Raw genomic sequence first — 72,089 nt, 5'->3', positions numbered from 1 at the left:
AAGGGGCTGGGATGAGAAAATCTGCAGTGTGAAATAAAATGCAAAAGTAAAACAACTGGGTTTCTGGGCATGGAGAGGAACAGGAATGTTGCCTAGGGAAATGTTTTCTCCTGTAAATGAGATATATAAAAAACAAAAATTACTGCAGCTGCTGCAGGTCTGAAATGTACCACACTGGATATATTCAGCAGGTTGAAAGCACGCGTGGTTGAGTAGAACGACTATCCTGAAGATGGCAAATGACCTCCTGAACTTTATAACCAGAGATAGAGACTATAAAAACAGATTGTTATGGTGAAGCAATACAAGATGCTAGTTAGCGTCTCTTCTAATATAGCCACTGGAAAGATGTGAAGTCCCTAGAGAGAATGCAGAAAAGATTTATAAGAATGTTTTCCAGGGCTGTAGGTGATGGCCTTGGTCTCCCTGAAGATGGTTGAGCAGAGATTTGACAGAAGTATATAACATCAGACTTAGAGTAGGAAGAAAGATATTGGCCCTAGTGCTCAAGGGTTCAAGGACCCATCATCAAGGCATCAATTATCAAAGATCCTCACCCCCCAGGCCATGCTCTTCTCACCGCTGCCACCAAGTAGAAGGTACAAGAGCCTCAGGACTCGCACCACCAGGTTCAAGAACAGTCACAACCCCTCAACCATCAGGCTCCTGAACAAGAGGGGATAACGACACTTATTCTATTGCTGGTGTTCCCACTTTAAGCTCTCTTTATCTTGTTATTTCATGCTCTTGTTATTTATTGCTATTTATATTTGCATTTGCACAGTTTGTTGTTTATTGATCCTGTTTACAGTTTGCTAAATATATCTGCAAGGAAAAGAATCTCAGATTTGCATGTGGTGCAATGTATGTACTCTGAAAGCAAATTTTACTTTAAACTTTGAACAAAGCAGATAGATTTAAAGGGGGAGAAAGAACACCTTAGGTACAATGGTCATGCTCTGGAACGTACTGGTAGATGCAAATTAAATTTTGGGTTTCGAAAAGGAATTGGAAATGTATTTGAAGATAAAATATATTGGGAAATATAAGAGAAATGGAACTGATTAGTTGCCCTTGAAAGAGCAGGAAAGACTCAATGGGCTGAATCTTTTGATTCTAGGACTCTCGGTCTCCAACCTGAAATGTTAATAATCATTTTGTCTTTGCAAACATTCCCTAATATAGCTCAAGCATTCCCACCATTTACTGTTTAAGTAATACCAGAGCCAAGAGAGTTGGAAGGGCAAGTTCAGTGAACAAGTTTTGAAAAACCAACATTTGCAAGTTTAAAGCTACTTGTATTTCATATTTGCACGCATCTAGTATAATCAAGTCTGCCATTTGCTGGTTGCTATTATGTTTTGTAACTTCAGAACATTAAACTAATTCAGAAGACGACACAGGAGTTGAGAATGTGGGTCTAACCTAGGGTTTACTTTATGTGAGATGTGCACGTGATGTACGCAATTCACATACAGTATTTATACATATAACCCATAATGAATTATTTAAATGAACAGGAATGCTTAATCAACGAATATATATACAAGATAACTCAAACATCACTTAAATACTAAATTCGCAACACTCCTCTCCGCTTAGCTATAAATTCCAACTCTATAGTTAAAGCATCTCAACTGTTTCCATCCAAGGGGTCAGTGTGGACATAGTGGAGGATTACAAATACTTGGGGATACGAATGGACAATAAACTGGACTGGTCAAAGAACACTGAGGCTGTCTACAAGAAGGGTCAGAGCCGTCTCTATTTCCTGAGGAGACTGAGGTCCTTTAACATCTGCCAGACGATGCTGAGGATGTTCTACGAGGCTGTGGTAGCCAGTACTATCATGTTTGCTGTTGTGTGCTGGGGCAGCAGGCTGAGGGTAGCAGACACCAACAAAATCAACAAACTCATTCGTAAGGCCAGTGATGTTGTGGGGGTGGAACTGGACTCTCTGACGGTGGTGTCTGAAAAGAGGATGCTGTCCAAGTTGCATGCCATCTTGGACAATGACTTCCATCCACTCCATAATGTACTGGTTAGGCACAGGAGTACATTCAGCCAGAGACTCATTCCACCGAGATGTAACACTGAGCGTCATAGGAAGTCATTCCTACCTGTGGCCTTCAAACTTTACAACTCCTCCCTCGGAGTGTCGGACACCCTGAGCCAATAGGCTGTTCCTGGATGTATTTCCACTTGGCATGATTAACTTATTTTTATTTAATTATTTATGGTTTTATATTGCTATATTTCTACACTATTCTTGGTTGGTGCGACTGTAACGAAACCCAATTTCCCTCAGGATCAATAAAGTATGTCTGTCTGTCTGTCTGTCTGTATATAAACAGTAAACTATATAACTCAACTACTATATACAGACATCCACAGCATAGTAAATTTTAAATTGTCCCATTCAAGTCTAAAGATTTAGTCACTGTGGAGGCTTTTTTACTCCTTTGGGATCATGTCTTTCCTGACACGGGGAATCACTGTTTGGCAGGTGAGATTTGTGGCTGTGAAAACAATCTCAGGTTCTGGTGGTTGTAGGAATTGATTCTGAGACTGCAGGCAGTGTTCTGACAGCTCTAGACATCTTTCTTCTCCTTTTCTCTGTCTAGGTCTATTTTGATCCCTTTCTTTTTCTTTCTCACGTTCCTTCTCCTCATCTCTTCCCTCCTTTCTCTTCTTCAGGTTAGTGCATCTTGATGTCGGGAAGGTTGACTGGAGTATTCTCTTGTTAATCCTTCTGTTGCTTTCTTTATGAGCTGATCTCTCCATTTGTTTTCCACATCCACAACATCATCTGATGAATCCTCTGTTTTTTTGTATCTCCATTAACTCCTTTCTTTTTGGCTTTCCATTCACCTAGCTAGACTTTGGTTTTTGCATCTACTTTTACAAGAAGCTTTGTGTTTCCCACTTGAAAATCACGCAATAATCTTAATGCACTCAGGCTAGATTGTTTCTTTCTACTCACAATATCCAAATGCTTGCAGCTTTCCTAAAACTGTCTGAACTCTCTTCCTGCTTTAAATTATGCCACATTTTGCATGTAACTGCCTGATTTACATATTAGCTTTCTCAGATATGTTGCCTATAAAAACTGATTTAGTCAGATTGCTGCTTTCGTTATTTTTGCAATTCCTCTGAGCAGTATGGTCCTTCCTTGGTCCAATGTGCTTCCCAAACAGGGGCACAGAGGTTGCTACCAACTTCTGTTAGTCCTCTGCTGAGTAACGGTTCATGGTGTCTGGCTTAGAGACACTTGTGGCATCATCCAGTACCTTCCATGTGACTTCATTGCGGGCGATGTGACATGGATTTTTAATCAAGTTGGAGTTAACTCAGCCAATCATGTCCCCACAATGCTCATCCTCCTGTTTTTACCACATACAAACTCAACGTACTTTGATGGCTGTTGTAGTTCACTGTCACGAATGTCATTTCCACCAGGAGTTACCGTTTCTTCAGTACAAATTCTTAGTTGGATATCTGTAGGTTTCAGTTTAGAATCTTTGAAATGTCATTCCATCTCATTTTGTGCAGAGACTGAAATAGCCGAACAAACGTCCAATTTCATTTTAATTAATTTGCCATTCAGTTCTGATGTGAGCAATATTGCTTGTCTACTGGTCGTTTTCACATTGAAAGCCTCAAGACTGCACAGTCCTGTGTCACTCTCATCATTATCAGCATTTTCATCAACAGTGTGTAGATTAGTGCTCTTTTTGAAATTGCAACTTGACTTTTTATATACTCTGTGCAGTCCATTTATTTCTGTGCTCTTTGTATGTGATCTACTTTGCTGCATTTTCTGCAAGTTTCGCCATTAAATCTGCACTTGTTTGGTGTATGTGAGCCTCTGCCACAATGGTAACACATTTCTTTTTTCAGCCAAGCTGGTTTCTGTTTAGCTGTTGTAATTTTGTTCACATTCACTTGCATTCTGGACTGCAACTTAATTGCATCTCTGTCTGCTGTTTCCATTGAAGTAGGGATTTCAAATGCTTCTTTAAGTTGTAAGTTGTGCTTCAGTCAGGAGCTGCTTTTGAATGCCTTTTCGTAAGATTCCACAAACTAAGTGAATTTTCAGTGCATCATTAAGCCTCCTACTGAACTGACAATGCTCAGGCAATATCTTCAATTCAGCCATGAGCACTGAAATTTATTCCCCTTCTATTTGATTCCACTTATGAAACCTAAAGTGTTCTGCAGACAACAATGGGTTCTATTCTAAATGTTCCTGCATTACTTTGACAATATGACCAAAGCTCATTTCTGCTGGTTTGGTTGGAGCAGTCAAATTTCAAAGCAAGCTGTTCGCCTTTAAACCCAATGCACTCAGCAAACTTGATAATCATTTCTCATTGGATATTTAATTTCCTTCAAAATATCGTTGAAATAGCTCAGTATACATATTCCAAATATCTTTTGTATAATCAAATGTGTAACGTTTTCCCATGTATCCAGCCAATTTTGCTTTTTGTGAGTATTATCACCTGGTACTTTTTATGAAACCATGAATTCCTCCGTTTACTGTCTTTTTCCCTAAGCTCAATCATGCCTTCCCTTCTGAAGATCATGTGCTGCATTTTTTTTTATTTGACCGTCTGCACGTGCTTTTTTGTACGCACTGTTGCTCTTGCTGTGTTTCTTTTAGTTCAAACATCTCGCTGTGCTTTAATGGGTTGTAGCCACCTCAGGTTCATTTTAAAAATTCCTTGTAACCAATGTAATGTTTTGTAACTTCAAAACATTAAACTAGTTTGAAAGAAGACACAGGAGTCCAAGAATGCAGGTTTACCTTTGGGTTTACTTTAGACGAGATAAGCATGTCTCACGTGGTAGTGAGATGATGTATGCAACTCACTTATCTATACATATAAACCGTAATAAATTATTCAAATGAAGAATGGTTATCAATCAATAGATGCAAGATTACTCAATGTCTCTTCACACAGGCAATAGATCACCAAGGCAATACAAACACCTATGTTAGGATGCTGTTCATTGACTATAGCTCAGTGTTTAACACCATCATTCCCTCAGTCATGATTGATAAGCTACAGAACCTGGGCCTCTGTACCTCCCTCTGCAATTGGATCCTTGACTTCCAAACTGGAAGACCATAATCTGTGTGAATTGGTCATAATATCTCCTCCTCCCTGATAGTCAACACTAGTGTACCTAAGGGGTGTGTGCTTAGCCCACTGCTCTGCTCTCTCTACACCCGTGACTGTGTGGCTATGTATAGCTCAAATGCCATCTATGAGTTTGCTGATGATACAACCACTGTTAGTGTAATCTCTGATGGTGATCAGAGGGTGTACAGGAGTGAGATACCAGCTGGTTGAGTGGGCTCGCAGCCAAGTCAGTAAGACAAAAGAGCTGATTCTGGACTTCAGGAAGGGTAAGACAAGGGAACGTGAACTGATCCTCATTGAAAGATCAGAAATTAAGAGAGAGCAACTTCAAGTTCCTGAGTGTCAAGGTCCTGGTCCCAACATATTGATGCAGCTATAAGGAAGTAAAATCCAGACCTTCATCAAAAATGCCTACGTCAGATTTTGGGGCTAACATGGACAGACTATGTGAACAATACAGAATTATGGCAAAGGACCAACCAGACACCAATTGAGGCAGAGATCAAGAGAAGGAAGTGGTGCTGGATAGGACACACGTTGAGGAAGCCCCCAAACAGTATCACTAGACAAGCTCTCACATGGAACCCTCAGGGCAAGCGAAATCGAGGTAGGCCCAAGTCCACATGGAGGAGGGAAGAGTTAACCGATGCCAGGAGAGTGGGAATGACATGGACACAGCTGGAGAGACATGCACAAGACAGGTTGATCTGGAAAGATGTTGTGATTACCTATGCTCACTTGTGAGTCGAAAGGCAGAGGAGGAAGAAGAAGAAGGAAGGCAAGCAGTGGATATATTTCATTAGAAGTTGCAAGAGATTTGGTTTGTCACTTAAAACACTCAAAAACTTCTATAGATGCCCTGTGGAGAGCATTCTGACTGGCTGCATCACTGTCTGGTACATAAAGGCTACCGCACAGGACTGAAAAAAGCTAGAGAAAGTTGTAAAATCTGTCAGCTCCATCTTGGGTACTAGCCTCCACAGTATCCAAGACATCTTCAAGGAGCAGTGCCTCAGAAAGGTGACGTCCATCATTAAGGACCCCATCACCCAGTACATACCCAAGTTCCATTGTTATCCTCAGGAAGGAGGTACAGAAGCCTAAATGCACACACTCAGAGATTCAGGAACAGCTTCTTCCCCTATGCCAACCAATTCCTTAATGGACATTGAACCCATGAACACTACCTCACTTTTTTAATATCATTTCTGTTTTGCACTATTTTTAATCTAACTATTTAATTACACATATATATACTTACTGTAATTGATTTATGTTTTTCTTTCTATATTATCATATATTGCATTGTACTGCTGCTACTAAGTTAATAAATTTTACAAGACATGCTAGTGATAATAAACCTGATTGACTCTGATTACTCAAACATCACTGAAATATTAAATACACAACAGTTATCCTCCAATCCTTTTACAACTTGAGGACACATTGCTGTAGCACTGAGAATAAAATGAAAATTCAAACGATTCTCGCCTAAAGCATTGGGCCTTCACCTGAAGCAGATCATTTGTACATTGTTTTAACCAAAACAGCGGATTCCTTTTGCTCCTTGGACAGTCAGAGGGAGGTAACCAGGATGTGAGTGCTTGCCTGAGTGTGGTGACCATGTAGTTTAGTACACCAACACAGTGTCTGCCTTTGCTGAAGAAAATCAATACTATCACCAGCCATGGCAGCAGGAGAACTCACTGAAATCTTGTTGCAACTTAGTAATGTACCTATGAATGTGATGACCGATTCCTCTCTACTCTGTTTATTTTGCTCTTTTTCGGTATACTTTGACCACTGTTTTCCTCTGAGTAAACTTCCCCACAGGTTCTCCAAGCCTGGTGCCCCCCGGGGCTGTGTACTCAGTCCGCCGTTGTTCATACTGCTGACCCATGACTGTTGTAGGATCCAGCTCAATCTGTGACATCAAGTTTGCGGATGGCACATCAGTATTTGGCCTCATCAAGAATGATGATGAGACAGGGTACAGAGAGGAAGTAGTGCGGCTGGTGGATTGGTGTGAGAAGGAAAACCGAAACCTGAACGTGGAGAAGTCAAAGGAAATCATTGTGGATTTCAGGAAGGTGCAGATTAACCATTCCCCTCTGCGAATATATGGCTCCTTCATAGAAGGAGATAAGTACACCAAGTTCCTAGGAATTTACCTCACCTGTTCTTTTAATATCACCTCCCTGAACAAGACACAAAAGCACCTCCACTTCCTAAGAAGATTGAGGCAAGCAAGGCTCTCACCACCCATCTTAACAGCATTTTATAGGAGCACCATTCAGAGCATCCTGACAAGTTGTATCTCCATCTGGCACGGGAGCAGTTGAGCACTGGACTGGAAGATGCTACAAGGGACTGTGAGAACAGCTGAGAGGATCATAGGGGTCTCCCTACCACTAATCAGGGACATTTATCAGGAGCGCTGCTTATGCAGGGCACATAGTATTATTAAGGATCCTACCCATCCACCCAGCATCCTCCTTGACTTTCTACCATCAGGAAGGAGACGATGAAGCACAAAAACAAGAACGGTCAGGATGAGAAACAGTTCCCCAAGGCCATTCTGCTTCTGAACTGCCGGCCATATCATATTCACTGTGTCACTGGTTAAACTGTTCCCCATCTTCCAATATTTAAAATTAACGCACTTTAGTCTGATATTTATGTGTGATTCATTTGTAGATTTTATCTGTACCTTCATAAGTTATTGTGTGTTGTGAGCATTTTGTGTATTACTGTGCTTTACACCCTGGCTCAAAGAAACATCTCATTTCTACATACATTGTAAGTTATTCTGTGTCGTGAGAGTTATGTGTACTACTGTGCTTTATGCCCTGGTTTAAAGAAATGTCTCATTTCTACATACATTATATTGTTGTTATATATATGTATATTGTTAAATGATAATAAACTTCACTTGGCTTGACTTGATGTTCCTTTCCCTGCAAACAACCCCTTTAGTGAGATTTCCATGCGTGAAACTACTGTACTTCTGTCCTTCGTTGTTTTATTAGATAAGATGTACATAATACTGGGATTTGGTAAGTACAATAGGTACATTTAATGTCAGAGAAATGTATACAATATACATCCTGAAATTCTTTTTCTTTGCAAACATCCATGAAAACAGAGGAGTGCCCCAAAGAATGAATGACAGTTAAATGTTAGAACCCCAAAGCCCCCCCCACAACTCACCTTCCCATGCTTAAGCAGCAGCAAAGCAACGCGCCCCCCCCCCACCAGCAAAAGATACATCAGCACCCTCCACCAAGCACTTGAGCGTGCAGCAAAGACACTGACTTGCAGTACCACAGAGACTACCCGTTCACCTGGTATTTGACATACCACAGGCTCTCTCTCTCTCCCTAATAAGGGAAAAAGAGTTGTTCTCATTTCACAGCAAGAGGGGAGACATAGCAAAACAACTAACCGATTTATAGTGTTAAAGTCTGATGTGTCGCTTTTTCTGAGCTCTGTGCCTCAAGATCTCGGGTCTCCAGGCACACAGCCAGCTCGCTGCTTTCGATCTTCCGTCTCCCACGATGCACCAAGTGGTGGCACTGACCTGGAGCCCACCCACCTCCAGAGCCATGAAAATCCGGCACCCTGAAGGTGGGCTAGTCTTCCAGGCCACGTCCTTGGCAAATCGAAAAGCGACCAGTCGTAAGGCCCAGAGAGCAGGTCCCGTTTCTGCAAGAACCAAAGTCAGCATGCAACTCAGGGCTTTTGAAAGAACCCTGAAAAGGGAAAAAAGAGATATTGATATAAATAGAGCTGTTTCCAAAGATGCAAGCAAAGGATTTGCAGTGAGGTGTCATCATCCTAGGCTCTGCCCTCCGCACAGTGCCTATACACTCCCCTTGGAAGTTTTCATGTTTTATTATTTTACAACATTGAATCACACTGGATTTAATTTGGCTTTTTTGACTCTGATCTACAGAATCAAAGTGAAAACAGATCTCTACAGTGTAATCTAAATTAATTACAAATATAAAACACAAAATAATTAATTGCATAATTATTCAGCCCCTTGAAGTCAGTATTTAGTAGCTGCACCTTTGACAGCGATTACACCCTTGAGTCTGTGTGGAAAGGTTCCTATCAGATTTGCACATCTGGACACTGCAATTTTCCCCATTCTTCTTTATAAAACCACTCAAGCTCTGCCAGATTACATGGGGATTGTGAGTCACAGGCTTTTTCAAGTCCAGCCACAAATTCTCAATTGGATTGCGGTCTAGGTACCGACTTGGCCACTCCAGGACATGAACTTTGTAGCTTTTTAAGCCATTCCTCTGTAGCTTCGGCTTTATGTTTGGGTTCATTGTCTTGCTGGAAAACAACTCTTCTCCCAAGTCACGGTTCTCTTGCAGACTGCATCAGGTTTTCCTCCAGGATTTCCCTGTACTTTGCTGTATTCATTTTACCCTCCACTTTCACAAGTCTTCCAGGGCCTGCTGCATTGAAGTATCCCCACAGCATGATGCAGCCACCACCTTGCTCCATGGTAGAGATGGTGTGGTTTTTGAGGATATGTGGTGTTTGGATTATGCCAAACATAGTGTTTAGTCTGATGGCCATAAAACTCAATTTTGGTTTCATCAGACTATAGAACCTTCTTCCGGCTGGCTTCAGAGTCTCCCACAAGCCTCTGGCAAACTCTAGCTGAGATTTCTTGTGAGTTTTTTCCAACAATGGCTTTCTATTTGCCACTCTCCCATAAAGCTGCCACTGGTGAAGCACCCGGGCAACAGTTGTTGTATGCACAGTCTCTCCCATCTCAGCCTCTGAAGTTTGTAACTCCTCCAGAGTTGTCACAGGTCTCTTGGTGGCCTCCCTCACTAGTCCCCTTCTTGCATGGTCACTCAGTTCTTGAGGATGGCCTGCTCTAGGCAGATTTACAGTTGTGCCATATTCTTTCCATTTCTTAATGATTGACTTAACTGTATTCCAAGGGATATCCAGTGACTTGTGGAGATCAACTTTCACTTTGACATGAAAGTGTCTTTTTCTGTTGATAAGTGTCAAAAAAGTCAAATTAAATGCACTGTGATTCAATGTGTAAAACAATAAAACATGTGGGTATATTTAAAGCAGAAGTTGATAGTTTCCTGATCGGGCAGGGCATCAAAGTATATGGCAAGAAGGCAGGTGTATGGGGTTGAATGGGATCAGGATCAGCCGTGATAGAATGGTGGAGCAGACTCAATGGGTTGAATGGCCTAATTCTGCTCCTATGTCTATTGGTCTTAAGAAAACTTCTAAGGGGATTGAATACTTTTTATAGGCACTGAATATTGGATTGTCTCTGAAAATGGACACAGACATTGTCCTGTGTATGTACCCCAATTCAGTTCAGGCAGAACTTTGTGCTGTCTGCCATTGTAAATATTTCTACTTGGGCACAGTACCAATGTTGCTGCTGGTGGCTGCATGCATAAGCACAGTACTAACAATGATGAAAGAAAATTATTGCTTCATTTCACAACCGGACCCACCAGCGTGGACATTCATATTACCTTAAAGAAAAGCATTGAGGCTGCAACTCTGTGTGGGGAGGTTTTGTCTATGTGAACACCGTAGTCAGGTGTCAGGTTGCTGGTGGGAGAAGATGGAAATAGGATTCCTGGGAGATGACAAATGGCCACTGACATTCAAACTGTTCCATCAGAAGTCTGAGTACGCTTTTCTACTTTCTTTTTAATCCATTGGGCGTCTTTGGAAAGGCTGGTATTCATTGTCTAGCCCTTGAGAAGGCGGTGATGAGCCATCTTCACTGAACTACAGCCCAGTGAACTTTACAACACTGTGTAGTTTCCATACCACCCAGTGATAACCATATAACAATCACAGCATGGAAACAGGCCATTCCGGCCCTCCTAGTCTGTGCTGAACTCTTAATCTCACCTAGTCCCACCTATCCGCACTCAGCCCATAACCCTCCACTCCTTTCCTGTCCATATACCTATCCAATTTTACCTTAAATGACACAACTGAACTGGCCTCTACTACTTCTACAGGAAGCTCATTCCACACAGCTATCACTCTCTGAGTAAAGAAATACCCCCTCGTGTTTCCCTTAAACTTTTGCCCCCTAACTCTCAAATCATGTCCTCTCGTTTGAATCTCCCCTACTCTCAATGGAAACAGCCTATTCACGTCAACTCTATCTATCCCTCTCAAAATTTTAAATACCTCGATCAAATCCCCCCTCAACCTTCTACGCTCCAATGAATAGAGACCTAACTTGTTCAACCTTTCTCTGTAACTTAAGTGCTGAAACCCAGGTAACATCCTAGTAAATCATCTCTGCACTCTCTCTAATTTATTGATATCTTTCCTATAATTCGGTGACCAGAACTGTACACAATATTCCAAATTTGGCCTTACCAATGCCTTGTACCCATACAACTTATTTGGAAATTATCTCTAGTTCACCAGATTACCTGAGGCATCAATGTGTCTAGTTTAAAAACACTGATCAAGCCAAGCGACTAACTCACAAAATGGAGAGCACAGAGTCTCTTCATAAAATGCAGCTTACATCTCCTCCCTCATGGCAAGAACAAAGGCAATTTGTCTGCTTCCACTGTCCTTGATTCATTCAAAGTCACTGATTTGTAGACTGTTGTTCTTTCTGGATAGCAAGTGTGTGGTGAACTACATATACCTGTCTGGACACGCCCCCTGCTGACTGCTCCTGTGGCCCCTCCCACTGACCGTGGCTCCTCCCACAGACCCTGGTATAAAGGCGATTGAGGCCTGAGCCCAGCCCTCAGTCTCCCGGATGTAGTATGGTGGTCAACTACTGCTTGTTCTTTCTTCCAGTCAATAAAAGCCGATATCTCACCTTCACGTCTCAGAGAGAGTTATTGATGGTGCATCAAAGTGTATGTCCCTTCTGCAGTATCCTGTAATGGTACTGGGTTGCTATCAGTGGGAAACCCATGATGTGCAGACAGGTAATCTGGTAGAGTTGCTTGAAGCTGGCATCAGAAGAACAGCTTCAGGCAGAGGTGACCTCACCATTGTGAGGCACTTGATTCATGCCCAGAGTAAATGAAAGTTTTACTTCTTACGTCTCGCCTTACTGTGGTTGTTGGAGTAAAGATAAGTCCACCAATAATTCACCAATAATGCTCCTTGCAATGTCATAAATCCTATTAGGCATTTCTGTGAACAATTTATATTAACTCTTCTGCTTCATTTCCATCCTTGCTGTTGAAGATTGCCACATTTAATAAATACAAAAACCTAGATTTCCATTTGGGACAAGCAAATAAGAACATAAATATGGATGTACACATTCAAGTGATAACCATCTACATTTTAAATTATAAAATGTACTGATTGCTGGTCATTAAACTAGAGGTGATTATGTATATGCCTGCCCTATTGTGGCTGTATGGTACTGAATCATTTGTTAATTCATTAATCAGTCAATCAAAACAGATGCGGTGTCGTGACCCAATGAGCAAAGATGGCAAAGGGCTGAGCAATCAGCTTGTTAGTAGAAAAGGTTATTGTTTAATTTGTAAAAGCTGTAAGGAATATTAAGGGAAAGCAATCATGCTCACATAGGGACGACATACCTCCACAATAATAAAGTATTCTGACAGAATACTTAACCCTGCATACTCTTAAAACCCAGGAAAGTAGTCTTTAGAACACTGCATTTTATTTGCTTTTAAATATCCTGAACAATTGCATGAAATTATGGAATCTCCTCAGGCCACAAGCCAAGAATTGCAATCTTCTTCTTAGATGCTGGAAAGAGGAGAAGAAAAATACAGAGAAGAATAAGAAAGACACCAATCAGCAGCAAGTCTTTGAACAATTTTTTAATGAGCTGTAATAAATTCTGTTTAAGTAATCAGTTGGGGAACATAAACACTTCATTCCTAACATTTTGTTCTCATAGGGTAATAATTAAACTCTTCCAGGTGTCAGAGATTTGGGCAAATGCTTGCTTGCTTTCTTTGGATTTTAACTGAGGAAATTCAAGTACATGATTGTGCCCAGGAAGGGTGGCTTACATTTGTGTATCTGTGGCAAAATGTATGAAAAAATGGAGTAGTTGATATGTTTTCAAGGTCAATATATATTAACAGGTATTAACCCTTAATTTCTCCTTTAGCCCAGAGATATTCCTGTTTCCCATTGCATGACCAATTTTACACATGTACAGCTTCATACTGACCTAAAATAATTGTACCAGAGCAATTCAAACATTAGTAATAAGTTGAACATCAAAGAAAGTGCAAATGCTAGAAACTCACAGAAAAAAAACAGAAAACGATGGAATTCAGTCAGAATCTGTGGAAAGAGACACCGTGTTAGTGTTTCAGGTAAAATACCCTCTATCAGAAACTGCAACCCTGAGCTTCTGGTTACCTGCACTTTAATTCTCTTCTAATTGTCACTCTGACCTGTCTGTCTGTGTTGAATTGCTCTGTTATAACAAGGCCCAAAGTAAACTTGAAAAAGAGCACGTCACTTTCCATATGGGCAAATTGCAGCATTTTGAACTGAAGGTCACATTAAGGGTGTGATTGTGTTGAAAAGAATGCAGAGGAGACTTACCAGAATATTGCCTTCTTTTGAAGGACTTTAGTTACGGGGAGACATTGGATAGGATGGGCTTGTGTCCCTGTGTGAAGGAGGCAGAGGAGTGACCTGATAGAAGAATATGATTATGAGAGCCTGCATCTTATCCCATGGTTGGGTTATCAAAAACAGGAGACTTTTCTCCTATTTTATCTAATTCTATTCTAATCCATGCCGGTTTATCTTCATCAAAAAAGATGCAATAAATCTAAGTTGATTTGCTTTATAATAATTCTTAAAGTTTGGAAGTTGTAACCCTCCTAGGTCAAATTTCCATGTCAATTTTTCCAACGATATTCTTGACATCTTACCTTTCCAAAGGAACTTCCTCACACATTTATTTAACTCTTGAAAAAACTTCTGTGGTAATTGTATTGGTAGTGTTTGGAATAAATATTGTAATCTAGGGAATATATTCATTTTTACAGCATTTACTCTGCCTACTAATGTTATTGGTAACGTCATCCATTTATCAAGATCTTCTTGAATTTTTTTCAGTAATGGTAAATAATTTAATTTATATAAATTCTTTATATCATCATCAACTCTTATACCTAAATATTTTGAAGATAAAATTATTAGTTATCTGGGGAAATAAATAAATATATATACTAAAGCTATTATGAACTCCATGGAGCATGTGGGGATCTTCCAATATCCAGGCATTCTTTCTTTCTTTTTTCTTCTCTCTTTTTTTTTCTCTTTCTATAGGGATATGTTAGGGGGGAGGGGTTAAGAGGAGGGGGGAAGGGTTGATAATTTTTTAAATAATTTTTTTTTCCTTCTGTAACCCATTTGAAAATTCAATAAAAATATTCTAATAAAAAAACAGGAGAGTTGAGGTTTAAGGTGAAAGTAAGGAGTTTTAAGGAGGATCTGAGGGGTGTATTTTGATTTATAGAGAGTGTTTGATGTCTTGAATATACCACAAGAGGAAGAGGTGGAATCAGACACAATTTCTACATTTAAGAGGCATTTAAAGAGGCTCTGATGTAGGCAAGGATACAAACTTAATGTGGGCCTTTGGGATTAGTGTAGGTGGGAAAAGGGTTGGTATGGATGTGGTGAAACAAAACCTCTGTTCTATGACACCATGACAATTTCAGGGAACTTGCTTCTTTTACTTCTATCAAAATTGACCAGTTCTCCATCAGTCATACATTTGCAGTACTGGCTCTATTAACACTCCAGAGCCGCTGGGCATTTCCTACAGCTCTCTATTATTTACCTTCCACATTTCTTTGTTTGCTTTCTTCTTTTCTAATTGCCCCATTGAATTATCAACCAGATCATTTCCCCGTGGCAGCCCTGGACTCAACCTATCAGAGAAATTCCTGTTGTTCAATCAGCTTGTCTGCAACTCAAAACTAACCTGTTTTCTCTCTTTCCCAGTTTCCATAATGGGGTTTTGACCTGAAGTGTCAACTCCCTTTTCCTTTCCACTGTTTCCTGACCTGCTGAATATTTCCAGCATTGTTTTTACTCGCAGTAAATTTACTGCAACAACCTAGGCCTAAACCAACAAACAAAATACTAAAAGCCAAATCTTAAACTCAGAAGTAACACTTCAGTTCCACTGAACTTAATCTCTCTATTTCCAAAGAGACTTTATCTTACAATGACTTATTGCTTGATCAATACACTCTACAATGCCGATGTCACAGGTTTGTTTTAAGTTTAAAATAACCTACACGTAGAATACTTTTGCCTTTCTGTTTCCCGTATTTATTTTGAAAGTGAGGATGATTTTGAGAAAAACACTACAATTTGATTGGCTTCAAAGATGATCAACTAATTTAATGGCAAGAAAAAGTTTAGAAATATAGGAAATGACCATTTAATCCAGCATGCAAATGGTGGAAGTCATGCTCCATATGGCCCTCCTGATCATCTAACAACTTCTTTCACCCAACTCACTCTATTTTCTTTACAAAATATATTCATCCAATCTCCCCTTAAATGTGCCAGTAATATCTACTTCAACCACTCCATTTGGCTGCCAATTTCATATTCTCACCACGCTCTGTGTAGAGAAATTGGCATCTCATAAATATGAGCTAATAAAATAATAAGTCAGCCTCCAGAAAACCTTGCTTTCGCTCTTTTAGACCAAACACTTAATTTCCTCTCAACAACCCTAACAGTCTATAAATTCCAAATCTTCAGGAAATGGTTCTCCTACATGAATGCAGAATTAGTCACATAACACTTCATTATCTAAACCTCTGAGGTTCTGATTTTCTTCTATTTTTTCTTTATAATATGTGTTTTTTACATGCATAAATTGTATATATGTCTAAAGTATTTTCTGTCCAAATGATTTCTGCCTTCAGATACTAATGAAATTTTACACCTGTCCAGAAAAACATACAGGACAACGTGATAATTAAAATAAAAGCTGCAGATGCAGGATCATCAGCAGTATCATTATGTGCCGTGTCATGATGTAGGCAATTATGCTCTCATAACTGTAATTATTTTTGGCGAATTTTTCAACAGAAGTAGTTTGCCATTGCCTTCTTCTATGCAGTGTCTTTCACAAGATGGGTGACCCCAGCCATTATCGATACTTTTCAGAGATTGTCTGCCCGCCTGGCGTCAGTGGTCACATAACTAGGACGTGTGATATGCACCAGATGCAGGACACCTGAAATAAAAACGGGAAGTGCTGGAAACACTCAGCAAGTCAGGCTGAATTATTTACTCAAAGCTTTTCTCTTTTCATAGATGCTGAATGAATCAGTGTGTGTTTACAGCACTTTGTTTTTGGCACAGGAGAATGTATTGTGAATTTAAATGAGAGAATGCAACAACTATATTATTTGCAAGGGATATATTTTGTTATTTCAGCACTTTTTTTGAGATGCATGAAGGTCTATTTAGTGCTAAGGAATCAATAGTGAGGCTGACTCTCTGCTCAAAGCATTCTTCTTCACTGCTAAGGCTATGAACAACTGTGACATAGCCCCATTGAACTAAAGTGCAGGTTCCATGGTAGCTAAGGGCATGTACAGGAACGGTGTCAATTATGTAGACAGTGCGTGGGGAATGGCACCTGGACTGCGGCTGGGATCTGGACACTGGATCGTAAGCATGCTGGAGACTGGAACATTGGTGGGCAATGCGATCAGATTTGCCCAGGGAGGAGTGGGGGGAGTATAAAGGCTGAAGAGAATGTGTCAGGGATCATAAGAGGGGGTGAAAGAAACTGCTCGACGCAAAGGGATGATTTCGTAGGTGGGGAAACTGTTTCCCTCATGGATGGCTGTTATCAAATCCCTTGTGAGGAAGATCCCTGACCTGAAACATTGATCGTTGTTTTCTTCTCATAGATGATGCATCAATGGCTGAGTTCTTCCAGCCTTTTTTTCCTTTGTTTCAGATTCCAGCACCTGCAATTTAATTTGTTTTCCTTTTTTTTAAATCCACCAGCACATTTTTTATTTACATAATCCATTGCAGCTCTAAAGTGCTTTACAGATTTATGAGTCTCAATTTCCTTTTCCTAAGTCTGTTTTGATCCTTCTTAATCTTATTTTGTTTTTTTTAAGTACCTTGTGTATAATAGATTCATCATCTTCTTTTACACTGATGTTAAACTAACTAATGCTCCATTCCTTTTCCCTCTGTCCTACTCTCCTGATTGATCTGGATGCATTTGTTAAATTTAAATCTAAAGGGACCTTCTATGATTTATGGAAGTTTAAAACCAAAAGATTCACAATGTCTGCAGAGAGCTTTTTCATTTCCCTGGGCACAAGTTACCTTACTGTAAATGTATCTTTGATCCCTTTTGTTGTCATGCAGCCAGAAATAGAGAGGAGAGATGAAGGTTAGAAGCACAGGATGAGAGTGATGGCAGGTGAAACCAGAGAGAGACTCTCACAATGAGGGGCTGATATACACACACAAATGGAGAAACAAGGAAAATTATGAAGATATTCAGAAAATGTTAAGAACATGCAAACTCATATCACACACACACACACACACACACACACACACACACACACACAAAAGGAGAGAAAGCAAAGAATGGATAAAAAGGTAAAGATAATATGACATGGAAGCTTTAGGAGACAGCGAAAGAGAGGCAGAGAACAATGAGTGAGCAATAATAGACATGGAGATATTCATTTGGGAGATATATAGCAGGTGAAACAGAGAGTGAGAGAATCTATAGAAAAAAGAGAAAGAAAGGAAGAAAGAGAGTGAAAATAACAGAGAGAGAATCAAAAAAGTAAGAAAACGAGGGTGGATGAATGCAAGCAAGAAAAAATACCCAAACAATGGGATATAAAGAGAGAGAAAGAATGAACAAAATTGACTAACTGTGAAGGAATAAGAACAAGAGACTGAGACTGGCATTGTAAATGAGGGAAATAGATTTATAATGAGAGTGGTGTGAAACAAAGAAGTTACAGAGAAATATTATGTGTGTGTGTGTGTGTATGCCTACGTCTGTGTGACAGAGAGAGGGAGGGAGGAACAGAGCAGATAGATAGAAAAGTCTCATGTTATATTCTCCTATTTTCTTTATGGCATAGAAGGAAACTATTAGGTCCCTTGAATTTCTTAGAGCAATCTCATCAATTGGAGACCGTTCACTGAACACCTACGCTCTGTCCGCCAGAGAAAGCAGGATCTCCCAGTGGACCCACATTTTAATTCCACATCCCATTCCTATTCTGATATGTCTGTCCATGGCCTCCTGTACTGTAAAGATGAAGCCACACTCAGGTTGGAGGAACAACACCTTATATACCAGCTGGGTAGCCTCCAACCTGATGGCATGAACATTGACTTCTCTAACTTCCGTTAATGCCCCTCCTCCCCTTCTTACCCCATCCCTGATATATTTAGTGTTTTTCTCCCCTCCTCTTTTTTTTCTTTCTCTCTCTGCCCATCACTCTGCCTGTTCTCCATTTCCCTCTGGTGCTCCCCTCCCCCTTTCTTTCTCCCTAGGCCTCCCATCCCATGATCCTCTCCCTTCTCCAGCTCTGTATCCCTTTTGCCAATCACCTTTCCAGCTCTTAGCTTCACCCCACCCCCTCCAGTCTTCTCCTATCAATTTTGCATTTCCCCCTCCCCCTTCTACTTTCAAATCTCTTACTATCCTTCCTTTCAATTAGTCCTGACGAAGGGTCTTGGCCCGAAACGTCGACAGCGCTTCTCCCTATAGATGCTGCCTGGCCTGCTGTGTTCTAACAGCATTTTGTGTGTGTTAATTGCATTCTACCACTTATTTCTTCATAATCTATTCTCTATGATATTCTTATCAGCTCAAACAATCTCCTTCCACCCACTTGCAATAGGGGGAATTTACATTGGACTATCAATCCATCAATCAATACGTCTTTAGGAAATGGGAGGAGGCAGGAGCACCTGGTAGAATACCATGGAGCCACAGGGAGATGTAGGAACTTCATGAAGACTGCATCGGAGGTCACGTTTGAGTTCTGGTCTCTTGAACTGTGAGACAACACCATTGATTATTGTTGGAGACAGAGGGCTAGAAGGAGAGGATGATAGAAATAACAAAAACAGAATTGAAAGATTAACTGAAGAAGAAACAAATTTTATGAGAGAAAGAGAGTAGATAATAAATAAGGAAGAGAAGCAAATAAAATGTGAATGAGAATGCAGAGAGAGGGAGAGATAAAGAGATGGATAGAGATTCATAGAAGAAAATGCATATATTTAGGGAACAGAGAATTGGCTAAAGTGAGATGAAGTATGAAACAGGAGAAAGCACAAGAGAGAACATAAGAATGAGCAAGCCATTATGGAGTAGTAAGTGATGTGGTTATTTCCTAGTTAATATGGCTTTTTGTCAGTCACCCTGCTTGAAAGATCACTTCACTGTTTAGTTAACTTAATTAATTGTACAGAATATCTGAATTCCCGTATTTATTCTTTTAACGATTTTAATCTCACCTTCCACCTTCCCCCGCCACTCCTACCACACCTACCAAGGATGCAGTTTATCACCCCGTGATATTAGAGCACTGCACCAAAAATAAGTCTGAGTTCTTCATACACTCCAAAACAATTTTCTTTATAGTTTTTAACTAGATCATTTATCATTCTCAGAAATTAAGCTAAGACTTACATAGAAGTTGTTGTTACAGGAGAATTTTTTTTTTTAAAAATGTGGTGTTAGCCAGATGTGATATTGTTGACTCTTCAGAATTTACCGGGCAGAGAAATTGATGTTCATGCAACCTAGACAGAATATGAGAAGTTGCTCCTCCGACCTGAGAGTGCCCTCATCGTGGCAGAAGAGGAGGTCATGGACTGACATGTCAGATTGGGAATGGGGATAGGAATTAAAATTGTTGGCCACTGGGAAATTCTACTTTTGGCAGGTGGAGCAGAGATGCCTGACAAAGTGGATCCCCAGTTTACGTTGGGTCTCACCAATGTAGAGGAAGTGCATCAGTAGCACCTTTCCTCACCTTTTCATTCTGAAGTATTCCCCCTTTCTTTCCAGTCCTGAAGAAGGGTCTTGCCTGCCCTGCAGAATTCCTCCAGCATTTTGTGTGTGTTGTCTTACATACTGTTCATACAGATCAAATCCGAGTGGTGGTGAGGGAGATGGTGCAGGGGCAAGCATAGCACTAATCCCAGTGTAGGGATCAGAAGGGAGGAATGAGTGACAATGGACTTGCATAAAGAGTGACCCTGACAGGAAGTGGAGAATGGCGGGGAAGGAAAGATTTTGTTCCGTGATAGAATCCTGTTGTAGATGGCAGAAGATACAGAGAATGATATACTGGGTACAGAGACTTGTGGGATGATAGGTAAAGTGATGGGGTGAGGGCAGATGTGCGGGAAATGGAGTAGATGCATGGAAGGGTGGTGGAAATGAAACCCCTTTCTTTGAAAAAGTAGGACATCTCAGATGGAAAGTCTTATCCTGAGAGCAGATGCAATGGAAATGGAGGAATTGAGAAAAGGGAATAACATAGTGACAGGTGGGAAGAGGTATTAACAAAACAGCGGAGAGTCGGCAGGTTTGTAAAAGATATTAGTAGATAATATGTCTCCAGAGATAGAGCAGAGAGATTGAAGGAGAGAAGTGAGGTGTCAGTGATGGATTTACAGCATCTGCAGAATCTCTTGTGTTTCTGATTATTTTCCTCATAAAATCAAAGTGACAGAATTCAGTTATTCCAATAAACTCTGTAGAGCCAAGTCTGCAAACTTTCAAATGGCATTTTCATAGAATGTGGCATAGGCTCTTTTGCATTAAGCTTCTAAAGTTAAATCTATTGAACAGTAACCACTAATTATTGTAACCAGAGAATTGTAAGGTGATTTACTGAAATTCTGTAGAGTCGGTAATTTTAATGAATCATTGCAACAACAACAAAAAGAGGCTATGTTTGTTCAAAGTTCATGAAGAATGACAAGGGGTAGAATTTAGTGTCATCTGAAAGAATGGCACAGTAAATTACAGGTCTTAACCGAACCAACACAAATTGTATTCTCTTCAATTAAATAAGATGCAAAATAGGGAGGTTCTGTGCATTAAAGGGTACATGTTTGGCATTGTCAGATTTCTGCCCCAACTCATCAGGGAACAAACATACTACATGTATCTAAATATAACATGAAACACCAAGGTATTATAAATTACAAATAACACTAAGATACTTGTGCAGATAAGTCACAAATCCAAAATACACTTCAAGGGATTACTGAAATATATTATTTTTAATCCACATCTGGAGCTGGGGCTAACTCTTCATTTAAAGAACTCTGTCAGGTTTTATAAACTAGGTTGTATATAATTACAGTGCTAAATATTAATGTTCACATGTTCAATGGATTGGAAAACTGCTGCTTCAGATCGTGAGCAGAAGAATGCACACCAACTCATAGAATCATTCCAACTATTCAGTCCAACTCATCCTTGCTGGACAGTGGATGGCCTTCTGTAATAATCCCATCTGCTAGTAAACTATGACTAGGTAATTCATTGTGTCATTGAGATACTTCTTAAATAGTGCCATTGATCCAACTTCAACCACTCTCACAGACAGTGCTTTCCATGTACTAACTTCCTTAAATATCCCTTCCGAATCTCTTTCCCTTTCCCATAAATCTATATCCTATTGTTTCAGATACCTCTGATATGGGGAACTATTTCCTCCAGTATACCCTATCAATAACCTTCTTCATTTTATATATCTCAGTCATGTCCCTCTTAACCTCCTCCTCTTAGGAAGAACAGACCTAGCTTCTCCACACGCTCCTTATTACTGAAATGCTCCACTCCAAGCAACGTAGGACCAGAAGACCATTAGATGTAAACGCAGACTTAGGCCATTTGGTCCATCGACTCTGTTCCACCATTTCATCATGGCTGATCCATTTCCCTCTCAGCCCTACCTCTCCTGTTTTCTCCCTGTAACCCTACATACCCTGACTAATCAAGAATCTATCAACCTCTACCTCAAATATATCCAATTACTTGGCCTCAACAGGCACCTCTGGCAATAAACTCCACAAATTCAGCTCCCTCTGGCTAAGGAAATTCCTCCTCATCTGCATTCTAAATGGACACTCCATTATTCTAAGGCTGTGTCCTCTGTTCTGAGACTCCCCCAACACAGGAAACTTCTTCTCTACATCCACTCTATTGAGGCTTTTCAACACTCAATAGGTTTAAGTGAGATCCACCCTCACTCTTCTGAATTCCAATGAGTATAGGCCCAGAGCCTGTACTCCTAGTTCCCAGATGGTAAACCTTTCACTCCCAGCATCACTCGCGTGGATGCCCTCTGAACCCCCACCAATGTCAGCACATCCTTTCTCAGATAAGGGACCCAAAATTGCTTGCAATACTCCAAGTGAGGCCTCACCGATGCCTTATAAAGTCTCAACATTCCATTCTTGTTTTTATATTCTAGTCCTCTCAAAATTAATACTAACATTGCTTTTGCCTTCCTCATCACCGACTCAACCTGCAGATTAACCTTTAGAGGATCCTGCATGAGGACTTCCAAGACCCTTTGCACTTCTGATTTTTGAATTTTCTCACCATTTAGAAAATAGTCTATGCTTTTATTTCTTCTACCAAAGTGCATGACCAGACACTTCCTTACACTGTATCCAACTGTCACTTTTGCCCATTCTCCTAATTTGTCTAGGTCCTTCTGTAGCCTCCCTGCTTCTTCAATACTACCTGCCCCTTCACTTAACCTCGTATTTTCTGCAAACTTGGGCATATAGCCATCAATTCCATCATCCAAATCATTGACATATAATGTAAAAAGAATTGGTCCTAACACCGATCCCTGTGGAACACCAATATTCACTGACAGCCATTCTCAAAAGGCTCCCTTTATTCCCACTCTTTGCCACCTGCTGATTAGCCAAGGCTCTATCCATGCTGGTAACTTTCTTGTAATACCATGGGCTCTTAACTTGTTAAGCAGCTTCACACACAGCACCATGTCAAAGGCCTTCTGAAAATCCAAGTACTCAACATCCACTGATTTTACTTTGTCTATCCTGCTTCTTATTTCTTCAAAGAGTTCCAACAGATTTGTCAGGCAAGATTTTCCCTTAAGGAATCCATGCTGACTTTAGCCTATTTCATCATGTGTTTCCAAGAATCCTGAAACCACATCCTTAACTTCAATATCTTCCCAACCACTGAAGTCTGACTAACTGGCCTATAATTTCCTTTTTCTGCTTCTCTTTGTTTCATGAAGGATGGAGTGACATTTACAATTTCCCGGTCCTATGGAACCATTCCAGAATGTGTCATTTTCCAGGAGTCTAGTATCTACTCTCTTTATCTCTTTATAAATCTGAAAAAAAAACCTTTTGGTGTACTTTTTGATATTATTGATTACCTTCTTATTTAACTTGAACCTCCTTATGGATTTTTAGTGGCCTTCTGTTAGTTCTTAGAAGCTTCCCAATATTTTAACTTCCAACAAATTTTTGATCACTTATATGACCTACCTTTTGCTCTTATATTGGCTTTGACTTCCCTTGTCAGCTATGGTTGCACCATCACGCCTTTAGAATACTTCTTCTTTGGGATGTATCTGTCCTGTGCATTCCAAATTGCTTCCAGAAACTCCAGCCATTGCTCTTCTGCTGTTAACCCTGCAAGTGTTCGCTTCCAATCAACTTCGGCCAGCTCCTTTCTCATGCCTGTGTAATTCCCTTTATTCCACTGTAATACTGATACATCTAACTTTAGCTTCCCCATCTCAAATTGCAGAGTGAATTCTATCATATTATGATCACTGGTCCCAAAGGATTCTTTTACTTTAATCTCTCTAATCAATAGATGATCCCCTCATAGGCTCAACCATGAGCTTCTCTAAAAAGCCACCTTGTAGGCATTCTACAAATTCTCCCTCTTGGGATCCAGCATCGACCTGATTTTCTCAATCTACCAGATTATTGAAACTCACATGACTATTGTAACCTTGCCCTTTTGATATGACTTTTCTATCTACTGCTGTAATTTGAAACTCATATTTTTGCTACAGTTTGCAGGCCTGTACGTAACTCCAGGGTCCTTTTACCATGATAGTTTCTTAGTTCTATCTATAAAAATACTACACATTCCAATCCTATGTCTCCTTTTTCTAAGGTTTTGATTTCATTTTTTTCCAACAGAGTCACCCACCCTCTGCCTACCTGCCTGTCCTTTTGAAACAATGCGTATTCTTGGATGTTAAGCTCCCAGTTATAACCTTCTTTCAGCCATGACCTAGTGATGTCCACAATGTCATACCTGCCAATCTCTAACTGTGCTACAAACTCATCATTCATTCATGGCAAAGTAAGCCCAGCAGCGTCTCTACTTTTTGCGAAGGCTGAGGAAAGTCCATCTCCCACCTCCCCATCCTCATCACATTCTGTATTGAGAGCATCCTGAGCAGCTGCATCACTGCCTGGCTCGGAAATTGTACCATATCAGATCGCAAGACCCTGCAGCGGATAGTGAGGTCAGCTGAGAAGATCATCGGGGTCTCTCTTCCCGCCATCACGGATATTTACACAACACGCTGCATCCGCAAACGAAACAGCATTATGAAGGACCCCATGCACCCCTCATACAATCTCTTCTCCCTCCTGCCATCTGGGAAAAGGCTCCGAAGCATTCGGGCTCTCACGACCAGACTATGTAACAGTTTCTTCTCCTAAGCTATCAGACTCCTCAATACCCAAAGCCTGGACTGACACCTTGCCCTACTGTCCTGTTTATTATTTATTGTAATGCCGGTACTGTTTTTGTGCACTTTATGCAGTCCAGTGTAGGTCTGTAGTCTAGTGTAGCTTTCTCTGTGTTTTTTTTTAATTACGTAGTTCAGTCTAGTTTTTTGTACTGTGTCATGTAAACCATGGTCCTGAAAAACGTTGTCTCATTTTTACTATGTACTGTACCAGCAGTTAAAATGACAATAAAAGTTGACTTGACTTGACTTGACTATCTACCTTAGTTTGTATACTGTGAGCATTCAAATATAACACCTGCAGTCCTGTATTCATCACACTTTTCAATTTTGTCTCCCTTTAATATTGCAACTCGTCCCGTTGACTGCAATCTTGCTCTATCATCAGCCTGACTTTGCTCACGGTCTCACTATTCATTGCTTCTGTTTATAAACCAACTGCTCCAGTCTCAGCCCCACCACTCTGGTTCCCATCCCCTGCCAAATTAGTTTAAACCCTCCCCAACAACTCCATCAAACCTGCCTGCAAGGGCTTTAGTCCCCTTAAGGTTCAGGTGTAACCTGTCCCTTTTGTATTAGTTGTACCTTCCCCAGAAGAGATCCCAGTGATCTTGAAATCTGAACCCCTGCATCCTGCACCAGCTCCTCAGCCACACATCCATCTGCCAAATCATCCTCTTCTTACCCTCACAGGCAGAAATCCAGAGATTACTGCCCTAAGGTCCTGTTTTTCAGCTATCTTGCTCCCTACATTCCCTCTTCAGGGCCCCTCACCTTGTCTACCTGTGTCATTGGTGGCAATGTGTACAAAGACTTCTGGCTGCTTACCCTCCCCTTTGAGAAGGCCATGGACTTGATCCAAGACATCTCTGACCCTGACACTTGGAACGCAGCATACTGAGCATCTCTACCTCGTCGCTATTCCTGGTGAATCTCCTCTGCACCCCTCCCATGCTATCACATTCTTTCTACAGTATTGTGTCACAACCGCGGACTCTGCGGCAGAGTCTGGGCAGCCGCAAGGCGGCGGCAATCATGCACGTAAGAATGCACACAGTCCAGTCATTTAGTGTTTCTTTGTAATTGTATTTACCTCTCTGCCTTTTGTTTTAGTCTTGTCAAAGTACAGAAACAACCACGTTCCTTGCTTACCTTCGTTGGATCTGACTGTTTAATTTTTATTTTCTTTGCAGTTTAACAATTAACGTTTGCTGTTTAGCATGTTTCATAATGGTCTCAGTATGTATATTCAGCTGTTTAGTATGTCTCCTGGTGCTTACTTTTATACGAATCTGGAAAGCTCTGGAAACTTCTCTGGTGCTGCACTATTTGAATAGGGGCTTTTTGATTGGCTGCGAATTTGAATGCAATTTTTCTGATCTATATGGTATAGAAAGAGCTGGCCACATTCTGCTTCTATCTCTCTTTCACTTAGTAGACCTCTATCACTCTCCGTTTTCAACTTCCCTTGTTCTATTCACACCTAATAAAACAATCGTGAAGCAACATGTTTTGTGCCTGACAGAACTGCTGCACACTGGATGTTTTTCTGTTTTAAAACTCTAAACTCCAGAGACTGTTGTATGTGAAAACCCAAGGAGATCAGCAATTTCTGAGATTCTGCTGATACTTCTGAGAAACCACCCTGTCCGGCACCAGCAATTATTCAACAAAGTCCCTTAGATCATCTGTCTTCCCCATTCTGATGTTTGATCTGAACAACTGCTTGGCCATGTCTGCATGCTTTTATGCGTTGAATAGCTGACACATGATTGGCTGAGTAGAGATTTGCATTAAAGAGCAGCTGTAGAGTTGCACCTAATAAAGTGGTCTCTGAGAGTATATGAAATTAAGAAGAAATAAAGAGGAAGCTTCTCCCCATAATAGACATGTCAAAACTTGAGGACACGCAATTCAAGTAAGGGGAAATATATGAAGAGGGATCTGTGGAAAATATTTACAGCCAGAGGATGACTAGAATCTGAAACACGCTGTCCGAGTTGGCGACCAAAGCAGGGGCTCTCACAATATTTAATATTAAAACCAATTGATATAAATTCACCAAAATGGAAATGTTGATATCCTCATCCATGAATTTATAGCAGATACAAAAAATTCCAAATAATTTATGAAGTAGAAAATATATGCAACAGTCTGCAAAGCCTAAATGTAGGTTTGAGTACAAACATTAGGCAATTGATCAAAGCTAATCAATCATTTTGACCACTTCTAGTAATTCCTTGAGATAAATAAAAATTTCAATTAAATAAGTGGAACACTAATACCAGTACATTAAACCATAATGATTAAATTACCATTTACAATTATATAAAGAAAAATAGATGGAGAGTTAATGGCTAGTTAAAGAGTAGCAATGACTTACCAAAACCCTCACACAAATTTGCATTAGATGTGGTAACGTGAGATGAAAAATTATACTGGATAGATAATGGATTGTCATGGATATGTAAAAGAATTTGGAAGGAATGACCTCGTACTTAGAGGTATCCATCACATACTGTATGTCTGCAATTATCATCTTCAGGATTACATGTAGATTAGCATTTCAGCCATCTTCTTGAACCATCAAGGCCTAGGAGGCTGCAGACCAAGTGCTGGCAAATGGGATTAGTGTAGATGGGGAACTGATGGTCAGCACAGATACGGTAGGCCAAAGGACCTACTTCTGTGTTGTGTGACTCTATGACCTTGTTAGGAATGTACCCACCATCCATCTTGCAGAGGTGATCAGACCAGTTCTTTGTGGTTGACTACACACAATCTGGAACATGCAACATGGAACAGAGAATATAGAACAGTGCAGCCCAGGAACCGGCCCTTAGACTCAACATGTCCCTGCTGACTATGATGTCAATTTAAACAATCCATATGCCTGTACTTGCTCTATATCGTTCCATTCCATATCTGCTGATATGCTTGTCTAATTGCCTCTTACATTTTACTAAAATATCTGCTTCTACCATCTCCTCTGGCAGCACATTCCAGGCATTTATCACTCAGTGTTAAAAAAATACCCCATAGATTTTCTTTCAACTTTCCCTTTCACCTTAAAGATTCAGAATCAGAATTAGGTTTAGTATCATTGGCGTAGGTCACAAAATTTGTTATGTGGCAGCAGTACATTGCAACACATAATAATAAAAAACTGTAAATTATAGTAAATATATATATTTTTAAAGTTAAGTTAAATTAGTGCAAAAGGAGAAAATAAGTAGTAAAGTAGTGTTCATGGGTTCAATGTTCAGTCAGAAATCTGATGGCAGAGGGGAAGAAGCTATTCCTGAATTGTTGCGTGTGAGCCTTCAGGCTCCTGTACCTCCACCCTGATGGTAGCAATGACAAGAGGGTTGGTCCTGGGTGAAGGAGGTCCGTAATGACGGACACTGCCTTTCTGAGGCTTTGCTCCTTGAAGATGTCCTGGATGCTGTGGAGGCTGTTGCCCATAACGGAGCTAACTGAGTTTACAACCTGCTGCAGCTTATTTTGATCCTATGCAGTGTCAGATGGTGATGCAGCCATTTGGAACGCTCTCCTCAATACATCTGTAGAAATTTGTGGGTGTCTTTGGTGACATACCAAATCTCTTCAATCTTCTAATGAAATATAGCCGCTATCATGCCTTCTTTATATCTGCATCGATACAAAGCCCAGAATAGATCCTCAGAGATGCTGACACGCAGAAAATTGAATTGCTCACTCTTTCCACTTCTGATCCCTCTGAGTACTGGTGTGTGTTCCCTTATCTTCCCCTTTCTGAAGTTCACAGTCAATTTTTTAGTCTTACTGACTTTGAGTGCAAGGTTGTTGCTGTGACACCATTCAACTAGCTGATATAAAATATCTGGCTCCTGTATGCCATCATATCACCACCTGAAATTCTACCAACAATAGTTGTGTCATCAGGAAATTAGACATTTCCACCTTGAGAAAAAGACTCTGGCCATCTGCCCTACCTATGCCTCTCATGATTTTGTGTACATCTATGAGGTTACTCTAAGCCTCCAGAGAAAATGATCCAAGTTTATCCAAACTCTCCTTGTAGCTAATACCATCTAATCAAGTCCATAAGTCTGTTGAACCTCATCTATGCCTTTTCTAAATGCTTTTTGTAATGTGGGGTCAATATCATTCATTTTTCTTCTTTGGTAAATATACCCATGAAGTGTTTGAGAGATATTTACATAGAATCCACTCCCAAAAGCCTGTGTTCCTTCCCCACATAATCTTTGTGGTGTGTGCTCCAAGCTTCAATGCTTCCCTCAACTGGAATGTACCACATGAATTGCAAGATAAAAGTCATTAATTGCCAAATGGTGGGATTTAGAACCATAGAATGTTGTAAGCTTTGAGTACTGTGAACAAAAGTCCGCTGTTTTATTTACTTCTGTTTGGATTACCATCATGTCTGTATTTCTAGGTATATACCTGCTCACCGTACACACTCAGTAATGCGGGGTTGATGAGAGAAGCAGGTATATTTTTGAAAATGTTGTCTTGTTCAGGCAGCTTTCTGTAGTCAAGACCTCCTGGTTGCAAAGAAAAGCAATTGTTATAAATTAGCCAAGATGGAAATGACGATGTCCTTGTCCATGAACACACTGGACATAAAAAACTCCAAACAATTCATAAAGTAGAAAATGTATGTGTCAGCATGCAAAACCTACAAGACCTGTCAAAGGGTGCCGGCTGTACTTATTTTGTCCATAGATGCTGCCTGGCCTGCTGAGTTCCTCCAGCATTTTGTGTGTGTTGCAAAACCTAAAACTGGCTTTGAGTGACATGATCAAAGATAATCAACCATTTTGACCACTTCTAGTAATTCCTTGAAATAAGTAAAATATTCAATACAACAAATAGAACACTAATATCAGTCCAATGAGCCATAATGATTAAATTACTACTTAGAATTATATAAAGAAATAGGAGATGGAGAGTGGAGTGGAGACAGTAGGATAAAAGATTCTTGTGTTCTGAATGATATCCTTTCTGTATCTTAGCTAGTTAAAGAGTAGTAATGACTTCCTAAAATCCTCACAGAAATTTGCATTAGATGTGGCAACATGAGATGAAAAATGATACTGGATAGACAATGGATTGTCATGGATAACTAATAGAATTTGGAAGGAATGCTTCAGTTCAGATGACTGTTGTACTTAGAGGTATCCATCACATATGTCTGCAACTGTCATTATTCAGGTTTGCATGTAGGATGTCTGCTTTGTTGACTGCACTGGTGCCATGTGGTATGTGGGTTATGAACTATAATTGTGTATTGGATTTCAAGCAAAGGGGAAGTAACAGCTCATCAGAATACTGGTGATATTCAGTGATGCTATGCACGGCAATGCTCAAGTATCATGGTATGATAAACTACATCATTACCATGCTGGTAGGTATGGGAGAGTGGCAAGGAGGAAGATAGAATGCCAATACAGGTGAGATTCGAATTTTTTGAAGTTCACTCAAAAGAATTCTGAAAAAAACTCTAAATACCTAGTTTCTGGTTGGCTGTAAACTTATTATCCAGTCATTTGTATGAATTGTCTGTCTGAACTATTGAGTACAAGAATATGGCTCTCAAAAGCAGCTTCATTCATTTAGGATACTGGAGTTATTCCATCTTGTATAAAAATAGCAACTTAACATTGGGGAGAAAATGTAAAACAGAGGCTTCCCTACCATGCAGAGATGCAGCATATTAGGATGCTCTCAACTGCACATCTGTAAAAGGATGCGATTATAGATAAATGCAGCTCTCTTCAGCCTCCACAAAAAACAGAGGCAGTGGTGGGCTTTCCTGATTGTGTAGGATGTGCTCTGGTGTAATGAGAAGTTGCGCACTCCCAGGAGTGTGAAACTGCTCACAGTTTCCACTGCTGTGTTGCCGATGCACAGAGGGGTGTGAGTGGAGGGAGTACTTCGGAGGTAAATAATCACCTCCTTTGCATTTCTAATTCATATCACTCCAAAAAGCTGAAAGCACAAAGATGCAGCAGTGGAGATTGAGACTTGGTGTTGATATTTAAAGCAGATTATTTGCAATTGTTCAGGATCTAAAAGAGGGAAAATAAACAGCACATTGTCGAATATATTGCTTATTCTTTCAATTGTACCAGACAACATCCCAGTGATTCTCCACTGTATCTTCTTTTACTTAAATAATGATGAAACAGACATCTTTCTTATACATTGTTAAAATAGTGAAACACACCGAGTGAGATTTGAAAAAAAACTGATACTGAATCATTAATGGAGGTAATTGACTAGATAATTGAAGCTTTGGGTCAGAAATTGGGGTTTCAGGAGCTTTACAATGGAGGAGAGAGTGGTAGAAAAGTAGGGATGCTGAGAGAGACAACTCCATGGGTGTTCATACTGGTATCAGAAAGCTGGCAATGGTGGTGCAATTAAACTCAGAAAACCAGAAATGGAGGTCAAATAATCTGTAAATAATCTCAAAGATAGGGAAGATGAAGCCATGGAACCATTTAGAAATAATGAGAATACTAAAATCAAAACTTTTTATAAACTGGTGAGCAAAAATGGAACGATGAATAAATATGACCTGGTGCTAGTTAGGAGATGAGTGACAGGTTTTCAATATCCTCAAGAATGCTGAAGCTGGAATTAAAGAGACTGGTCAGAAGTGAGTTCAGGTATTCAAGCCTAGAACGGACCAAGCCATAAATGAGATTTTCAGAACTTTACACTGAGGAAAACACAGATTATGTGTAAAAGTGTGTGTCTGTGCGTAAATATGTAAAACTAAAATACTTATTGTACATTTAAGATATTTGCTAGATACATGAATATTAGAGGCATATGAGCGAAGTGCAGGTGAGCAGGATTAGCATCAATGTGCATCTGAGTCTACACAGAGGAGTTGTGTCAAAGGACCCGGTTCCATGCTGTATAACTCCGTGAATGTCTATGAATCTATGTGGAGGCAAATTTGCAATCAGCAAAGCTCATCAGACTTTGAGATACCTGGTTAGAGAACTTATTTAGTTATGGTAATAAACACTGGTCAGGAGATTGGAATGAACCCCATGCTCATCTTTAGATAGCTTAATGGCATCTTTTATTCATAAGAGAGGTGTTTGAAAATATTGAAATGACAACAGAAAGAGGTGGAAAATCTCAGCAGGTCAGAAAGAGAAGCATAATATTTAGATCTCTCACTCTTCAGAGCTGAGAAAAGCGAGCAAGTCAGTTTAGGAAGCAGAGAAGGTGGGGCAATGTGAGGGCTTTGGTTCTACAAATAATCACAATAATAAAGAGATTGAAATAAATCAAGAATACAATCAGATTACCAACAATCATTGTTTAAAGTCTTGAAAGTCTTCTGTAGATGGTTGAAGAAAAAAATGTATGGAATAAGTATTTTCTCGTTCTGGTTTTGTTTCAGCTATTTACTGGGAAATACTGATGACAACAGAACCAAGAAGAGAAAATGCAACGTGAGACAGTTCAGTCAAGATAATGGAATTTTCCTGGTGATGTTATAAATGGCATGAACACAATAGAGTACTGTAGAGTACAATAGAGTACATTAAAAACCATCTAGATAAGTACACAGATACCTGTAGGTGAAGTGTAGAAGGCTACGAGTTCAAACGGGGTAGATGGGACTAGCTCGCTGGGCAACGTAGTTGGCATGGATGTATTGGGATGAAGGGCAGTTTTCAATGTTGTGAGACTATGACAAAGGCTGGTTTGCTGAATTGTATAGTTGCACACCTGGTTGTGTGGTTATTTGCCCATCTGTAAACTACCGCTTTATTCATATTTCTTCATGCTTTTCCTCACTTATCCATTGAGTAGATCCATTTTATTATGCTTCCTTTCATTTGCCACTCAAGTGTATTCTCACATCGTATTCTTGCATTTGTTCTGAATATGCATGAAAGAATTCTGTTATGTGCTGCCATTGCCAAAAAGTGACCACATACCAATCAAAATCATTGTACATAAACTTTGTTAAATACAGAATAAAAGATTAAAATAACTGAATGCTATATAAGCATTTCAATTTACTTTTAAAATATCTAATTTTTGCCATAATTTGACTTTAATTATTTTGTGATTTAAAATGTGATAGTTACAAATAGGGTTTTCCCCATTAATCAGAAATCGGACTAATCTGTATTGGAGTTTATCTGCTGGTTCTCCATATTCCACCTTCATTACAGTATCGGTATTTAGGGACAATAAGAACCATAATTCACTCTATGCCATATCAGTCAACTGTAAAGATTGATAGAGTTGCTCTGTGCTCTGAATGAGCTAATTATTTCATTGCATAAGTCATGAATTCATACATTACACATAAGAAGTAATAGAAAAAAACATGACTTTGTCAACATGCCTAAGTGAAAAGAAACATTGTAGTTTAGAAACCAGCCAAGTAGTTTTGAATCAGTCCTAGAAGGATTAAGCTATGGCTTTGCAGCAGGTTTTATTGAGTAGTATCCTGATGATATTTTCCTGTTGAATTGCATGCGTTTATGAAGAGAATGAGCCCATTCATTTCCACTTGCAGTTTTTTTTTGCTGTCCAGTACTTTCTGTGAGAGAAATACTGATAAAACTAGTGTAAGCATTTAGCACTACCAGCCGAGAAAGCTTTGAGTTCTCCAATTACAGCATTGCAGGCTTTTACAAAGAGGCTGTTTCACTTTAATTCTGCAAACCTTTTGATGACTCTGCATAATGATTTTTTTTTAGTAAAACAAATCCAAATTCCCTCACTGCCCAGTTTATTTCAAAGCAAAGCAAGCTGCAATGTTCTGCTTTATATTGAACTAACTAACTGATTATAGCTGGGCCTGGAAGTAGTAAAGAAATCAGTGCATCGCTGTAGTAAGAAAGAACTAAAGAAGCTTGGATTCCCGGTCACATTTTTTTTGCTGACCTACATATTTTTTCTGGAAACATCAGTTCAGTGCAGCAGTGAGCTAGGTTGCAGTATTCCAGAGCTGAACAGCCGTATAGTGAAATCAATTCAGATATAAAGAACAGGGGAAGGGAAAGGCAGGCATGTGTCAGTACAGTTGGGACAGAAAGGCAAACATTTGAAAAAGGAATTAAAAGTCAAGGTGGACTTACAAAATGCTGGAGGATCTCAGCAAGCCAGGCAGCATCTGTGGAAAAAAGTACAGTTGACGTTTCAGGCGGAGATACAGATTTTCTCTTGTTTGTCAACATGTACTTGTTGACGCAACTCATTAACTGATCTATGACGTCTGAGAGAAAGTATTCGAAGCCCGATGAATGGTAATAAAATACTTTCTGCACGTTAGTGGTGTTTAGATTTAGGTATGCACTACAGTTAATCATTGGACTTGCTGGTTGTTACATGCTGAAAAGTCTCACTCCAAGGATGGCTTGGGCAGCAAGATTGTCAGCACAAATCCTGAACCATCAAATGGCTTGACTCTCTCATCATCTGTCAAAACAAAAGAAGATTAAAATTGTGACACTTGTAGCAAAGAGCTGGTACCATATTGTCACCTTTCCTGTAAGGGATGACCTTTGGACTCAAGATTCAATTACATCAGTGATGTATGATAATCATCCAAAGAAGTCAAACAAAAATCTTCTTAAACTCCGTCAGTAAATGCAATTTATTCTCGATTAAGAATGTAAGTCTCCAGAAATTGATTGTAATAGAATAAATTACAGAACAAAGAATAGTGATATACCTTTATGACATATGTAACACTGCTGATGAGGGAAGAACTTCAAGGCAAAGAAATACCAGGAGCAATAAGTGACCATGAGATGTAACAAGCTGTTGCCATTTACAAAGCAGGATGGATTTTCATTTAGGCACAAGTCTGTGTTTGGTTTAATCCCTTTATAAAACCTTTCCTTCTCTCTCTCCCTCCTTTTATCTTTGATCAGGATTTTGCACAGTATTTCGGAACTTGTTCATTAATATACAATTGAAATAAGATATTATACAAATATGATTTTATGAATGTATAGATGCCAGTAGTAGTTGTAGTTAACTGTTAAAAGGGACAAGAAGTTTGTGTATAGTGCCTCTGGGTCAGGTGGATGAAGTATCTGTGGTGAGTCTACTTATAAACTCAGTGATACATGCTGAAAATTGCTGTATGTTCTTGATGGAGTTCGGTTTTGAGTTCAGTTCAATAAAAGAATAATCTTGCATCTGTAACTTTCAGATGTGAAAAAAACCTTCAGTATCTGATGGTTGGAGTGATGGGCATGAGTTTCTTTAGCATAGGAAAGGTTCCAGTAATAGCAAATGAACTTCCCTTTTCATCAATGTGGGTGCAATTTAATATTTCTTCCACCTGAGCTGTCATCATGTTTCTGTAAATGAGAATCTATGGGCAAAACCAGCAGGAATCTTACATTCCAATATTGTGTAAGGTCGTAGAGAGATACAGTGTGGAAATAAGTTTATCAGCCTATTATGTCTGCACCTGCCATCAACTACACACTTACAAAATGTTCCAAAATCCTTTCTTTAGACACCACTCAATCTCATCAACTCCCCCTAGATTCTACCCCTCACCAACACAAAACAAAAGGGCCACAGCCAAACAACTAGTATATCTTTGCAGCTGAGAGGGAACTGAACCAGACGAAACTCGTACACTTACAGGAAAAATGTGCAAACTCCAAACAGACAGACCTCATTTAGTACCGAACCTAGCTCTACTGGCTGCACCACAGTACCACTGTCACAGGCAAAGTAACAAAATGCAGCTTGACAGAAAAACCTCACTCCAAAGCAGAGCGATGGAGCAAAGTTACCTCTCAACAGCTATGAAAGCAAATGGCCTGAAGCATTAATTGCTTCTTTTTCCACAGATACTGAGTGTAATCATTTTCTGTTTCTTTTATTTCCAGGATCTAACATTTTTCAATTTTCATAATTTTAATCTTCCTTGCAGCCTACGGTGCTCTTAAAAAGGAAGTGGCAAACATTGATGAGGTGAACATAGGGCGCTCAAAATTCCTGTCCATAAATACAGATTGCTGTACATTACAGACTACTTTCAGACATTCAGTCTTGTTTTTTTTTGTTTTACTGCACAACATAATGGTATTACACTGCCTGCTCCATACTTCAGTGCATTTCCAGCGATGTAATAGTCCTCTAGCCTATGAATATTGATCGGCAAACTCTAGAGGTCATATGGCACAATGGGCTCACAGAATTTTATATTCAAGGTTGTACAAAAATATGCCCAAACATCTTGGACAACAATATAAAAATGAAACATAGCTTTGTTCACAGAAGGGCAACAAGGTTCTGCTGACATCTGAGGTAATAGAAAATCCATAATCAATATTAATGCGAGTTAACACCATTCCTTGTGTGGAATCTTGCTTTTTCAAAATTAATGAACAATTTATGTTATGTTGAGCATACTTCAGATCCAATCCATTTGCCTTAAAGCACTCTGTGGTCTTCTGAGGATGTGTAGTGTATGATTAAAAATGGAATTAATGAGATTTTCTTGCATGAATTGTTACTGAACCTGATTTACAATGAGAATGTATTTCCATTTCTGAGAATTTTGTGCAAATTTATTGGCAAACAAAGATATAGACTATTGATTTAGAGACACAAATTCAAATCCTATCATAGAAGCTGGTGAATTTAAATTCAAATAGTTGAATACATGGGATAGGAAAAAACCTAGAGGGATATGGACAAAATGTAGGCAGTTGAGAATGGTTCAGATAGATATCTAAGTCAGCATGGACCTGCTGGTTCATACTCCACTCTACAACCGCAACCAGAAGCTTATGTCAGAACTAATAACTGTGGAGCTTCTAAATTGTCATAAAAATGCTTTGAATTCACTGAAGTTCTTCAAGCAAGGAATTCTGCCACACTTCCCAGTGTGGCCTATAGGCCTAGAAATGGCGGCAAGCCCATCAATGTGGTTGAGATTTTACCAGGATATAGTTATAGATGGAGAAAAAAGCACCAGCCTTGCCAGCAAAATCCATAATTCAAAGGAGTAAAATTATGCCATTTGGTCTATCATTTCTACTCTGTCATCCCATCATGGCTGATCTATTATCCCTCTTAATCCCATTCTCCTGCCTTCTCACCATAACCTCTGACACTGAAACTAATCAAGAACCTATCAACCTATTTTAAATAACTTGGCCCCCACATCTTATGAACAAATAAATATTTAAAAAAGGACATTTATTATTTGCTTGAGTAGTTACTAATTGCTTGTTTAAGCAGTTGTCAATAATATTAGGCTCTTATTTTCAATAAAATTGATAAAAAAATTTGGATGATACCTGGATCTAACTATGATACAAGCTGTGGACCTCCCCCAATGTGATGACTCAGCCCAGCATAATAATGCTTCGATATTAGGAATCAAACTAATTCCTAATATTATTTTGAAGCTATTTAGGATCATATTGCTTATAAGTGAGCTGCTCTTATACTGTATTTTACAATAATAAGGAATCTGTATATGAGTTAACCTGGTAGTAGACCAATTTTTCAGTTAAAGCCAATGGTGAACTTGAAATTAAATGTATCTGAAATTACCTGCCAGTACCACTCAAGCAGATAGCTCCCAAATACAGGATTAAAGCGAGGGCCTTGTGAAGTGAGTCTGATTCTCATTACCACTGTTCTCAAGGGAGATGAGGGATTGTTGCAGGCATTAAGCATTGAGTAGCCATGTGTTTCCCATGGCTTTTCACAAGCTGCGGATTGTTTTGACATGGACTGAGACTGAGTAGATACAGTTTGTATTACTTATTTTTAATGTCCTGGCCATGATTCTCTTGACTTCACAGCCCCAGCTATGGCAGGTTAACCATGATGATGAATTCAAATTCCATTGTATATAGGTCAAAATTAGGTTAGTGTGAGAAGGGAAGTCATGCAAAACTAATTTCAACAAAAGGTTATAACTTGTGGAACAAAAAAAATCAAGGAAGACCATTTAAGCAAACAGTAGCCTACTAACAGCCACTGCTAAGTAGAATCAGTTTACAGTAGGTGCAAATCTTTGGTGGATAACGAGTACTGGCGGGTCAGCTTTATACAGGGAAAAAGAGAAAATGTGTGAAACTAGAACAGAATAAGGTTACTTCTTCCCAAATGCCTTCTGTCTGCATTTCTGATAATATTCCACGAATGTGTCAGGAATTAATCAGTCTCAGTCACTCTAAATAGGTCTGGATAAACTTGGATTGTTTTCTCTGGTGTGTTGGAGGCTGAGAGGAGAACTGAGAGAAGTTTATGAAATGAAGGAAGGCTTAGATTATCCAGAGTGGAAATGTTGACTGTTAAAGGCATAGATTTACGGTGAGAGGGGGAAGGTCTAAAGGGGATGTGTGGGACAAGTTTCCCAGAGGGAGGGTGTAGGGCCTGAAATGTGCTGCCGGGTGTGGGAGTGGAAGCAGATAGTGGTGTTCAAGAAGCATGCAAACATGCAGGGAAGGGAGTGATATGGTCACGTATAGTCAGAGGGATTAGTTTAATTTTGTATCCGCACAGACTTTGTGGACCGAAGGGCCTAATCCCGTACTGTTTTATGTTCTATTTTCTAGCTTTGTTGGTATTTGGGCAAGAAATAACCTTTGTATTATGATCAGCTTTTTAAATACTTAGCAGCAGTTTTTTTTAAATAATTGTTTTTTTAAAATACATGAGATTTATGAGATACAGTGCTATGAGCATTTGGTCCTTAAAGTAGGAACTTCTCCCGACTTGGTTTTTGGTGTGTTTTTTTATCATAACACCATCTTGTTTTGTTTCGCTAACTATTAGGTACTGAAAAGTTTGTTTTCTTTTCTGCAGGGTAAATATCCTGTCCAATAAGTTGTGCTTAGTCTACAGTGCTCCAGCTAACATGAGATGTTATGTGAAATCTTCCTACTGAACAGTTAAGTAGTTCCAATTACGTGTCTCACAATAAAATTGTTGTAGATAATACAATAAAATCAAAACATTGCAAATAAAAAGAGTCAAGATCATTTAACAGAAAAGAAGTTCCAGAGAAAGAGTTCCATTCTTCATTCAGAACATAGTGAATTTTTGATATTTTCTGCCAAGACGAGATGTAGATGCAAGTATAGAGTTGGAATGTTATGGTGAGGTTGTATAAGGCATTGGTGAGGCTGGATATGGAGTATTGTGTGCAGTTTTGGTCGCCTAATTACAGGAAGGATATTAATAAGGTTGAAAGAGTGCAGAGAAGGTTTACAAGGATGTTGCTGGGACTTGAGAAACTGAGTTACAGAGAAAGGTTGAATAGGTTAGGACTTTATTCCCTGGAGAGTAGGAGAATGAGGGGCGATTTGATAGAAGTGTATAAAATTATGATGGGTATAGATAGAATGAATGCAAGCAGGTTTTTTCCACTGAGGTTAGGGGAGAAAAAAAAACCAGAGGACATGGGTTAAGGGTGAAGGGGGAAAAGTTTAAAGGGAACATTGGGGGGGGGGCTTCCTTCACACAGAGAGTGGTGGGAGTGTGGAATGAGCTGCCAGATGAAGTGGTAAATGCGGGCTCACTTTTAACATTTAAGAAATACTTAGACAGGTACATGGATGAGAGGTGTATGGAGGGATACGGTCCAGGTGCAGGTCAATGGGACTAGGCAGCAAAATGGTTTGGCACAGCCAAGAAGGGCCAAAAGGCCTGTTTCTATGCTGTAATGTTCTATAGTTCCATGGTTCTATATTCAAGGCAAAGAATTACAGCTTTTTGTATTTTAAAAGAATAAAGGTTAGTACAAGAAAGTGGCACTGAGATAAATGATCAGCCATGTTTTTATAGAATGGTGCAGCGAGTACGGGAGATCCAAATGGCCCATTCCTGCATCTACTTCTTATCTTCCAATGCTTTTAGTAAGTATGAACAGGCACTGTTTTTCCAAATGGATTACTCCTGCTTTCTATAACTCATTTTAATGCCATCACATCTGTAACACAAACCCAGGAAGGTGAGGATAAATTGGTTGCCGACCCAAAACAGAACTGTCAAGGTAGAGAAATCACTGCAGCAACAGACAACCTGCTAGAGAACTCAACTGGTTGAGCTGCACCTGTGGAGGAAAGGAATTGTCAAAGATTTGGGTCAAAACCCTGCATCTGGGGGGATATATGGGAGGCAGGGTTTAAGGGTCAGCACAACATTGTGGGCCGAAGGGCCTGTACTGTGCTGTACTGTTCTATGTTCTATCTAGACCTGCAGTAGGGAACTCTAGGAAGGGTGGCAGATTTCCTTTCCTGAAGACCATTGGTGAGCTCTAAGAGTTTTCCAAACAATTCAGAAGTACTGATACAACTTCTAATTGCAAGTTGTACAGACAGACAGACAGACAGACAGACATACTTTATTGATCCCGAGGAAAATTGGGTTTCGTTACAGTCGCACCAACCAAGAATAGTGTAGAAATATAGCAATATAAAACCATAAATAATTAAATACTAATAGGTAAATTATGCCAAGTGGAAATTAGTCCAGGACCAGCCTATTGGCTCAGGGTGTCTGACACTTCGAGGGAGGAGTTGTAAAGTTTGATGGCCACAGGCAGGAATGATTTCCTATGACGTTCAGTGTTGCATCTCAGTGGAATGAGTCTCTGCCTAACCGGTACATTATGGAGTGGATGGGAGTCATTGTCCAAGATGGCATGCAACTTGGACAACATCCTCTTTTCAGACATCACCATCAGAGAGTCCAGTTCTCTGGCCTTACGAATGAGTTTGTTGATTCTTTTGGTGTCTGCTACCCTCAGCCTGCTGCCCCGGCACACAACAGCAAACATGATAGCACTGGCCACCACAGCCTCGTAGAACATCCTCAGCATCATCCGGCAGATGTTAAAGGACCTCAGTCTCCTCAGGAAATAGAGACGGCTCTGACCCTTCTTGTAGACAGCCTCAGTGTTCTTTGACCAGTCCAGTAGAATCGTATCATGGAGTAGAGAGTATAAAAATAGGCCCTTTGACTAGCTTAAGAGATTTACAAGAATGATCCTGGGAATGAAAAGATGAACACATGAGGAACTTTTCATGTTTCTGTACTTGCTGGAGAATAGAAGAATGGGAAGGGGGAGCAGTTGACTTTGAAACCTACCGAGCATTCAAACACCTGGATAGAGTGGACTTGGAGAAGCTGTTTTCAGTAGTGAGAGAGTCCATGACTATAGGGAATAAAAGGACATGCCTTTAAAAGAGAGATGTGGAGGCATTTCTTTAGACAGAGGATGGTGAATTTGTGGAATTTTTTGCCACAGATGGTTGTGGAGGCTAAGTCATTGGGTATACTTAAAGGAGAGGTTGATAGGTGCTTTAGTAGTAAAAGTTCTAAAGGTTACGAGCAGAAGACAGGATATGAGAATATCTCATATTCTGCCTAGGTAGCCTCCAGCCTGATGGTATGTAAATTTCTTCCCTCTTCTGAACGTTCTCACTGGCCTCTTACCTCTTCTCCTCACCTGCCTATCACCTACCCCTGGAGCCTCTCCTTCCTTTTCTCCCATCATCCACTCTCCTCTCTTATCAGATCCCTTCTTCTCCAGTCCATTACCTTCCCCACCCATCTGGTTTCACCTATGACCTTCTAGCTTGTCCTCTTTCTCCTCCCCCCACCTCTTTATTCTGACATTTTCCCTCCTTCTTTTCCAGTGTCTAAGAAGGGTCTCAGCCAAAAGCTTAGAGCGTTTATTCATTTCCATTAATATTGCCTGACCTGCTGAGTTCCGCCAGCACTTGTGTGTGTTGTTTTGGATTTTGCAGCATCTGCAGGATGTCTTGTGTTTAAAGTTTATATACTGTAGGATGCTTTCCTTTTCCAATGCACATTGCCTCCTCTTTTATGACATATTGATAAGCCACAATCCTCTCCAGAGTGGGTCAATAAGTGGGTAAGGTCTGAAATACGAAGTGTGATGACAAAATGAGTGCACTGTAGTTCCATGAATATAAGTGTAAGTCTCTGTCAGCCCCTCTCATACACAAAGCAGTCCTCTTCCTTTGATACTGCTTAAGGTTGAATATAACGGGAAATTGTGGATGGAAGAAGGACGAATTAAATTAAGATTACAGTCCCTGGCTCTTATTCCTACAGAAGAAAACATTTAGTGTTATATGTGCGAAGTTACCTTTGAAGTTGAGGCGGCTTCTTGGTGTACACAGTAACATATTTCAGTTGTCCCTGGGAGTCCTGGTGGGATGGTTCAGAGGAGGTGGGAGGCCAGTAAAGGGGGCAGATAGGGCACCGTGTTGCCAGTTCAGGGCAGTTAGGAGGCCTGTACAGGAGGTGGATAGGGCACTGTGTTGAATGGCTGTGTCACTGACTGTGGTGAACTGCATATACCTGTCTGGACACGCCACCCCCCACTGACTGCTCCTGTGGCTCCTCCCACAGACCCCTGTATAAAGGCGATTGAGGCCTGAGCCCTGCCCTCAGTCTCCAGGATGTAGCATGGTGGTCAATTGCTGCTTGTTCTTTCTTCCAGTCAATAAAAGCCAATATCTCGCCTCACGTCTCAGAGAGTTATTGATGGTGCATCACTGACATTTTCCCTTTGGTCCCTCTGGTCTGGAGAAGAAACGGGAAGGCATGAACCCATTCTGTGCAGTAGTAGCGATATTGAAAATTGATGATTTCTGGGAAGCCTGGCAATGTGTTCTAAAAATCCTCTCCAAAACTCCAACAGGAGCATGGCAGTAGAAATGGATATACTCATTGCTGTTTTGGAAACAAACGTCATTCATTAACATGAGCTGGGATACAGCATAGCTAGCAACGTCTTCCTTAGCAAGCCTCATATTTGTTACTGCTAGTGCATACCTCAACTTCTGTGCATCTTGCTCTATGTGAGTAAATGAAGAATGTAGTTTAGGATCAATAACAGCACATTCCCAACTCCACCCATTTGCTTGATTTTCAGGAGGTAGGCATTTTCTTTAGAAAGGAAGTTTACATAAAAAAATTAAGGGATTAAATCTTGAGTTTCCAGTCCAAAGCCTTGTCTGCAAAGAACAGACATTTCAAATCAAAATGTCACATTTTAATTCAACTTATGTACCATGAAATTTAAAGTAGATTGGTTAATACTGTTGCTAAATATCGGAAAGGAATTTTAAATTATTAAAGGAAAAACTTAGCAATGTTATAGTCTTATGAAATATTACTTTGTGAGTTTTCATGCTGTTTGCATTGAATAGCACTGTTTCTTTTCATAAAGAAATGTTCCAATGTTAAAAAAGTTCAATAGCTTCCTTGTGGTATTGGAGTAGTTAAGGGATAAATTATATCTATCTCCCTGAATGTTTCTGGATTTACCAAGTCAGATGCAAATTTTAAAAAATGAATTCCAAAATTTCCATGAACTTAGTAATAATCTATGCTTTACTGACCTTAACAGTTCCACTTTAGTCGGACTCCTGTTTAATATCATCTTTTAAGCAGGTAAGACTAATGTAGTTCAGAAACATCTGCAGAACCATCATCAACACATCTTGGTGCCAGACTTCCATTTCTTTCTTTACCAATGTTTGCGTCCCTTGCTCCCCCAAACCCAGAATTGTAGATTGATCAGTCCTGCTAAAACTAGCATTCTTGGTACCCCACTCTCACCCCATTAGGTGACTTAAAATACACAGAAGTTTGCTCTTTTTCATAAATATAAATTTAATGTCATTATATTTCATCACTCAAGGGGTTAAAATAAGTGGCAAGTTCATACATCTATGTATTATTAAATCAAAAATGGTGCCATTCCTACTGTTTTCAATTAGAACCTCATGGAAATACTGTTAGAACTTCCTTTATTATTCTTGACTGTATTTTTTGTACTTCACCAGTAACTCATATTCTCCACTCTGCAGGAGGGAGCATTACATACTGGTTTATCATTTCCACTGATTCATGATTAATCCTGCAATAGATACTGAAAGGGATGATGGAAATTAAAAGAATGTTGCAGCAAGCCCACCTGTCATAGTTCAGTTCAGGAGGGCTGAAAGCAGTTGCTTATTTAGTATCCCCTGGGCAGCCAGCACTGGCGTTGGATGTCATCACATGTGTTGTATCACAGAGTAGAGGCTCCCACGATTCTAAAAAAAATTGGACCAAAAAACCCAAGGATCTCATCTGCACTGCATTAACATGATAATAGCACATTTCATCTCAAACAGGAAGAGAGAAAAGAAAATCTTTGTTCTCTATTATTGTCTGACTTCAAATTTTAGTCCCAGGATTTCCAATTCCCCATTTCCAGGAGGTAAAACATGAAGTCTGAAGATTACCCACATAATTTAAAAAGAAAGCCTTTCATTTCACATTGCATCTATATCATTAATTGTTGGCCTGTGCCTTCTCCTTTTTTGCCTGCCAGTCATTCTATAGTTAAAGGATATAGGTAATCAAATAGTAAGCTCTTGTCAATTATTTTTGAGCATGTATTAAAATTTTGGAATGCATTTCTCTTTTGGCATATCTGAGCTCTGGAAACATGACCATATTGCTGCACTTCTTTCCTGTTTTGGAATTTTCTGTGACCTTACTGCACTTCTATGGAGAAGGAAAACTCTGATTTTAAATCTCCGCTGCCTTGAGGCCATACCGACCCATGAGAAAGGCTTTGGGAGTAAACCCTGAGGAAGAAATCCAGAACCAGGGTCCCTAAGGCAGTTTGATGTTGCTTACAACTTCACTCCAGCAACCTCTGCGATGACACTGGTGCCAAGCTGTATTAGAGCTTGTTCTTCCCTTGGACTACATCAGTGATGTGGAGAGGGGGAATCCGCTGGATGGGCAATAGTCGGTTCTTCAAATCTTTCTGTCCAGGCTTGTGCCCTGGAGAGGACACAGTCTACCAGAGGTGCAAACCCATGATCTCTGGGTGCCTACTAGTATTAATTCTGCTCACTAACCCGTGCCAGGTTGAATATGCTTAATTGAATGGAATGGTACATCTGCAGTGTGAAAAAAAGGTATTTTTCATTTACATTTACCTGAGTATAATTTTGAAATTTTTCTTAATATTTTAAATAATACATACATAATACATATTGTAAGTAAACTGTTGTTTACATTATTAATTCAGTAATAATCAACAGAATCCAAAAGCTGGGCTGCTGTACCTCCCTTTACAACTGCCTCTTTGTCTTCCTCATTGGGAGACCAGTCAGTGCGGATCAGTGATAGCACACTGTCCTCACTGATAATCAACACAGGCACACATCAAAAATGCATGCTTAGCCCACTGCTCTACTCTTTAACTCATGATTGTGCTGCTCCAATGACATCTGTAAATTTGCTGATACACCTTTGTTATTGGCAGAATTGCAGATGGCAAAGTGGAGGTGTGGAGAAGTAACATTGATTGACTAGTTGAGTGATGTTGTAACAGCAACAGGAATTCAACATCAGCAAGACCAAGGAATTGATTGTGAACCCTAGGAAGGGGAGAACACAGACCAGTCCTTGTTGAGAGGTCAGTGGTGGAAAGGATGATTGATGCAATCACGAAGAAAACAGGCACATGGTTATTTCATTAAGAGCCTGGGGAGATTTGGTATGCCACCATAGACTTGAGCAAATTTCTACAGAAGTATGGTGGAGAGCATTTTGACTGGTTGCACCACCACCTGGTATGGATGGAAGTTCCAACGGACCGGATCGAAAGTTGCTGCACAGGGTTGTAGACTCAGCCAGCTTCATCAATGACACATCCCTCCCACCACTGAGGATATCCTCAGAAGGAGGTGATTCAAGAAGATGGAATCCATCACCAAGGACCCTCACCACCCAGGGTATACCCTCTTCTCATTATTATCATTGGGGAGGAAGTACAGGAGTTTGAAGATCGACATTCAGAATTTTAGGAACAGCTTCTTTCCCTTCACCATCAGATTTCTGAATGGTCTATGATTGTTTGAACACTGCCTTGTTGTTCCTCTTTTGCACTATTGATCTATCTATTTATCTATTTATTAGAGTAAAATTCTATGTCTTGCACTGTACTGCAGTCACAAAACAACAAATTTCATGACATATGTCAATGATTCTGATTCTGGCCAACTTTTAAAACAAAATTTATCATGCTTCACTGTTCTACTGACTTCTGGTATTTTTTTTTTACTGTTTCCCATTGCCAGGTTTCTGCATCTGCAGTCTCCTGTGTCTCCAAAGTCCTTGACAGGTCTGACCACCAGCTAAGTTGAAGGCAATGACAAACGGTTTCAAAATCGGAAGAGGAGGAAGTTCAGATGAGGTACACACTCCATATCTGAGTACAAATGCTCATACAAAGAGTCTCTAGTGGTGTCACTAAACGGTTCTACACAGTGCTGCAGTTAGCCACAAAGCCCAATTCTGTCACAGCCCCACAGAAGAAGAGAATAATTTAATTTATTGCTTAGAAATAGAATGTATTTTCTTTGGTTACTGAGTCTACTGGCAGCGCACCAAGACTGTAACCTTTACTACTTCCAAGGAGACAACTCCATGGAAGTATCACTTTCAGCAAGACCTCCCCACACATCCAATCTTTTGTTTTCACAATTGGAAATTTATTCCCTTTCCTTCAACTTTACTGGGTCAAAAATCTTGAATTCCCTGTCCTGAAGTACATTACCTCATTATTTTTGAACTACTTAATTATTTTCTAATTTATAACAATTTTATGCCTCTGCTTGTATTGCTGTGCCACAACTACAACACTTTATATAATTTAAGACAGTGATAATAAACCTGATTCTCTTCTGTGAGTATTGTCACCTCACAGAGTTCACTGATTAAAGGAGTTAGCTAACTACCTCCATCTCAAGAACAATTAAGAGCAGGCATCTCTCTATTCACAGACAAGCATTCATCATTTTGCAATCTCTTTGCAAAAACCTCTGGTTAATGTAGATTTAATGGCAGACACTTCCTAAATGGTTGTATTCTCCATGGCGTTCTGCAGGTGAAAAGAATTGTGGGTATTGCCCAAATATAGAATATTAAATAGTTCTATGAAATGTTTCATTAAATTACAGAAGTTCCTTTGAAATTCATATATCCCAAAAGTCCCTTTATCTCATTCTTACCATTTCAAAGCTAATAATGACAGCAATCATGGAGTAACATAATTAATTAGCCTCTGATTAACTGAGCCAACAATAAGAAAAAATACACAACCTGAAGAATGCAAATCAGAAATAAAGTAGTTTAAGTCAAGGAATAGGAAAAGCAGCCAGAAGCCAACACAGATCTAATTTCCATTCTCCCCACGAGTGGATTTACTCCAGGAGCAGTATAAGCAAAAGTCAAATTTTTCCACTTTCAATTTATAACATAAGTTTATGTGTTTTGAACCAAGAGTAGATTTTTATTTGGTGAATTTTGTTTTTACTCCTGTGGAAATGAATTAAATCTTTTTGCTTGGTGGGCAATGTACAAGAACCAGGCTTTCATCAAGACAGTGAGTGACTTGATCAAGAACTACTATGTGCTAAAACCATTCAGTTTTTCGTTCCACATACTAACTTTGGACTATTTAGGGCATTTATTGTCACAGAAGATGTACATGTTTTAACACTGTAAATATTTAAAGGGACTTGGAAAAATATTGTCTTTAATAGTTTTGTATATTTTCCATATTTTCATTCCATTTCCTTTTTCTCATCATGAGTTCTTCCTTTTTGTTTTGCACCAGGTGCCATTTTCTGCCTGAGAGGAAATCAAAAAATCTTTCTTACAAAAACTTTTCCAACAGGCAAAAAGACATTTCCCAGCAGAGATGAAGTGAAAAGATCTGAGGATTGAATCAACTGTGTGAACCAGAAACACCTATAAGTGACCATTTATAGAGTATCATGCAGATTAAAGTTGTTTTCCACACAGGAATATATATAGCCAGATAAAGATATACTGTATAAAGAGTACTGTGCAAAAGTCTTAGGCACCCTAGTTCTAGTTGTATGTATATATATATATATATATATGTGTGTGTGTGTGTGTGTGTGTGTGTGTGTGTGTGTGTGTGTGTGTGTGTGTGTGTGTGTGTGTGTGTGTGTGTGTGTGTGTGTGTGTGTGTGTGTGTGTGTGTGTGCCTCAAACATTTGCACATTGCTATATATATAGGTAAAAGGTGGTCAGACCAAATATTGCTTTGATTTCATTTTTTGACTGTTTACTGCTCTTAATAGTAAGTTTAAATAGATATAGATAGATATTTGAATTAGAAGCAGGAGTAGACCATTCAGGACCATGAGCCTGCTGTACCATTTAATAGGTAATAGCTGCTAACTCTAACCCCAGCTTAGAATTCTATTCTACCCTCAGTAGCTAATCTTCCCCTTGCTTAAAAAAATTCTACCCACCTTTGTCTTAAAAATATTAATCTCCATTGCCCTGTTTTAACAGATTGTTAACAGATTATTGAAAGGACCTCTTGTATGGTAAGAGGGATTCTTGACCTCATGGTCAACCTTGTTATGATCTTGCATTTTATTGTTTACCTGCACTTCACTGTCTCTGTAGCTTTTACATTTTATTCTGCATTGTTGTTGCTTTACCTTGTTCTACCTCAAAGCACTGTGTAATGATTTGATCTGTATGAACAATATGCAAGACAAGCATTTCACTATGTCTTGGTACATATGACAATAATAAATGAATAGGAATATTTTTGGTGATGAGAGCTCCAAATATTCATGATCTTCTGAAAGAAAAACAAATCACTCCTCACCATCCTAAATAGATGGCCCCTTCTTTTTATTCAGTAACTCCTGGCTCTTTATACTTCCACTAAAGGCAAGATTCTCTCTCCCACCTGAAAATGTGAAACATGATCATCTTCACATTTCAAGAGAAGAACATTTTCAAGTTAGTGTTTGTTTGCTCACATCAAAAAAAGGGGTTCAAATACTTTCATTCATTGTTCCTTGTACTATTCATACCAAATTCCAGGCATGATCCAAGGCTAAATACACTGACTGATAAATGTCTTCCTTACCCTGGTATTTGCATTGATAAATATTTAGGCGACAGTGACTCAAATAAAAATGCGTTACAACAGTGGTGTGCAGAAAACTATCTCTGAACGCACAGTATGTTGAAGACCAGCAGAAGACCATGAACGTACACTCAGTTAGGTACAGGAGGTATCGGTCGCAGGCGGCTGTGATCTGATGCGTTGCAATTCCCATACCAGAGGCAGCTGGTGACGCAGCTGGTCAAGATGCTCTCGATGACTCTCCAGCAGAATGTGGTGAGCATGAGGGAAACAAGGATTATGTCACACAGTAAGCCAGAAACTGTGCTTGAATTAAAAGCCTCCACTGGGATATCATTTTTATTTTCACTGATTTTAATGCGCTATAAAGAAGCAGCAATTATAAACTTTGTGGCATCTGTCAACTAATAGTTGAGAATGGTAGTCCCAATAGTATGGTCCATTTATAGCATGGGGCTCCACTGGGCTGGTCCATGGCAAGAATGACCCATAAACGGTGAGTTTCCCCATCCTCCTTTATGTCCCCTGTTCTTCTCCAATCCCCCCCCCCCACTGTTTTTTGATTCCACCATCATCCCCGTTTTCCTCATCTCCATGGCATCCTGTGTGGCTGCTGCAGAGAGAGTTCTTTAACAGCACTGATCTACTTCCCAGCAGGCAGTGTGCAAATGAGATGGCAGCTGCAAGTTCAGGCAGCAGCTGTTGTCTAAGAACCTGCAAGTCAGCTTCTCTCCCATGAACAGTTCTGTTAGAGCGTTAGGGCAAAATATAGTGTCCATTTAATGCACCATTATGGGTGAAATCAAATTTCCAGGCTCGAAGCGGATGCAAAAGTGGTTGGAATCCATTAATTTTGGAACACAGTGGCATTTGAGGATATCCAGTCAAGATGGTATCATGTTCCTTTGGTTAGTCTCACAACTCAGGAATTAATGTGTTTGAAATAAATGAGTTATTATCTAAGTCAGAAAATGGTAAGACAAATGAATGACAAAGTATATGGAATTGATTTGCTAGGTTCACAGACAACCGTTCATAGCATTAAACAAGCAATATATTCCGGGGTCAATTTTGCCAACTGCATAATAATCTGGTTGAGTGGATAAAATGACCATTAAATTGTTTTGAGCAGAATCAACAGATTGGGCGACCTCTGTACAGGATGGACAATCCGTTCCACCAGATTTCCTGGCCAGGCTACAAGTATGAAGTTTCATCCATTATTTTCTGCATTCTTCTAGTTTCTAATTCAATCATTGCACACTGGATGTCTGCAACTAATAGGAAGCTGAAAGGAATTTCTTCAACATTTTGATCTTTCAGTTTTGTTCAAAAGCACCAATTTAACAATGTAATTTCTTATTCAATCTGATTGCTTAGTTGTGATATCAACTTGGGATACTTCAAAACATTTTGGGCAATGTACAGTCCCTTTGTGATGAAAGATACAGTAATGTATCTTTACTCTTAATGCCTTATTGTAACATCAGCATTTTAGTTAGTCAGTGTAAGAATTAATTCAAAATCCACTTTGCTTTATAGGTAACTAATAAAAGTATAAGCAGGAAATTGTTCACATGTGAGAAAATATCAAAACAAATTCGGCAGATGTAAGTTCTAGCTGATTGCAATGTTCCGCATTGATAAGGCCCCAGGGATTGTTCTTCCATATGTTTCCACTGGGAGAGCACATTCAGAAAATCTGTCCACAGAAGTGATCTGAGAATTCTGTTGTAGTATGGCACTTGTAATAAGTTAAATAGCATATCGTACTTTTTACCTAGTAATGTCTGCCTCCTTCAATTTACTGCTTCAGTAAAGTTAATCCTTCCACCCAACAGTCGTCATTTCTTCTGGGTATAGGGATCTCCATTGTGTCTGCTGCTTAACCTCTCACTTCCACTTTCTCGCCCTTCCCCTTCCTCTGCTCCTCCTGTTATCTCCCATTGTTTTCCCCTTCCACTACTCTTCCCCTCAGCTACCCTTCCTTTCCCCTGAGAGAAGCAGCACAGAAATATAAAACGGGATGACCCTCTCGCATGCAGTCTCCCTTCTTCCCCGTGTGCTGCTTGTTTCTGTCCGCCTTTCAATGCTGACGAGCGTTTCAGCAGCAAAGGGGTGGAGGCTAGCTCATGATGGGACTGCTCCCACTGGGGCTCAAGCAGGTCACTGCTGAACCCACCTTGAGGTGGGAACTCACACGAAGTCTATGGCAAAATTATTTTCAGTTTTTGAAAAAATTTTTGGGGCGCCTGATTTGGCACTAACTCTACCTGCACATCAGCAAGGTTCAGACACAATCTCGAGGCAATGATCTTTTTATTCCGCAAAGAGCAGCGAAAGGACACTGAAAGTCAGCAGGGCAGTGATTAGAATAGCTCCGTTTAAGAGCAATACTTGATGAAATGAGGCCCTTTCATCCCTCAGAACCCATAAACCTTCACCAGGTTTATTGTGGTGCTTAGGCAAAGGCTGCATGTGTGTTAAAAGCTTTACTCAATTAGCAGTTTGAACTGTGTGGCCCCTTTTATTGTAAACCTGTCTGATTCTGTGATCATTAACATCTGATTCATCTCTTGCTCTTGGGTGGGATAGCTTCAAACTGGGCTGATGACATACTCACAGTGTGACAAACAAACACACTTCTCCACAGCAATCGGGATTTCTGATTTCCTGACTGATCCCAGACATCCACTTTCAGTAGATTCCATCCTGAGACCCTCCAGCAATCCTGCAGAGGAAGCCTGAAAATGTTTGATTTTCATTATCCTCTGCCACTCTCATTCTATTCTTCAGAATCACCTTTAAAATGGCCACAAATCTAAATGACTTTTATCCATTGTGCATGGTAAACTAATTGCATAACTAATTACCAAATGAAATTTTAAAATCCTCTGAGCAAACATGGTGAGATTTAGTAAACAGAGGCTCTGCATAATAATCAAAGAAGGTCAAAAATTATCAGTTTACTTAAATAAGTGTCTTAAGTCTTGGGGTATTCATCAATGGTGAAATGTTGGTGCCAACACATTCTTCAGCCAGTAATGTGGGCATCAACATAAGCCAGGGGTTCCCAACTTTTTTTATGGCATGGGCCAATACCATTGAGCAAGGGGTCTGTGAACCCCAGGTTGGGAACCCCTGACATAACCCTGAATACAACCCTCAATACTTCATAATAAAAGCAGAGAGTGCTAGAACATCACAATGGGTTAGACATCAAATGTAGAAAGGAAAACTAGTTTAACATTCCAGGTTCACAAAATGTTTCAAATCAAGTTGATTTTTATTTACTGATATTTTTAAATGTCTTTACACTTTGTAAAAAAAAACTGATCACACTTAAAGAGCTAAAGGAATAATACATAGACAAGGTCATGGACGCATCAACTTTAAAAGGAATGAAGAGTGAATTCAAGTTATACAGAGTCCCAGGAAACAAATTGCTTGCTTGAATACCAAATTATCTGAGACCAAAACACTGAAGGATAGAGTGGCTCTAACCGTCAGCTAGTGAATGAGAATCCAAAAACATCTACAATAGCTTCTAAATCATGGAACATTTTATCTGAGGAACATCACCTCCTTCCTTCTCCTTCCCAGTGAAATCTGAGAGCTGGTTTGCCATTTGAGTCTGTTTATTTCAGGAAGCTGGTGTTGGTGTGCTTCCATGAACAAGAACATTTAGTAAGATCAGTGCAGCAGTTACATTAATATTTCCTTCCTATCGTAAAATTGATGTACTCAAGCACCTGCTCTTTCCACACTCAATCACCATTGTCCCTTTGGACTCCGGTACCTGCTCTTCCTTTGAAAATTCACCTTCTTCTGCTTGACCTGACACCACTCTAAAGTCCACAATGGAAACCATTCTGTTTCTTGCCCTTCCCTTCCACCTCCTTTATTCCTGTTCCTTTTGAAGATCGTTATTTTTTCATTCATGATTCACTTTGGCAGAAAGTAAAAGAGACTGAATGCAGACTGAATGTACCATTCTTAAGTGCATGCAGGGACAGAGGGAACAGGGCAAATTTAGAGAATGATTATGGGATTTGTTTATGGAGACTTGAGGTACAGAAGTAAGATGTTGCATAGTAGAAGCCATAGTTGGAATGTTGAATCTAATTCTGGTCACCTCACTTTAAGGAGGATGTGAACGTCCTAATATTGGTGTAGAGAAGATTTAATGGAAGGTTTCCAGGGATGAGAGATTTTAAGCTACATGTTTAGGATGGAGAATTAAGATATGCTTGAAGCAAAAGAAGTCAGAGGTAATTTGACAAGGATAGACTGGTTTAAGTGAAATAAATAGAGGGAAACTGTTACCATTAATAATGGTTCAGAGCTGAAAAGGAATTTTAAAAGTTTTGGATAAACTCTGGGTACAGGATATGAGAACTTTACTTTGCACAGAGAGTAGTTCTGATCTGAAATTCACTGCCTGTATGGTTTGTGGAAAGAATCAATCAATATTTTGGATAAGGGTTTGGATAGGCATTTAAAGTAAATGATTTGCAGAGCTGCGGAGAAGCAGCTGGCAAATAGGACTGGTAGGGTTGCTCTATTAGTAGCTTAGACTTGAACATTTGGCTGCACAGTCTCCTTAGCAATTCTATGGCTCAATTGTATTATGCTTCTTGGAAACTCCACTTTCCATTTAGTTTCTTCTGCCACTTTCTCCCCAGTTGCTGAACTCTAAAGTAATGAAATTTTCCCAGGTTACGAGAGTCAGTTTTGTGAAAACATCCCAGCAAAGACCAGGTAGGAAAATCTGTAGAGATTCTTGATTTCTAAATTGCTACATTTTGCATTTTCTCTAGAACACCATTTACTCTTTATGGTCTGTATCTTTGATTTATGAAACTAACTTTTGCTACAGCAAATAACATGTCACTCTCCAAGCACAGAAAAACACTATACCAAGATTCCCACTTCACTCAGCCTTTTCGATTCACTTTTGTAAATCAGGAATAGCTGTATTGACACTACTCAGCTGCTTTCTTACCTACTTCAGCAAAAGGCTTTTTCTGCAAATGAGAACCAGCTGGTGGTATCCTGTCTGCCAATGTCTCATTGGCACATTAAGTGAAATTTGGAGCATGTTACAACCTCCAGCATGGAAACTCCTTTGTTGGGGCTGTTTCCACAGTCTGTGCTTGCTCAGTGGTGCTATGTAAGTTCCGAGGTGAGTGCTGAACCCTCTTCCTCACTGCCCCACGAGTGGCGCTATTCTCCCTCTCGCTAGCAATGCAGCCGATACTGTTGCTTCTCCCGATGACAGCACCGCCATTGCTGCTCCGCCTGCTGGTTGTGAGCTGATGCATGATCTGCATGTCCTATGATGGTGCATTGTGCGAGTGACATCTGCAGAAGATAATTCACTCTCCTTAACAGCCATATCCAATGTTGCACCTAACCACTGGGAGAGACTGAAAGAGCTGTGTTAGATCCATCAGGATTTTAAAGTGGACATTTTGCATGTGGTTGTATTTTACTTGCTGCTGACATTAGACCATCCTCAGTAAGCCTACAGTCTGATATTGAATTCAGTCCCCTGCTAACTGCAAGGTCCTCACCCATCTAAAACATCTAAGCACATCATCAATGTTGGCCAATGGATTGTTGAGGTGCCACAACAACCTGTCTGGCTCTGCCTTGTTTTCTGTGCCATCTTCTCCTTCAAGATAGGAAAGTAAAAATCTATGTGTTGGATGGATTTGGCGAGGATGACTAAGAGGGAGAAGTGGTGAAAACTGGACAGATGGAGTTGTGTGTGGTGGCACGAATCTAAAGAGCTGAATCCATCTGTTAGGTTGGCTTAAGGAGTGGAGCACTGGTGTATACTGAATCCCTGAGGAGGACAGGGAGGAAGGGGTGCCATGCTCCAGCTGCTCAGTTTAGATTAGTTCCAGCCACAGTCTCACCGTTGGATCCCCAGCATCACACTCAGAATGATATTAAAATTTGATGCGACGTTCAATCATCTCAATGCTCTTCAGTGAGTTCCTTTCGACATCAGACTGCAAATGGCAAGACCACACTTGGAGTATCATGCATAGTTCTAGTTGCCCTGCTCAAGGAAGGATGAAATTAAGCTGGAAAAGATGCTAAAGAGATCCATAGGAATGTTAAAAGGACAGGCTTCTCTGTGGATTGTCACCTTGTCATGGTGGAGAAGCTTTTGTGGTCCTGAGATCCCGAGAGCATTGCTGTCTGGAGCTATGCTCCTGGTAGGGTCACTGATGGCGGTAAGGTTGAGGGTGAGGTCCCTGACAAAGAACAATCCAACCAAGAGCTCAATGGTGGAACAGGTGGATGAAGTTACTTCGAACTCAACGGCTGTGAAGGCGGATGAAGGCTGCAACAAATTCATCAGCTCCAATTGTCATGGTTTCCATGCCATTGGAATCAGTTGGTTGATTTGTGAAGTATCGTGTGCTTCTTGGAGTGCAACATCAAGTACACGTTAAACAAATACATGCGCAGGCGTCTTCGCTCTGTGATAGATCAACGGAACGAAGACCGTCATCCTTGACCTCGAGGGATAGCCATGATGTCGACGAAATAGACAGGGGGGCTTGAGCTATAAAGAGAGAATCAATAGGCTGGGACGCTTTTTCCTTAGAGCAAAGAAGATTGATGAACATAATGAGGTTTATACAATCATAAGACACAAGACATAGACCATAAGAGATAGGAGCAAAGTTAGGCCATTAGGCACATCGAGTCTGCTCTGAGAGCAATAGATAAAGGAAAAATTTTACTGTCTTTTTCTAAGGGTAAGGGAGTCTAAAACCAGAAGGGCAAGGTCTAAAACGGACTTGAGGGGCAACTTTTTCGCACAGAGGATGGTGGGTACAAGGAACTGAGTACAATTATGGCACTTAAAAACATTTAGGCAGGTTCATGGATAGGAAAGATTTAAAGGGATATAGGACGAGCTCAAAGAGACAACATGGATGAGTAGGACTACGGCTCCAAAGCCTGCTCCATCATTGATTAGATACTATTAGGTACAGGAGTGAAAATCAAATCATTCAGACCATCAAGGTAAATGGCTAAGGGTCCTAGATATGATGTAGTAGAGTGATAGGTGAGTGGCCTGAAACCGTTGGCCAACTATTGACTCTAAATCTTCACCATAACACTGCCCCCAGCATGTCAGCAGCTTAAAACCCAGCCCCTTGTAATAGCTATCTATAATTAGATTTTCCCAGTAGCTTTTTTTAAAGAGTAATTTAAGCAAATGTGGGACTCTATCACTGCTTCAGTAATTATCTTTTCTCTCCATTAATGTTAATTCTATTTACTTTTCCACAATTGTCTGTCGCAAACTGTCTCCTCTCTGAACACTGGCCAGTAAATTTAATCAGGAAGAAGAAAAGAAAGTCTGTTAAGGAAATTTAAAAGTAATTATTGTAGATTTGAGATAAAGCAGGTCTCAGTGTCTGAATAGCTGGCTGAACAAAAGATGAAACGTTAAACTGGTGTGAGCAGTACTGCAGACGAGTTTGTTTAGATAACGCCTGAAGAGATGAAATCTTCCAATTTAAGCTCTTAATGATGGTCTCTTTTCTTTTGCAGTGGAGTGAGGTAATATATCTTTCGAAAGCTTTACATTCTCTATTCCAAAATAGACGCGGTGTGTAATTCCAGTTGCTTTGGGTCAAATATGTCAAGTTCAATCAAAGCTCAGCCAGAAACAGATGGCTCGAATAAAAAAAACAGATTTTTTTTCCTTGAGAACCGTTTTTGGCTTCTTTAGTTAAAATATCACTAAAAACAACAATTCCAGGTCATTTGTCAGGGCATTAACGGAAGATTCGACTTCAGTCTTTGGAAATGCCAATTTAATCTTTATAGCAATAATGTTTATGCAGACAATCATTGCAATTCATGTTTCTAGTTGAATAAGATATTGAAATCTTCTGGCAGCGACTGCCTGCTATTACCATCAATTCAGTGGCAATGTTTCACAAACCACTAAAAGGCATTGACTCCACTGTGCTTGTTTTCTTGTGCCATGCAATCCACCTCTGACAGTTTGCACTGTGAGCTCAACAATGAGTGTTTAGATTACATTATGTATCAACATATCAACAATATGTTATTCATCAGGTTATATGTTAGAATTTCAGTTTCATTTTCTGAATGCTGACTTGGCAATTCAGGGATTTCACTTCTTGTTTCTCTAACATCTGGTGGCCAATTTATTTACTCCAGCACAAGTCAAATCTATAATAATGCCAACATGCACAAGGAGCCCTCTCAGACATAGCTATTGCTTAAGAATTTCTACTAATCAATTTGTATTTTTAGAGAAACTTTTAATATGAAGAATGTCCTAAAGAGCATTGCAAAATAAGAGAAAAGCCAATGAAGGAGATATCTGCTAAGTGAAATTTAGGGAGGAATTTGCAGAGAGAGTCTAAGTATTTAAAACCATGTCTGGCAATGGCAGGACACTAGAACACTTCCTTCATTGCCTGACTTAACAGCACAAAAATGGAACCTTTCTCTCAAGTATGATTGTACTTCTTGGGCTTCAAATCCCTGTTTAAAAAGTTCAAGGTACAAATTAAATTAGTTATCAAAGTACATATATAAGTCACCATACACAACTCTGAGATTCATTTTCTTGTGGGCATACTATAAATTCATGATAGAATAACAACCATCACCAATATCAAGAACAGAAAAATTCTATCAAATCTATCGAAACTTCATTCAAATTTTAGTTACTCTTATCCCATTAATCTTTTCCATGTGGTACCCTATAAGAAGCTTTCTGAAAGTTATGTTCATCATATCGATTGTGTTGCCCCATCTGTCTTCAACACTGTCAGATGTGCTATGCACAACCTACCTTTTTGTAATCCTTACTAAATGCAAAATAATAATTTCCCTCCATCTAGATGCCTTGTTCATTTTATCCAAATTACAGATTCCAAAATTTACCTGATTAGTGGATGTCCAGTTGAATAGCCTACACTATAATTATCCAAGTTACTGCTGTCTTTCTTCCCTTCTTGGGTTATGGACTTAGATATGGAAGAAACATTTCATCTCTGATTGCTCTGAGAAGGTAGTAATAAGCTTCTTCTTGAATCTTTGCAGTTCCTGTGGTAACACATTTCCAACATTTTAATCAAGTCAATTGTGACTCACTGGATATATTTTTTTATCTTTGAACAAGAAGGTTCACTCCAGAGATACGGGCACAACAGGTCCGGGCTGAGAGTATCTATCTGGCACTCTTTTTTTCAATTTGATATGAATTCATGGGCAAGTACGTTATCCTTGTAATAAGCCCAATGATCAACTTGGATCATTGTTGCATTGCTCATAATGGAACCAGCAACATGTAGATTGGGACTCTGCTTCTAACATTTCAGTAGTAGGATAAAAGATAGCATATATAAATGCAAGTTGTACTTCCTGAAACATATTTGATTAGTCATAAATTATAGTGTATCAGAGATATGACACTGTATCTAGAGAAAGCCATAGTTACTTTCTTTCATAATGAATTGTTTTACATCATAGAAATGTCCAGCACAGAACTTGGTCTTTCTGCCTTCCTCATTCATGCCTACCTGTGATTCTACTCTTGCTAATCCCATTTGTCCTCATGGGACCATATTCCCTTATACCTTCCCTTTTTTAAAATGTTGTAGTTATATCTATCTTCACCACATCCTCATATCTACCATAATGAAGGGCTTAGTAATGGCTAGGGTTAACTCCTGCCTGAGCAAAGATGTGCATCCACTGCAACTTGCCTACTGCTGCAACAGGTCTACAGTGGATGATATCTCACTGCTTTGGAGTACCTAGACAACCACAAGAGTTACATCAGGCTGCTGCTTATGGCCAAACAATACAATCATTTCCTCATTATTAATCATCAAAATTCTAAACTTGTGCCTCTGTACCTCCCTCTGCAACTAGATCCTCAGCTTCCTCATTGGGAGACTAGTCAGTACAGATCAATGGTAACATCTTCTCCTCACTGTCAATCATAATAGGCGCATCTCAATGATGTGTGCAAAGCCCACTCTCTACTCTCTGTGCTTGAAGTTGGGAGAACACAGACGTCTTCATTGCGGGGACAGCAGTGGACAACTGAGCAGTTTCAAGTTCCCAGGGGTCAACATGTCAGAGGATCTGTCCTGTGTTCAACACATTGGTGCAATGTCACAGAAAGCACACCACTAGGTTTACTTCATTAGAAGTCTGAATGGACTTGGAATGTCACCAAAGACTTGCAAGTTTCTGCAGATGGAAAGTGGAAAGCATTCCAACTGGTTGCATCACAGCCTGGTGTGGTGGCTTCGATGTACAGGATTGCAAGTGGCTGCAAAGGGTTGAAGACTCATCCAGTTCCATTACGGCCCAACTCTCCCCATCATCTTCAATAGGGGATGCTACAAGAAGGCAGCATCCATCATTAAGAAGCCTCACCATTTGAGACATGCCCTCTTCTTCTTATTGCCATTAGAGAAGATCTACAGGAGAGGTACTGAAGATCCAGACTCAAAGATTCAGGAATAGCTTCTCCTCATCCATCACCAGACTTCTAAGTGGTCCATGAACACTGCCACATTATTTCTTTCTTTGGCACAATATATTTATGTTGCAATTTGTAGTAATTTTGTGTGTTTACACGTGACTGCTGCTGCAAAACAAAACAGAAAATCACATAATATAAGATTTTGATTCCTCTGAACCCTCAAATTTCCCTAAAATTGAACCCTTCTCACTGTAAACCTATGGTCTCTAGATATAGATGTCTCTGTACTGGGGAAAAGATTCTGACCATCTATCCTATCTATGCCCCTCATCATTCTATAATTCTCTATAAAGTCAGCCCTCAGCTTTCAACTTCCAGTAAGAATAAAAACACAGCCTGTTGAATCTCTATTTATAGTTGCAATCCTCCATTTATGCAACATCCTGGAGAATCTTTTCTGCCCTCCCTGTTGTTACCATATCCTTCCTGTAGTCTGCTGAGCTGAATTCTACATGGTCTAGTCTGTAGTGTGGTCTAATACATGTTTTGTACAACTACAACATGACATCCCAACTGTGCCTCAGTCTATGAACGAAAGCATGCCAAATGCCTTTTCCATCATAATTTGCTTTAACTCACACTTCTCTGGATTAAATGCCACTGCTCCACCAATCTTTGCAACTGATCTATGTCCTTCTTTACCCTCAGACAATCTTCTTTCCTATCTATGACTCCATGTTGCCTGTAAGCTTGCTAATCATATCACTTACATTCTCCCTCAAAAGTTTATATATTATATATTACAAACAACAAAGTTCCAAGCATTAACCACTTCTGATTTCCAGCCAGAAAATCACTCCTTCGCTACTACTTAGCCCTATGAAACATCTTCAATGTGCAACCCTGTCCACGTAAATCACATTGATCTTCCTTCATCAGTTGTAGTTATGTCTTTGGTCAGATTTGTTCGACGTGATCTCTCCTCCACAGAGCTGTGCTAACTCCTTATAATTGGTGCCTGCCTCCCGTGTAAGCAGAGATCCTGTTTCTCAGAATCTTCTCCAACAACTTCCCTTGTAAGAATGTTTTACAGCAGTTCTCCCTTTAATTCATGTTGAGCTCATTTGTGTGGGATTCCTTGATAGAGAAGCTATATTTGTCATATAAATTTACAAATAAGCATTCATTTTGTGCTTTTGCTCTAAATGAAAGAAAATCTTTCTCTTTGTAGGTCTTCCAGATAAGTGTGAAGTGGTTCATTTTGGTAGGTCAAATATGATGGCAGAAAATAGTTTAATGATAAGACTCTTTGCAGTGTGGAGGATCAGAGGGATCTTGGGGTCCGAGTCCATAGGACACTCAAAGCTGTTGCGCAGGTTGACTCTGTGGTTAAGAAGACATACAGTGCATTGGCATTCATCAATCATGGGACTGAGTTCAGGAACCAAGAAGTAATGTTGCAGCTATAGAGGACCCTGGTCAGATCTCATTTGGAGTGCTGTGCTCAGTTCTGGTCGTCTCACTATAGGAAGGATGTGGAAACCCTAGAAAGGGTGCAGAGGAGATTTACAAGGATGTTGCCTGGATTGGGGAACATGCCTTATGAGAATAGGTTGAGTGAAGTCGGCCTTTTCTCCTTGGAGTGATGGAGAATGAGAGGTGATCTGATAGATGTGTATAACATAATGACAGGCATTGATCGTGTGGATAGTCAGAGTCTTTTTCCCAGGGCTGAAATGGCTAGCATGAGAGGGCACAGTTTTAAGGTGCTTGGAAGCAGGTACAGAGGAGATGTCAACGGTAAGTTTTTTTACGCCGAGAGTGGTGAGTGCACGGAATGGGCTGCCGGCGATGGTGGTGGAGGCGATTACGATAGGGTCTTTTAAGAGACTCCTGGATAAGTACATGGAGATTAGAAAAACAGAGGACTATGGGTAACCCCAGGTAATTTCTCAGGTAAGGACATGTTCGGCACAGCTTTGTGGGCCTAAAGGCCTGTATGGTGCTGTAGGTTTTCTATGTTACATTGCTGGAATTCTGTGTTCTCATTTTATTGCTAATAACTAACTAACTAAATGAACTAAATCCCACAGATGCTATAACTGAATTAAAGGCATACCCAAATAAATGCATTCATAAAAGTTAAAACAACTGCATAGTGTTAGTTCTAGCAAAATCATGTGGAATGTACGTTATATTCCTATTATAATCTTTACCAATCTTGTATTCACTATTCCATTTTATTCAACTTCTACCTGATAAAAAGTCACTTTTTTCTCATTTGCTATTGAGCTCTGGGAAAAACTGATTGATTTCAATTAACATAAATTGAAACAGCTTTCAGTCAACCAATGACCTAATCAGATACCTCTACCTTGATTGGAGGGATAAGGTAATTTGCTCTTGCATGGTGATTGTACTTTAAGTTATTTAGGCAAAGCAATGAAGTTTATTTTGGGGTGGCTGGGAAGTTTGGATTGAGGATGTTAGAATGGCTCTTTGAGGGCAAAGTTGTTAGAAGGGAAATGTGGTGGAGGTGGCTCTGGTGACAATGATTTCAGATACAGCAAAGCTTTTCCCATTAGTGTCAGGACTAGGACTAGGGGGATACTGAAATAAAGATGGGTGTGTGAGGGGAAATCTGTTTTGGCTAAGGCCAAGTTTTGTGTCTGTGCTGAAGAGGCAGAGGATTGATCACTGTCACTGCTCCCCCAGAATAGTAATCATGGGGGGTTATCTGTGAAGTGGATTTGTGAGTTTGGAGTTGCAGAAGGAGTTTGTGATCGTGTTTCCTGATGGCAGCTTAACCTGCTGATGTAGGGGTACATCCTCACTCTGATTGGGAAGCCTCTTGCCAGCAACTGAGCCTATTGTACCCAACCAGCTCCATCAGGATGGCAGCAGTGACGAGTTCCTCAGGAGGAGGACAGGATTCGAAACACTGTCCAGATGGCAGGGAAGGGCCTTCACTGGGACTCTGCATCAGGAAGATCCTGCTGGAGTGTTGCACCTCCAAGGTGAAGGATGTCTACTGCCTTCCAGGCCCTGGATATTCTGCCACAGGGCTTTTGGGGGAAGTGGAACAAGGCTCTGCTGTCAATGGTGAAGGTGCAGTCACCCTTCACTCTCCCCACCCAGAGGGAGAGCGAGCATATTTAACCCATGTGTGCCTGTTGTGGAAGTCCTTTGTTGAGGGAGCAAAGAGCTAATGTGGACATCAAGTAACTGTTTGAGATGTGGACCAGCAAGTGCCAGTTGAACACTATGCTAAGGTGAACATGCAGATAGAGCTATCATTCACCCACCCTCAGTGTCTGCTATCAGAGGGAACTATGGGTACAATGAAGGGAAAGAAGAGGGAGGTTCCAATGAACAAATGTGGGTGAGGGGAACATTCAGCCTGTTGGAAATGAGGAGAATGTACATAGGACATTAACTCCCCAACCCCCACCCTCACTTCAGGAAACCAGAAGCAACACAGTTGGAAACCTCCCAGCTCCAAGCCATGGAAGTTGCAGACCCATCAGAGATCAGACAGGGCCACAAACTGAGCCCCCTTCCTCCACCAGCATCCCCGTACCTGAAGAAGACTACTCCTAGTACCTAGAGCCCTAAAAAAAAAAAAAACCAATGAGGCCATCCACCAAGGCTGTGGGTATAAGGGCTCAGAATGATTGGCAATGGAATTTATTTAGAAATCCTGAACTCCAGTCATTATGGAGATAAAACTGGCATCTCTACAGTGTGTAGCGTGAAGAGCCCCAGTGTGCAATGAGTGTGATTTGCCAAGGACAAGGCAGCCATGACTTTTCTACAGGATTGTGGCATACAGAGGTGATCCCAAATATAGACTGTATAGTCAGCAGGCAATGATAGTTGTGCATCTGGTGAGAACAGCCAGCTTCTCAGTTGCTCAAGTCAAAGGTGGTAGATGGGTGGCTCCTTGTGGCAGACATAAAGCACAGCAACTCTTCGCTCTGGCATCCTGAACAAGCGGCTTGCCGTCCATCAGTAGCCCCCGCTGCTGCCAATGACATCTCGACCACTCGGTTTGGCCAGTGACTTCAGCTGAGTACTTGATACAGCTGGATAATCTGGCTGTGCCACTAGGAGACATAAAAAAAAAGTTATGTAGTGTTCATAGGTTCAATGTTCATTTAGGAATCGCATGCAGAGGGGAAGAAGGTATTCCTGGATTGCTGAGTGTGTGCCTTTAGGCTTCTGTATCTCCTTCCTAATGGTACCAATGGGAAGAGGGCATGTCTTGGGTGATGGGGGTCCTTAATAATTGATGCGGCCTTTCTGAGGCACTGCTCCTCAAATATCTTGGCTACTACGAAATAGAACAGAATGGTACTGAAATTGAATGGCCTCTTGTGCATACCTTCTGAACATTGCAGCCCCCCCACCCCCCCATGAGTGTTGAAATATCTTTGTTAGGTGAGTTAAATTGGTGTTATGGTTACTTCTTGTATTTCCCAACTAATGTTTACTTCCACTGATTTCAATGGATGTTAATTCTGTTTGCTCAACACTAGATACCAGAAATGAGCTTTAAGTTTTTAGCCAATGACCTATTTGCCCTGATAGTTACTTCATTTGTATGAACTCACCAGTGAGGTAATGTCAATATAAACCCAATGAATCCATAATGCTAGAATCAAATCAATACAAATAAATATCCTTCACCATCTGAGTGCTCATTATTATATATAACCTCCTTCATTAAACTCAGAACAGTATTCCTTTATGCTTAAGCTCCCTTGAATCACATTGAAATGTGAAAGCAATCCTTTATCTCGAGAGAAATCTTCCCTGGAATACATCTCAGGGTCATTATCAAGAAGAAAGCCTTAAAGTGAGTCTGGATTATTTTTATGTTGGGAGCGCTAATGCAGATGACAGATTAATCCTAAAATGGAAGCTTAATCCATATTGCATAGAGAATGATTTTTGCTAAATATAATTCATGATGTTAAGTTTTAAAGAAAGTTTGTTGGTGCAGCTGCCTTCCTGTGAAATATATGGCTGAATTACTTGTGACATATTGTGGTCTGTACAATTAAAATAAGATTAAGGTGAGTAGCGGTGTATCCCCGAGGAAGTTCGACTTGTTTACTTGAAAATGTTAACAGTAAAGCAAGTATAGAATTGGTTTCCCTCCAATTTGCTCATTATCTGAAACAATGAAAATTATATTTCAACAAGAATGAAGAATGCAAGATATTAAGGAAGGACTCGTATACTAATTCCATCTAATATCAAATGATGCCATAAATGGCAAGAATGAAATGTGGGTTTACAGTCCCTCTCCTGTCATTGACTAAAGATGATATCTGGAAATAAAGATTTTGCTATTAAGTTAGTCTTAATTGTTCAAATGAAATTCATTTCAAGAAAGGATATCAAAACATGGTCTTGGCCTCCTCTTTCTGAAAAACAAGATACAGGTATATTTCTCTCTTGTCAGTACCAGGAAGGCAGAGGTGAGGCTTCTGGCTGCATTGAATTCATACATTCTGTTTACAATATTGAAGACTTAAGTATTATATTAGCAACTGAAAATGTATGAGAAGCATCAATGTGTGTCATTTGTTTTAAAGACCTTATTTGCATGAACTTGTTTGAGATCCAGAGGCAAATGACATTAAGAAGGTAAAGATGGAATACAAAAGTAAACTAGCCAATAATATTAAAGAAGATACCAAAAGTTTCTTCAGACACATAAAAATGTAAAAGAGAGACCACTGGAAAACTGAGCTGGAGAGGTAGTAATGTGAGACAACGTAATGGTGGATGAACTGAATAAGTATTTTGCATCAGTCTTCACTGTGTAGGACACTAGCAGTATGGTGGAAGTTCCAGGTGTCAGGGGTCATGAAGTGTGTGAAGTTACCAAAACTAGAGAGACAGTTCTTGGGGAAATTGAAAGGTAGATAAGGCACCTGGACCAGCTGGTGTACACCCCAAAGTTCTGAAAGAGGTGGCTGAAGAGATCGTGGAGGCATTATTAATGATCTTTCAAGAATCACTAGAATCTGGAATGGTTCCAGAAGACTGGAAAATTGCAAATGTCACTTCACTCTTCAAGAAAGAAGAAAGGAAACTATAGGCCAGTTAGTCCAATTTCTGTAGTTGGAAAGATGTTAGAGTTGATTATTAAGGATGAGGTCTCAGGGTACTTGGAGGCACATAGGCCGTAGTCAGCATGGTTTCCTCAAGGGAAAATCTTGCCTGACAAATCTGTTGGAATTCTTTGAAGAAATAACCAGCAAGATAGACAAAGAAGAATTGGTTAACAGGGCTAAACTTAGATTTTCAGAAGACCTTTGACAAGAGCAGATTTATCTGGTGTTGGGTAAATTGAAGGGATTAAAGGCAGATAAATCCCCAGGGCCAGATGGTCTGCATCCCAGAGTGCTTAAGAAAGTAGCCCAAGAAATAGTGGATGCATTAGTGATAATTTTTCAAAACTCCTTAGATTCTGGATTAGTTCCTCAGGATTGGAGGGTGGCTAATGTAACCCCACTTTTAAAAAAAAAAAAAAAAAAAAAAAAAGGAGGGAGAGAGAAACTGGGGAATTATAGACCAGTTAGTCTGACATTGGTGGTGGGGAAAATGCTAGAGTCGGTTATCAAAGATGTGATAACAGCACATTTGGAAAGAGGTGAAATCATCGGATAAAGTCAGCATGGATTTCTGAAAGGAAAATCATGTCTGACGAATCTTATAGAATTTTTTGAAGATGTAACTAGTAGAGTGGATAGGGGAGAGCCAGTGGATGTGGTATATTTAGATTTTCAAAAGGCTTTTGACAAGGTCCCACACAGGAGATTAGTGTGCAAACTTAAAGCACACGGTATTGGGGGTATGGTATTGATGTGGATAGAGAATTGGTTGGCAGACAGGAAGCAAAGAGTGGGAGTAAACGGGACCTTTTCAGAATGGCAGGCAGTGACTAGTGGGGTACCGCAAGGCTCAGTGCTGGGACTCCAGTTGTTTACAATATATATTAATGAATTAGACGAGGGAATTAAATGCAGCATCTCCAAGTTTGCGGATGACACTAAGCTGGGCGGTGGTGTTAGCTGTGAGGAGGATGCTAAGAGGATGCAGGGTGACTTGGATAGGTTAGGTGAGTGGGCAAATTCATGGCAGATGCAATTTAATGTGGATAAATGTGAGGTTATCCACTTTGGTTGCAAGAACAGGAAAACAGATTATTATCTGAATGGTGGCCAATTAGGAAAAGGGGAGGTGCAACGAGACCTGGGTGTCATTGTACACCAGTCATTGAAGGTGGGCATGCAGGTACAGCAGTCGGTGAAAAAGGCAAATGGTATGTTGGCATTCATAGCAAAAGGATTTGAGTACAGGAGCAGGGAGGTTCTACTGCAGTTGTACAAGGCCTTGGTGAGACCGCACCAAGAGTATTGTGTGCAGTTTTGGTCCCCTACTCTGAGGAAAGACATTCTTGCCATAGAGGGAGTACAAAGAAGGTTCACCAGATTGATTCCTGGGATGGCAGGACTTTCATATGAAGAAAGACTGGATCGACTAGGCTTGTACTCACTGGAATTTAGAAGATTGAGGGGGGGATCTTATTGAAACGTATAAAATTCTAAAGGGATTGGACAGGCTAGATGCAGGAAGATTGTTTCCGATGTTGGGGAAGTACAGAACGAGGGGTCACAGTTTAAGGATAAAGGGGAAGCCTTTTCGGACTGAGATGAGGAAAAACTTCTTCACACAGAGAGTGGTGAATCTGTGGGACTCTCTGCCACAGGAAACAGCTGAAGCCGGTTCATTGGCTATATTTAAGAGGAAGTTAGATATGGTCCTTGTGGCTAAAGGTATCAGGGGGTATGGAGAGAAAGCAGGTACAGGGTTCTGAGTTGGATGATCAGCCATGATCATACTGAATGGCGGTGCAGGCTCAAAGGGCCAAATGGCCTACTCCTGCACCTATTTTCTATGTTTCTATGTCATATATGAGGCTGCTGAACAAGCTGCAAGCCCATGTTATTACAGGAAAGATTCTAGCACGGATAAAACAGTGGTTGATTGGCAGGAGGCAAAGAGTTGGAATAAGACAACCTTTTCTGATTGGCTGCTGGTGACTAATGATGTTCCACGAGGGTCTGTGTTGGGATCGATTCTTTTTACATGTCAATATTTTGGTTGATGGAATTGGTGCCATTGTTGCAAAGTTTGCAGCCGATATGAAGATGGGTGGATGGGCAGGTAGTTTTGAAGAAGTAGAGAGGCTATAGAAAGACTTGGATAAATTAGGATAATGGGCAAAGAAATGGCCAATAGAATACAAGGTCAGGTAATGTATGGTAATGCACTTTGGTAGCAGAAATGAAAGGGTTGACTACTTTCTAAATGGAGAGAAAATACAAAATAACGAGCTGCAAAGAGACTTCAGAATCATTGTGCAGGATTCCCAAAGGGTTAATTTGCAGGTTGAGTCTGTGGTGAGAAAGGCAAATGCAATGTTAGCATTAATTTCAAGAAGACTAGAATATAAAAGTAAAGATGCAATGTTGAGACTTTATAAAGTACTGGTAAGGCCTTACTTAGAGTATTGTGAGCAGGTTTGGGCCCTTTATCTTAGAAAGGATGACCTGAAACTGGAGAAGATTCAAAAGAGGTTCATGAAAATGATTCCAGGCTTGAATAGCTTGTCATATGAAGAGTATTTGTTGGCTCTCACCCTATATTTACTAGAATTCAGAAAAATGAGGTGTGATATCATTGAAACCTATAAAATGGTGAAAGGTCTTGATAGAGTGGATGTGGAGAGGATGTTTCCTACGGTGGCAGAGCCTAAGATCAGAGGACTTAGTCTCAGAATAGAGGGTCATCCTTTTAGAAACATGATGAGGAGAAACTTCTTTAGCTAGAGAGGGGTGAATCTGTGGGCAGCCATGGCGGCCAAGTCTTTATGTATATTTGAGTCCGAGATTAATAGATTCTTCGTTGTTCAGGGCATGAAGAGATATAGGGAGAAGGCACGAGATTGATTCTGGGAAGAGAATAAGATCAGCCTTGATGAAATAGTGGAGAAGATGTGATGGGTCAAATGGCCTGATTCTGCTCCTATATCATATGGTCTTATTGTCTGAAACAATGTGGGCAGTGGTTGCATGTGGTCAGAAGAGTCTGTAGAATTGTCATGTTGTTGGACTCCATTCCATGGAATAAGACACTCAAATGATGTGCAGTAGACTGATAAATCTATAAGAGGAACTACCTTTCAAATTTGCCACAAAGTGCTGTAGAAATAACCTTGTGAAATCAGTCTGCTGATTTCATTGAGGTGAATATCCCCAAGAACTTCTTTCCTTTACTGCTCCACCAGATCTCTCTATTCCCCTGCATTTATTCCTCACCTCTATTCTCTCCACTACACCTTTTACCCCTTTTTCGAAATTCATCTCCCCTTCGTCCTGTAACCTTTCCTTCCTTTCCTCACCACACTTAAAAACAATAGTTTTCAGATCCATATTCAAAGTTCAAAGTACATTTATTATGAAAGTATGTATACATTATACAACCTTGAGATTCATCTCCTTACAGACAGCCACAAAACAAAGAAACCCCCCAAAAAAAACCATTAAAAAAGAAGCTTGTCACCCAATGTGCAGGGAGACAAAAGAAACAAATCATGTAAACAATAAAAGTAAGCAAATAGTTTTACAAAAGGCACGAAGCCAGGAATCACTGCAGCTGGAGCAGGCCACGTCCTCAGTTCATCACAGAGCCAAGTAATTGGTGCAAGACCGCAGATGCAAAACCAAGCAACACTGCAGCCGAAGCAGGCCGCGGCCTCAGTTCAGTCCAGTGCTGAGTAAACCCTGTGGAGCAGAGCAGAACACAACTGGCCCTCAACTCACCTCTGGTTCTGACACCCAGACCTTTTCAATCTGGCCTCGTCTAAACATTGTGTTGTTCCTCACTCTCAACTGCTCCGGAGCCTTGAACCCCACCAACACTATTCAGCTTTTACCTGACCTTTCCAAATTGGCCTGGCACTTAAATTGATTAGTCTTCAGGACTTCCCTTGCTCTTGAGGATGCCACGTGTCTGCTTTGACCTCGTCTCTGACCATGCCTCTCCAGCACCTCCGCTGCCACCACTGCTCACCTCTCCATTGTTAGTGTTGATTGTAATTAATCAAGTGTTATTAATGAGGCACTTAGCAGTTTTCTTTGTTTTGGTATTTGCTATTGATAAGTAATCATGAGCACCATCTTAAACGTATTAGAGATCAGATGAAGATATCATGTTATCTTCCTAAATAACTCATTTGAAACAGCATTTTTAATGATTTAGGTCTAAAAATGCCCAAGTACTTTAAGCTACATTACAACCAGGATGCAGGTTGTTTCTGAAATCTTTCTTTTTTTTGTTAATTGACAATTGGGTCTATTACTGAATTTTAATTCCATAGCCTCTTAAATGGGGCATTGGTTCTATAAGAGGAAAGCAAATATTTTGAATTTATTACATGGCATTAAGACATGAACACATTACTGTTGCCTAATGATAATTGGAAATGTGTTAATATGTTTAATTCAATTAATATATAGTATTTATATAAAAGATACAAAGTTTTACTTGGGTGTGTGCCTTCACTATTCTGCAAATAAGTGTTGGTATCAGAGCTAATGGGTAGTGTTCTTCATTGATGGTGAAATAAAATTGCCAGCTCCATCACAGAAACAATCCTCCTCACCATTGAAAACATGTTCCAGACACGGTGCTTCAACGAGGCAGCAGAAGGACCTTCATCAGCTGGAACATGCCCTCTTCTTGCTAGTCCCATCAGGAAGGCAGTACGGGGGCTGGAAGACCCATGACCAATGATTCAGAAACAGCTTTTTCTGCTCTGCCAACAGATTTCTGTGTAGACCATGATCACTAACTTGTTCTTTTTTTCCCTTATTTATTTATTCTGTAATTTATAGTAATTTTATGTTTTTACACTGCTGCAAAAAATAAATTGCACATTGTATAAAACAGTGGTAATAAATCTGATTCTGATTTTCTGCTTAACATCAACTTGGTTCCATATACATTCTTTTTTCTTCAATCATTTCAGCTTGACTAATTCTGGGTAATTTTGACTTTGACAACAAAGGGTCTGCTGCCTGTTGTTCATCTCACTAGATCTGCATTTCCATTGAGGCCAAGTCAATCTATGAGCTATCCAGTCTTAAAGGCAGCTATCAGGAAAATAAACTAACATTGTTCAATCACAGCTGCTTAGTTTATTATTGAAGATTTGTATTCATCCAGAAAAATAATAATGTTTAGATTAATATTTTATTTTTCAGTTTGTGTGTATCTAATCCCTTGGCACAAAAATAATTCCAAATGGATTTCTTTTTATTCAGTCCAACAATTGTATTTTAGTCTAACCTCAAGAAATATACCCTTTTCTTACAGTAATATTAAGGTTTTCCATTGCTTATGCCAGCCTGCGTATTTATGGTCTTCCTGAGTGTGCTTGCCAATTTCAACATAATGTAGAACTGCAGAATAGATCTTATTATAATTTCAGAATGTTTCCCTGCTTTACTTCATAAAATGCCTGTACTTCAAAACATATGGTTTTGAAGCTATTTGTCTCAATGTTTTAATTCTGGGGTCAATCACCAAAAATAAAAAGGAAAACTTCTGATAAATACAAATCAGTAGCAAAATATTCTGGGTTTACTTCATTTCTTATGTTTTGGAATGCTCAAATTAAGTAATTTGAACAATTCTCTAGCATGGTTTGACAAGTGTTCCTTAAAACCTAAAGCCCATCAGGTTAACTACTCTAAGGTGGGTCCATGGCCCACAACATGTCAGTCCATGGCCTACACTAATGCCACATTGAGGCCACAGTCAGGTTGGAGGAACAACACCTTATATTCCGTCTGGGTAGCATCCAACCTGATAGCATGAACATTGATTTCTCAAATGTCCGGTAATACCACCCCCCCCCCAACTTTCCCCATTCCCATTTCCCTCTCTCTCTTTATCTCCCTACCTGCCCATCACCTCCCCCTTCCCTTTCTTCCATAGCTTTCTGTCCTTTCCTATCAGATTTCCTCTTCTCCAACCCTTTACCTTTTTCACCAATTCACTTCCCAGCTCTTCACTTCGCTACTCCCCCCCACCCACCTCCTGGTTTCACCTATCACATTGTATTTCTTCCTCCCCACCCACCACCTTCTTACTCGGACTTCTCATTTATTTCTCCAGTCCTGATGAAGAGTCTCGGCCCGTTACTGTTTACTTTTCTCAGTTCTAGTTCTCCTTGATCTAAGTGCTGCCTTCGACACACCACAACATTCTCCTAGATCTCCTTGAGAACTGAGTTGGTCTCCCTGATAGCACCTGTAATTGGTTTCACTTTTTTACAGTGGATTTTGGTCAATTGGGGCACATTGGGTCCAGTACATTTTGGCCCAATTAAGTGGCTGCCCCAATTAGCCAAAGTTTCATGGAAATAGTTAAAAAGGTATAAAAAAGACAAATTACCATTTAACTGAAAAACATTTTGTATTTAAATGAAATACAGAATAAAT

Source organism: Hemitrygon akajei, chromosome 7 (genome assembly GCF_048418815.1).
Source record: "Hemitrygon akajei chromosome 7, sHemAka1.3, whole genome shotgun sequence".
Classification (NCBI taxonomy): Eukaryota; Metazoa; Chordata; class Chondrichthyes; order Myliobatiformes; family Dasyatidae; genus Hemitrygon; species Hemitrygon akajei.
Note: the sequence above shows the minus strand (reverse complement) of the source record.